Source organism: Mustela lutreola, chromosome 8, assembly GCF_030435805.1.
Source record: "Mustela lutreola isolate mMusLut2 chromosome 8, mMusLut2.pri, whole genome shotgun sequence".
Taxonomy (NCBI): Eukaryota; Metazoa; Chordata; class Mammalia; order Carnivora; family Mustelidae; genus Mustela; species Mustela lutreola.
Genome location: NC_081297.1, coordinates 140671216 through 140729826, shown reverse-complemented (window position 1 = coordinate 140729826; position 58611 = coordinate 140671216). Strand labels below are relative to the sequence as shown.

General features: G+C 50.6%; 1 protein-coding gene and 1 long non-coding RNA gene across 3 annotated transcripts; one reads left to right on the top strand and one right to left on the bottom strand.

Annotated features, from left to right (window-relative positions):
- Positions 1–30252: 30252 nt before the first annotated feature.
- Positions 30253–54472, bottom strand: CSF2RB (colony stimulating factor 2 receptor subunit beta). 2 transcript variants are annotated; one of them, XM_059186870.1, is made up of 14 exons: positions 54161–54472; positions 47800–48033; positions 46724–46847; positions 43414–43604; positions 40239–40390; positions 39986–40154; positions 39368–39503; positions 39050–39207; positions 37767–37906; positions 36630–36792; positions 35049–35139; positions 34791–34848; positions 33976–34079; positions 30253–33366 (listed from the first exon to the last, which is right to left on the bottom strand). In XM_059186870.1, the coding sequence occupies exons 2-14, from the start codon at positions 47873–47875 to the stop codon at positions 32220–32222; spliced, it is 2709 nt and encodes a 902-aa protein (XP_059042853.1). In that variant the 5' UTR covers positions 47876–48033; positions 54161–54472; the 3' UTR covers positions 30253–32219. The 2 variants fall into 2 exon arrangements, with proteins under 2 accessions (XP_059042853.1, XP_059042854.1); XM_059186871.1 differs by lacking the exons at positions 40239–40390; positions 46724–46847; positions 47800–48033; positions 54161–54472 and having other exon boundaries at positions 43414–43553.
- LOC131839430 (uncharacterized) lies at positions 33722–39078 on the top strand. Its single transcript, XR_009356955.1, has 4 exons — positions 33722–33803; positions 36805–36935; positions 38301–38491; positions 38862–39078. It is a non-coding gene; the product is annotated as an uncharacterized LOC131839430 (long non-coding RNA).
- Positions 54473–58611: the final 4139 nt, after the last annotated feature.

The following is a 58611-nucleotide window of genomic DNA, read 5'->3' as shown; positions in this document are numbered from 1 at the left end:
CTGGTGAGTCTCCAAGCCAGCAGCACACCTCACCCCTTAGGTCACTGACATGCGTCCTCCAAACAAGTCCCACCCATGAGGTTATTATCCCTGATGTTCCAAACCGCCCTTGAACCTAGAGGCTTGAAACAACAGTGATCATTTATTTGCTGGTGGTGATGCGATTTGGCTCAGTGTGGCTCATTTCCGCCCCATGTGGCATCTGCTGTGAGAGGGACTGCTGCCTTCCCATGCCTGGTACCCAGTGGGGATGAGTACCGTATCCGGGGACTGCCTGGGCATCACTCCCTTCCCTCGTGACTAGCTTGGGCTTCTTCTTGACATGGTGATCACATCCCAAGAAGCAGCTTTCCAGAGGGACAAGTCTCTAGTGTGGAAGAGCTTATCACACTTTGCACTGTCTTGTTAACGTCTCTGTGGTCAAAGGGACATATGGTCCAGCCCAGACTCATAGCAAGAGACTGCACTTTAGTATACTAAAGTATACTATAGTATACTATAGGCAGGACAACTTCAAGTTCAAGTTCAATAACAGTCTAGCACACCATCATGCTTTGGAAAAACTAAAAGCAGATTGCTGTCAGGAAGAGGGGAATCACAAAAGGGAGAGACTTCTTGAAGATAGGATTGGAGCAGGATGCAGCTGGGGGAAGTGAGTTCGGCTTCATTGAATATTGATCGGGTACCTAATTACGTGCGAGGTGCTGAGTTCAGTTCAACTTCTTTGCTGGGTTCGTACTTTCTACAAGACACTGTTCTTGGGCTGCCATCACTTTTACTGAGTAGCTACTATCCGCTCATCGAAACTTACAGCTATAAAACCCCCCATCCTGAGTGTTGTAGCAATAACAGACCTCATACTCTTCTGACCTAGAAATTATAATATGCCAGGTGCCTATGATTAAATGCTAAAATGCCTTACACAGCAATCTTTTTTCTCCCCAACACCAGTCCTCAGAGCTTATATTTTCTGAAGATGGGAAAACCAAGGCTTGGAGAAATCAAGTAAATGCCCAAACTCATGCCATTAGGGAGTTGGGATCAGAAGTCCAGAAATTTCTGACCAAAGCCATTTTCTACTCCACCAGACAGTCACACTGTTCTGTTCACAAATGGATACTGAGGGGTGCAAACACTCAGCCCTGTTAGGCACTGTGAAGGACAGGGATGTGAATCCAATACACTCCTTGTCCTCAAGGACGTTCCAGTGTGCTGAGGACTGATGTGGACAAGGCTGGCATTGGGGCTCGTCTGTCCATCAGACCAACATGTGAAGATAGGATCAGAGCAGGATGCAGCTGCCAACACGTACTGTGCTGCCACCCTCTGACCAGCACTGCCCAATGGACTGGGAGTTGAGAGGGAACAGGACAAGGCATATCCATAAGGAGCCCAGAGTCTGGTGGAGAGACAGATACATCCCTATAAGGACACTCAGAGGTTTTGCGCGTGCAACGAGAAGTTCATCCAAGACAGAGAAAGCACAAAGGCGAACCTGGGATGGTCTGGGGCTGGTGGTCGCGGAGGCCTTCATGGAGGAGGTAGCTCTTGAGTCTTGACACATCAATAAGTACTTTCAGCTGGACTGGAAGGGGCACAGCATTTGAGACAGGACACTGTGAATAAAAAGCCAGCATGCTGTACTTGGCCCCCCATACAGCCCAGGGCTCTTGTTAAGCTTGGGGGGTAAGGCACAGAGATCAGGTGGGAAAGACACATGGAAAAATCTGTGCCTGGATGGGGCTGTGCCCTGGGAGAGCCTTACAGGGGAGACCCAGCCCCTTCCTCCAGAACCTCCCAGCTTAGCCAGAGCAGAAGGGTTCATAATGACCGGAGAAGCCAAACAGAAGGATCAAAAAGATGCTTGGCCTTGATGATCAGGCATCAAGAAGATGCCCCAATGATCAGAGAGACACTAAAACAAATTCCTTGGGCTGGCAAATGTGAAAAGGCAAGGGTAGGTGAGGCGGGAAATGGGACCTCTCATACGCTCCATGAATTGTGAATGCAGGACAACAAGGAAGAATGAAGCAAAATTGAAGTCTCAGAACCTAGAATCTGCACTTCTGTGTACCCTGGAGAAACCCTTACATAAACACGAGGAGCCCTACGCAAAGACACCCACTGCCGTGCTGTGTGCACGTACGTGTCTGCCAACAGGAGAATGGGCAAACGGGTCATCTACCGCAGGGGGAAGGAATGACCCAGGTCACCGGATGCCAGCCTAGAGCGATCTCACGACACACTGCAGTGGGGTCTGGAAAGGACAATCTGCAGCACGAGCCCTGCTGTATGAAACAGCACCATTTGTGCCACCTTCAAAAGGCGCACACAGAGCCACTCCATCGCTGTCGGAAGTTGTGACGAGTCGCGGAGGCGGGTTGGAAGGAGGCAGACATTCAGCTTCACATTGTATTTATTTAGCTCTTTTCAGATGCCTTGCTTTCTGCAATCACAAGAGAGTTGCCAAAAGGGGAGCTGATTGAACGTCAGGCCAACGATTTCAATTCTTCTCACTTCTGACAGAAGCGAGCGAAGGTAACAGGTGTCATAACTGCCTCAGCTTAAGATTTGACCCCAGAACACTAAGATGAACTCTTTTAGGTTAAACATTGAAAATTCTAGAGAGAGAGAAGCCATTATACAGGCAAAATAAAACATGCACAGATTTTTTAAAAAAAACTTAAGTCCTTTATCCCACTGGTGCTGTTTCCAACTCTGTTCCTTGTTCCTCATGCTCCTGCAGCCCCGAGATGGTGGAATTCATGGTGATTCTTAAAGTTTCAAGAAGGTTCAGGGACCAGGTCTTAAGTAGCATTAATTCACATGGTGGAAAAGTTATCCATCCTGTTATCCATCCTAATCCATGCCATCCCGTTTGCTCAGAGTGACCAGAACCATCTTCATAGTTTCTCTTATACCCAGCCAGAGGGGGAACCAAAAAGCAACCTGGGGCTCTAGCCTCACTTGGCTATTATCTCGGTCCTGCTCGCCCCCTGGTGGGAGAGTCTCTAAATTGCAGGCTGAGTACTTGACCTTCATAAATCCAGGCCCTATATATTGGAGAAACTAAGTAAACCTTGAGAGCTTTAGGTCACATCTCTCTAACTATGCCTTCTCTGCCCCGCACCCATAGCTCCATTTACAGACAAGAAACCTGAGTCTTAGTTGAGGGAGCTAATGTCTAATCTGGAAGTGAACTCTCCATGTGGCCAGATTTGCAAATCCAAACCATTAGTGGTGGCGGTTCTGGGAAGCAGGCAGTCATCTCCCTTTCTCCCCGCAGGAATCATTACCTCTGAGCTGCAGCAAAAGCAGGGGAAAATCCAAGTGCAGGTTTGTAGTTTAGAGGCAACAAGGGACTCTACAGCCATAGGGGATTCTCACACTGGGCTTGAGTCCCTGGAAAGAGCCCCTGACTTGTTAGAGCCTGGTGCTCACATCTGACAGAGGCCATTGTCAGGATTGCCTGAGACAGCGCACGGCCAGGGACTGGCACAGGGCAGAGCCCTCTTACAGGGGGAATAAACACTTGTTCTTTTCTTTCCTTTGGGGCCAGGCTGCAGGGAACACTGCAACACACTAACAGGTGTTCTGTAAAAATTGTCCCATTGTCAAGGGAATTTGGGTGACGCTGTTTTAAATAACGCTAAACATTCCTTTTGTACAAGACTTCTTAGAACCTGGACTGTGCTAAAATTCCTTGTGTCCCTCCAAATTCTTGCACGTAGGATCCCTATTTCCCGTTGTGCCTGTGCAGACAGAGTGAGCCACTAATACTTGTGACATGAATTATGATTTTATTAAAATTGTAGGTTCAGAAGCCAGGAAGAGTAACCCTGTTTTTTTGGAGGTGGGGGTCGGTAAATGGGCTGGTGTGTGAATCAAGTTGCTCACTATCAAGGCTCCTGCGGAGCTATGGCTGTGGAAGGGCCTGGGCACCCCTTCCCTCTGGTCAACCCCACAGACAGCCCATCTGGGGAGCAAATACGTAGTCAGAGAAGGCGTGAGCCTGGCCTCGGGTGGAGGGGGGTGTTGCTGGGGTTTATAACTGATCCTGCACCAGACAGGCCAAAGGAGGGCTAGCCCAGCCTTCCGCTCACTGCCCTGTGCTACTAGCTCCCACGTTTCACCAGCAAAAATGTGACCCACCGCAGACAATGGCCCGGAGGTAGGCCTGGGCCTCTCCTGTTGCAAATCTCCTCTCAGTGGGCAGGTATTTACTGAGAACCCTATGTGCTGGGCGCTTGGCACAACGGGAGAAAGAGGGATGAGTTGTCCTTCTGCTCAGAGGGCTCCCAGGTTGGGGGTTAATAATGGGGAACATAGATGAGCGTTTTAAAAGGGGATGAGAGGGTCAGGGCGGAACAATGAGGGGGGTGGCAGCACAGGGCTCGGGGGCCTTCAAGGGCTTTCTGGGGCCTTCAGGCGTCCGGGAGCTGTGATGGGCTGCCCCCCGTGGGCCACAGGAGGTTTTGGGCGAATGTTGCTAGAGCTCTGGAGGAGGGCAGGGTCCTGCTGGAATAGAACATTCCAGATCTGAGGGAAGGAGATTTGTGACTGCCGGCCTGATGGAGGGCAGAGATGAAGAGTGCCGCCACTGCCTATTTGCTCCTGTTAATAAGAAAGCCATGGGCCCAAAATGGAGTCACTTAGGCCAAGTCTCCAAGAGGGGGCTTAAAATCTAATCAAATGCAGTTCCGGCCTCCCTGGGAACCCTCCGGGCACTCTCCGGGCAGCACCAATGAGGTCACCCGTCTCAGGGACTCTCCATCCCCTGAAGAGAGGTGAGGTCATCCGGTACCCGCTCTTCCCCCTCAGGGAAAGTGACCTTTCCAGAAAGGATCCTTTCTTTTCTGTTGCTAATCACCCCACCCTGTTTCTTGCTATCAAATCCTATCATTTTTTTAAGGGGCCCCTGCTCATTCCCACAGCTCGTCCCCTCTGGTTCTGTAGGTGCTCAAGCCCTTGGGATTTATAAGGTTTGTCCTTTTTTTTTTTTTAAGACTTTAAAAATGTATTTATTTATTCACGAGAGACAGAGAGAGGCAGAGGGAGAAGCTGGATCCCTGCACAGCAGGAAGCCCCGTGCGGGACTCGATCTCCGATATCGGGCTCATGAGCCGAAGGCGGACACTTAATCAACTAAGCCACCCAGGCTCCCCTGTAAGATTCTTCCTTCCCTCTTACAGGGTTTCCCCTAGGTTTTGGTTTGTAGTTCAGTTAGGTCTGCTAACCCCTTTACCCAGGGTAACTCCCCATCCCCCAGCCCCTATGCAAATGTTCCCCGCAGAGAAGTTGGGTCCCTCTGGAGACTGTCTCCCCAGACTGGAGGCTCCCAGCCCAGGGCGATCCCATTAGGAATTGTAGCCAGCACCACTGACACATCTCTGTCCATTAAGTCAGTCACAAGCCCCCGGGATGAGGGAACAGAAGGTGAGCTGACACCCTCCTGCCATGGGATATGTGTGTGACATTCCTCAGGCACTCCTGGCTTCCCTATAACTAAGGGAAGGAAAAAACCGAATGGTTCCCTGAAAGATCCCAGTCCCGCAGGACAGGAGTCTCCATCAGCTTACAAAGGTCTTCGTGATTTACATGGAAAAAAGCATTCTTACCAACAGCCTAACTTTCAGAGACCCATAGATTCCCTTTCCTGGGGCCCTAACATCAGGGTCCTCTCCACAGTGTGGGAAAACAGAGGCGGAAGGGAATGTCAAGCAAATTAAATGCCTTTATAACCTGCAGCCCAGGAACAAATAACTTAAGATAGAGTAGAACATTCCTCCTGGAAACTCCCAACTATCTTAAAGTTAAAGCTTTACTAGAGGCGGGGAAAGAAAACAGCTTTAGCTTGACAGAACCTCAGCCGCCTGGATCTGGAGAGTCTTCTTCAGCAGGTCAAAGTCCTTTAGGACTCCTCCTTTTTTGCTTCGCTCCCCCAGCTCCCAAGTATAAGGTCACACACTTACATTGCAGCTCTTTCTACCCACGGGGTCCTGTCCCCGGGCTTTAATAAAATGACCCTTTTGCACCAGACGTCTCAAGAATTCTTTCCAGACCCCAACAACTCTTCCAAACCATGTGACCTACCCTGTACGTGCTTTTACTATCTCATTTTACAGATCCGGAGTGAGGCACTGAGAAGTCGGCTGACTTGCCCAAGGTCACACGGTGGGTAGGTGCTGGGGCTGGGCTTTGAATCCAGATGGTCTCACTCTCAAGTCCACGCCTTTAAGCACTAGGTTGGGGTGTTCTGAGGAAAGGTGAGCACTGGTTCTGTCAGGAATGAGGATGGGCACGGGCGAGGCTTCCAGAATGTTTGTTTTCGGAGTTCAGAGGAGGAAGTTCACACAGAGATTTTCCTGTTTGCTGCTTGTCTCTAAATTCTTCCTCATAATGAAATGTCAGCGATCTTTCCAAAGCTGGAGGAGGAGGAAGAGCTGCGGAGCGTTTGACTTCAGTGATCGCCAGGCAACGCTTGCAAAGAAAACTAACCCGAGCCGTGTTTCCGGGTGACCGACCGTGTCCGCAGGCGTCTGGGACTGAGAATCTGAAGTCCTTCGATCTCGTGCTCCCTCCGTAAAGAAGAGCAGGCGCACAGAGGCTGCAGAGTGTCGAGGGACCCTGTACCCTCTCATTCAACACATGGAGAAACTGAGGCACACATGGGCAACCGAAGTGGGATCTCAGTGACCTCGTGACTCTCACTACCTCAGCTCACTGCTGGCAGAGTTGGGACTCGGGGTCCCAGATTCTCCCCCCAGGGGCTGGCTGGGTCACAGAACAGCGCTGGGCAAGCCTGCTCCTAGCCCAGGACCCTGGCCTGCAGTGTGATAGATAGTGAGATCTCTGTCACAGAGCGGCAGGAAGGGCTAGATGTGTCCCTGAGTGTGGGGCACAGAATAGGCGCTCAGTAAATACTCCTGTCTTCTTATTTTCCACACAGGCCCTTGCTCCCTAAAAATCATTAAAAACAAAAAACAAAAAAACCCAAAGAAGCAAAGCAGTGAGGAGGCGGAAAAGCTGAAAGGGGAGACTAAGGACACCCCTAGGGTCAGAAATCAGGCCCCCTTTCTGGAGGCTTTGCTTGCAGGAAGCAGAAAAACCCATTACCCTTCACCCAGCTGGCTGAGCAGGGAGAAACCAAAAACAACAAAACCCACCTGGAGAACAGCCTGTGGGGACAGAGCCCTGAGGGCTGGCTACCAGCCTTAGGAGGCCACCTCAGAGTCTGGGTTCCCTGGAACCAGACCCTGGGGCGAAGATCCCATGAAGCCCTAACCTGGAGATGCCCCCGGTGGGCGGGGAAGGGAGAGAGCAGGAAGCCACCAAAATGTACGTTGTCTGGTAAATGACAGTTCCGACCCCTGCAAGGAACGGAAATCCCCCCAAGGAACTCTTCGAGCCAGGTGGCCCCTGGGCTTCCGAATTATCCCACCAGAGGGTGTGGGGAGAGAGCCGCTCCCAAGAGGCCAGGGAGCTGGTGCTCGAGGCCTCTGGCCAGCTGTGCCCCCAGCAACCCGAGAATGTCCTCAGGGAGGCCATGCAGGTCTGGCAGGGGGAGTCAGATCAAGCATCCTGAGCGGGAAAGGGGGCAGGCATGCGGTGTCAAAGCTGAACAAAGCCAGACATTGGTTAAAGAAGGGGGGGGGGGAATAGATTTCAAAAGGCAGAACGAGGGTGGAGAAAGAGGGCTCATGAGGCCAGCTGGGTCTGCTCACTGGCCATTGTGCAAGGTGGGAGTCGGTCCTCCAGCAGATCCTCGAGATGGAGACCTATCCTTCCAGATGACTGCATTTCAGAAGAATGGCTTTCAGGTCCTAGAGAAAGATACTCTTGGCTCTTAGGAGTTACAGAGATCTATCAAGGAGGCCGAAGAAAGATTTGCAAGTCTAAGCTCTTTTTAGTGAACGCTCAAAGAAAATGAGTGCAGGAACCTGTCACCAGGTTTGGCTGGAACACACAGAAAATTCTGGCAGAAGTGTGCTTTCTTAGGCAGCCATCTCAGTGGGAGCCCGGGCTCATCCTAGGGACACAGCCTTATGCCACTAGAAGACCAGGATAGAACTTGTTCAAGCCTCTCGGTGCAGGGGTTTGGATGGACTGGTCATGGGCCGAGAGTTCTTTCAATTCTGTAGCACCTGTTACAGGTAACGTCAGGGAAGACAGCCAGCCCATTTGTCATTGCCCGGCAGCTTCAGCTAGAGATCCAGGCTCCAGTGACCCAGAACGCAGACGCCTGTTCAATCTCTCACACTCACATAAACGTACAAACGCAAACACACCGTTCGCGAATATGCACAACATCACCGAAGTCAACGTGTATTCACGTCATGTGCATGTTTGCACAGATGGGTGTCTATCTGCACAGTGCAAATGTACACGTGTGCACACGTCCACGCAAATGCACAGCACACGAAAGCCTCGCTAACGGGCACACATCAAATACAAGTGTGCAAGTGGGAGCGGCTTCTTGCGGAGGCAACCTGTGTTTGGAAGCCCCATGCCTGTTTAGTGCCCCCACTGTTCTGCTTTCTGAAATGCTTAATAATGCACATACAGGTGTTCTCTCTCTAATTCTGTTTTGCTCCGTCCTCCTCTCTTGTATTTTCACAGGAAGTTCCCACGAATTTCCATCCTCAGCCCTGAAACCAATTTTCTCAGAATGAAAAACTGAAAACTGCAGCTGCAAGAGTCCCGCTCCGGACAGATTGGGCTTGAAGTCATGTTGGCCGTCGACCTCTAGGTGGCAGCACCGAGCCGAGCCCAGCCAAGCGGCGGTTGAGTGGGAGGGAGGAAGGAAGGGGTGGGGTGGGAGGTGGGGAGCGGGGGACAAGGAAGTGGGTGTCACTGGGGCACTCCCGGAATCTACCCTCTTCCAGAAAGCATGGAGGTTTCCCGGAAGCAACAGAGTCTCCTAGGGATTTTTCTTCCAATCCTTTTTTTTTTTTTTTTTTGGTGCCTGTATTTTCTTCCAATTCATTTCCCCCCGTTCATTTTAACTGTGTTTCTTTTTTCGTTGTTTCTTAAAATTGTCTGATGACAAATGCAGTACATTTTATTACAGAAAATAGCACACACGCAAAAGTAAAAAATCACCCATAAGCTGACACCTTTTGGTTCTTTTGGTCTTAAGGCTGTGGAAGGAAGTGCGTTACCTCTCCATCAACTTGCCACATGCCCTTCCAGACACTTTTCCCAAGCCCCTACTCATCTTTCTTTTCTTTTCTTTCTTTTTAAGATGTATTTATTTATTTGAGGTGGGGGAGGAGCAGAGAGAGAAGAGGAGAGAGAGTTCTCAAGCAGACTCCCCGCTGAGTGCAGAGCCTGATGCGGGGCTCGATCTCCTGACCCTGAGTATGACTAGAGCTGAAATCAAGCCACCCAACCAACTGAGCCACCCAGGCGCCCCTACCCATGGTTCTCACCTCCATGTATAAGCACACAGAGAAGTGTTTCATTTTTCTCCAAATAGACTTATATTCTGAGCATGTTCTTGAAGTTAATTTTCACTTAATTGTTAAGCCTGGCTTCTGCATAATGCAGGCGGCAGGTAATTGAACGGTCTGCTCTCAGCCCATGAACCCGTGAGGCAGCTTTATTTTCTCCCATTACCTCATCCTCACCGAGCTACCCGGGCTCTCCCCTTCTCGTCCCCTAATGACATCTTGGGCAAGTCCTCCAGCTTTCTGAACAATGTCAGTTATTTTAAAAGTCTACTACTCTCATTGACCCTCCCCTAAGACTCGAACCCTAGCTGAGAGAACCAGAAAGGGAGGGTCTTGGTGGCTTAGTTCCCCTCACCCCTCTCCTGCATGCTTCAGCTCCTCTGACGTCTCAGGGTAGGAGGACTGGAGAAGGTTCCCTCTTTCCTGGTGCCTCTGTGGACAGACAGCCTCTGGGACTTGTCACTGCTTCTCTGGCTGGCTCTGACCTGCTGTCGGGGTTCTCTCTTGGGTTTTGGCCACCCAAGCCTCGATACCTTCCTCAGCGTCCCATGGAACGTTAGCCATCAGTACTGGAGGAGTACAGACAGCTCCTCCGTGCCCACTGCTGGACCCACCATGGCCTCCAGTTTTCTTTCCTTCTCCTGGTATATTCAAAAGGCAGAGCCCCAAGTCCCCTGCAGGTTCCGCCCCCTAACTGGGGAGGGAATGTGAGTCTCCCCTTCCAGCATATTACCCCCTCTCCGCCTTCATCAGTGGTTCTCCTGCAGGTATCCTTACCTGGCTTTGGGTAGTGGGGAGCAAACCCCCATTCCCCATGGGGAGAGAGGGGAAGAAGCCACAGATTTTCCAAGTGGCCAAGCACTTACCTTTCTGACATTCCTTCCCCCTCTCTACCCAGGCTTCTGGGATGGGGGTCAGGAGTAACAGCCAGAGTGTGTCTCAGATGACTTGGGGTGGCAGAACCCAGAGGACATCTGACATCTGTCGTTTGTGATTCTTTTCAAAGCCTGGGTACTTCTGTGTCTAAATTAGGAGGAATGAGATTGGACCGTATGTAATAATCAACTTGAAATAGACTGAGGACTTAAATATAAGACCTGAACGTGTAAAACCGAAGGAAACATAAAGGAAAATCTTCTTGACATTGGATTTGGCAACAGTTTTTTGGATCTGACCCCAGAAGCACAGGAAACAGAAGCAAAAATAAACAAGTGGGAGTCCATCAAACTGAAAATTTCTGCACAGCAAGGGAAACCATCAACACAGTGAACAAAACAACCTACCAGGGCACCTGGATGGCTCAGTGGGTTAAAGCCTCTGTCTTCGGCTCATGTCATGATCCCAGGGTCCTGGGATCGAGCCCCACATCAGGCTCTCTGCTCAGCAGGGAGACGCTTCCCTTTCTCTCTGCCTGCCTCTCTGCCTACTTGTATCTCTGTCAAATAAATAAATAAAATCTTTAAAAACAAACAAACAAACAAACAAAAAAACCCTACCAATGGGAGAAGATATTTATAAATTATAGATCTGATAAGGGATTAATGGCCAAAATATATAAGGAACTGTTACAACTCAGTAGCAAAACCAACCAACCAAACCAAAAAACTCCAAACAAATAACATAATATAACTAACAAAAACAAATATATGAGATAGATTTCATTCCATATATAGTCTAATAACTAATTGTGTGTGTGTGTGTGTGTGTGTGTTATGGAATGGGATATATATAATGGAATATTATTCAGCCATAAAAAAGAAGGAAATCTTGCCACTTGTGACAACAGGGATGGACCAGGAGGGCAATGTGCTAGGTGAAATAAGCCAGACACAGTACTGCATGACCTCACTTCCATGTGAAATCTACCAAAGTCAAATTCATAGACCCAGAGGCTAGAGCGGTGCCAGAAACTAAGAGGTTGGGGATGAACTAGGGAAGGATGTGTCAAACAATACAAGCTTCCAGTTATAAGAGGAATAAATTCTGGGATCTGATGTAGAGCATGGTGATTGTAGTTAATCCTCTCCTGTGGACTTGAAATTTGCTAAGAGAGTAAATCACAAGTGTTCTTAACACACACACACGCACACACACGCAAGGTAACTATATGAGGCCTTGGACACATTAATGAACTTGATTGTGGTGATCATTTCACAACATGCACGTATATCAAATCATCATATTGTACACCCTGAAAAATCACCTTGTACGACCTAATTGTGTACATTTTTTGTCTGTCAATCATAGGTTAATAAAGCTGGTGGGGAGATATACATTGGTGTGATAAGCCACGGTAAGGCCTACTGAGGATGGAGAAGCCACTTGCCATCAGTCATCTGGGGACACGGGACGCATCTGGTGCAGATGTGCAGCTGCACGAGACAAAAATATTATTTAATGAGCATGCAGAGTGCTCCGAGAGGACTGTCGTTAGAACAAATTCAGAACAGGACGTGATCTGTGGTGATGAGCGAGCACGTGGTAACTGACAGAGCAAGCAGGATCTTTCAGGTGATTCCCCCCTCCCCCACCACCTCTTAGAGATGCACAGGGCAGGTGCATCTTACTGTTGGAAGACAGAAGCAACAAAACGCTTGACCTTGGCATCCCTGGAGTTCCTTCCTCTCTTGTCTATTTCTGCCATCTTCCATCAAACCAACCACTGGCTGTAGAGACCCTGAGAATGTGGTCATTCCTGCTTCAGTGGCAAGAGGAACCCCAGCTTCCTTGAAAGGCTCTGGAGAGGTTCTTCTTTGAAGACCAGGGACGAGATTGGGAGAGGCCACCTTCGAGATGGGCTCCCTGTGGTCCGTGGGGCAGGGTGGGATCCAGGTGCTGAGAGAAAGATCTTCAGAGGTGCTGCGGCCGGCAAGAGGGGAAGCAGAGATGGAGAAGGAAATGTTTAGCACAGCCTGAGAGAGCATTAGCAGGTGTTGGGGGGGGGGGCGACTCCCACTCCCCATCAATAGTAGGGCGACTATCAGAGTTTTAATCTGCATAAGTGAAAAAACTCTTAGTGGCCAGAGGTGAGATGTGGGGCACCTCACTAGGGAGTTCTAACCCCTTGACCAGTTCCTAGAACCAAGGCAGGTCACAGACCCAGAGCCCCTTGATGGAAGGGGAGAGTGGTCCTCTCGAGGAAGGACTCAGCTACACTGTTCAAAATGTATATGGGAAGTGCTTCTCCCTGCCTTCTCCAAAGGCACTGTGTGCTGGGGACAGGGAAGTACCCAGACGTTTTGAAGATGATTGTTCCAGAAACCACGCTAGACCCGGGACAGGGCTTGCTTAATGGCCCTCTAAGCAAACATTTTATTCCTGTTTCTGCAACACGGGGGCTTTGCTGGTTTAGAGATCTTAGTTCCCAGGAGAAGACTGCTTCTCATGGGAAATCAAACAGGGTTCTGTTGACCTGGAAGTTGAAACTCACACCTGGACATTTGGGGCTTCTCATCCCTTTGAACCAAGAGGCAAGAAGGCAGGTGCTGTCCCATTGGAGTGATTGGTAGTAATAGCAAAGAGAAAAAGATTATTATCACACCATGCAGTGGGGAAGAGCAGGAACCCAGAGCATTGTCTGCAATGCCTCTTAGTATTTTATGTACAGTGGCAAAAGTTAGTTAAACTACTCCAGCAACCCAATGGAGGCAGAACCTCCTTTAGGAATCACTTGGGTCCCCCTGTGAGGGAAAGAACCATGAGGGTGAAAGTGATGGCTAAGGGCAAGGAAAACACGGGTTGGATGATGGAAAAACACGTTACTAATTCCCGTCATGCCCACAGGACCAGTTGCAGAAAGGAGGACTGTGTAGGCGCTGTTCAGTTTTTTCTCCTTTTAAAATAACATACTTCATTTTATTGCCATTGAATTACTAAGAGCATCCAGGAGTATCAACATTCACAAGGAAAGTCAGTTTTGATTGACATTCATTTCTCTGTTTTTTAAGATTGATCGACAGATTTGAGAGAGAGAAAGAGAGTGCACAAGTTGGAGGGGCAGAGAAAGAAGGAGAGAGAATTTTAAGCAGACTCGCCTCTGAGCACAGAGTCCCACGTGGGGCTCGATCCCAGGACCCAGAGATCACGACCCGAGGTGAAACCAAGAGTCCGCCTCTCAACAGACTGACTGTGCCACCCAGGCACCCAGACATACATTTCCTTTTAAGAGTTTCCCAGGGAGGTCCTCAGATTGAAACTCGCACATCATTAAATAGGAAGTTGCTCATAAAATATGATTGCAACATTCTTCCTGGCTCTTGGACTCTTTCCTGTCTTCAAAAAAAAAAAAAAAATCTTTTTCTTTCAATTTCTCTTTATCTAATACAAAGTATTTTTGATTCAACATTTATGTTATTGGATATTTAAGGGAATCGTGGCTGAGAAAGGAAATGTCTCTGAGAGAGATGCCCATCTCTCTGGGAGACAGTGAGCATGGCGTTATCTGATTGAGCGGTGGGTGGTTGGCTTGGTTACGCAGAAGCATGACGTTCTCACTTCCTGTTTCTGGAAGTTAAACACGAGTGAAAGGATGTGTGTGGACCCCGCGGACTGTCCCCGGCCGCCTGAGTCACCTTGACATCACTGCTGGCACTGCCGAGGTCTTTTGCTCAATGCAGAGAAAACAGGAACTACAGTTCCCAGAATCCCTTTCTCTGTGTGGTCCAGGATCAAAGTTCGTCAGTGAGAGACATTCTGTGAGATGCGGGAGGCGTGGCTGATGATAAGACATTATTCTTTGGAAGCAGATGCATCCAGACGCATAAGTGCATGTGAATCCCGTTTTCCTGGAGAGTTCTCAGGAACCTGTCCCTTGGTGTTCCAGGCCAGGCTCTTTGATTATAGCTTCCAGTTGCTTTCTCCACTCTTCCATAAACTGGAGAAGCCCCCAATTCTTGTGTTTAGTCCTTCATGTTCAAAATGCATAGAATGGTTACCGTTTTCCTGACTGAACCCCGAAAAGCTTGCTCCTACTGAACACGTATCATAGGAGAACGTCTGTGTGCTTTTATGTTAAAAATAATCTCTGATTATTTCTTCTTCCCTCCAGGAGTGAGGAGATCAAGGAAAGAAGATGAAGCAGGAAAAAAAACAAAAACAAAAACAAAACAAAACAGAAACAAAGATGAAGCAGGAAAAAAAAGAACAAAAATCAAAAAACAAAAACCCCTCTCGATCTGCTCCATCTTTATCACCCATTTGTATTTCTTCTGTAAGTTGTCAGCTCATGTGTTTTCTTCTAGATTTTCCCCCTTTTGTAAAAAATATTTTATTTTTAATTAGTATCCACGCCCGCAGTGCTAGAACTTACAGCCCTGAGCTCAAGAGTTGCATGCTCCACTGACTGAGCTGGCCGTCCCTTGATTTTTTTTTTCCCTTTAATTGGATATTGCTCCTTTATTTTCTTGATGGAACCCTTTGTATAACATAGATAGTGATCTCTTGTGGGCCACTTTTGTCCTAGAATATTGGGAAGAGGGAACGCCCCTCCTCCCCCAATGCATACACACTCAACACACACACACGCTCTCTGACACTCATACTCTCACACACTCAAACTCACTCTCATGCATTCACATGCACAGACACACTCACACCCATTCTCGCACACTCATTACCCTCATACTCACACACGCGGTCACTTTTACACTCACTCACACTACCCAGTATTTCACACACTCACACTAACACACTCATTCACTCTCTCACACACTCTCACGTTCACACTCCCACACCCACTCCCATGTTCACGTACACTCACACTCACACACGTGCATCCCTGATGTCCACAGACGGGAGGGATCTTAACCCCTCTCTCCGTCTCCTCCCACCTTCCAGTCTTTCTTTTTCCCCAGGGAAGAAATGACACTTGGTTCAGGGGGTCACTGTTCCGGGGGTGTCCACGCTGACTTCTCATTCCCCAGGGACACCTGAAATCATCAAGCAACCCATCCACTCCACCCCAGCTCCTGGGGCAGAACTTCCACTTTCCAGCCTCTGTGTCCATGGCCCACAGGTAAGTCAGGACGAGTGGGAAACACAGACCCAGCTTCCCCATGGGTTTGTTCGTGGGCTACGGAGGTTGGGCTCAGAGAAGAGATGATGAAAAGACCTTCCTCTTTGTACAACAGGTTTTATAGAAATTTTGCAATTTGTGTTATTGATTAGTTTTCAGCCATTAATGAAGCCAACGTTTTATTCTCCATTTGGCTCAATTCTTCATGCTTCCTGTGTCCACCATCCCACACACCTTTTACAATCATCTTTGGTCAGAAATGTCAGCCTTTTCTGTTAGGGTTTTGGGGTTTTATTCCTTCAAACATTATTCAAAAAGTATTCTTTTTTTATTTTTTAAAGATTTTATTTATGTATTTGAGAGAGAGAGAGACAGTGAGAGAGAGCATGAGAGGAGAGAAAGTCAGAGGGAGAAGCAGATTCCCCGTGGAGCTGGGAGCCCGATGCAGGACTTGATCCCAGGACTCCGGGATCATGACCTGAGCCGAAGGCAATCACCTAACCAATTGAGCCACCCAGATGCTCTCAACAAGTATTATTTAAACATTCCCAACATGCCAGGTACCGTTTCTAGTTCTGAGAATATAACCATAGTAATAAAAACATACAGATCCCCCTCGCCTCATGAACTGAGCATGCCAGTATTGTCTAGAAGGACATTCCTGTCCGAAGATTATAAAAACAGTTGCCTGCATTTTCTTCTAGTAATTTCATGATGTCTTTTCACTTTTAGATTTTTAGCCATTTGGAAATTATTTTTGTGAATGGTGTGAGGAAGGGAACCTACCCTCCAAACCGGAGCTGGTTGATTATCTCAAGCATTTTTGTGTACGTGTGTCATCTTTTCACCATAATTTGAAATGGCTTCCATTGTCTTGTAGTAACTCCCCACATACATCTGGTTTTATTGCAGACTTTTGTGGCGGGAAGCCTTGTAAGGGTGTATTCTCACACTGTGGAGTCCCCTCCCCTCAAGGATGAGCGGGACCTGGAGACTTGCTTTCAAGAAGTGATGAGGTGTCACTTCTGAGATTAGGTGACAACAGGCTGTGACTGCCTCCCACTGGCTCTCTCTTGTTCTCTCTTACTTGATCATGTTGGCGAAGCGAGCCGCCATGTTGGGAACTGCAGGAGAGAACCAATCACGTGTTGAGAAACTAAACTTGGTTGGGTGCTGACCAACAGTCAGGAAGGGACTGAGACTCTTGGTCCAATAGTCCGGGAGGAGCCAAATCTCACCAGCAGTCACCCAGTGAGTTTGGAAGCAAATCCTCGCTCAGCTGAATTTTGAGAGGACCATGGCCCCAGCGGGAGCTTTGACTGTGGCTTGGCCTGAGCCACATGTGGTCTGACTGTGAGGCCAGGAGGTAATACATGGTACTGTTTTATGCCAGACACCCGCCACACTGTTCCCAGTCTTTCCTTGAAGGTGGGTATCTTCAACCTCGGGGAAGTCTTAGAGTCTGACTTTGTACCCCTTCTCCTTGGGACGGTGACAGCACCAGTGGGATTGGCCCAGGTGGCCCCCTGCCACAGCCCGATGGAGAGGTTCCCAGGGCCTGTGGGACACATGACCCCGAGTTCCTATTCTCTCATTTGGGATGGTGATGTAAGTACTTCCCTCAAATTTCTTTCCCAGTGTCAATAAGAAATAATTAACATACATCACGGTGTAAGTTTAAGGCGAATGACATGATGGCTTGATTTACATGCCCTGTGGAATTGATGAGGGAGCAGGAGGCTGGCTGAGGACAAAGCAAGAGCTGGCGCCTTGCTCCCCCACCCCTTCCATCCGCTCCCCTCCATAGGTGTAGCATTCCTCAGGCACCCCTGACTGCCATAAAATGATAAATAGTTAACTTGCTAAGATCACAATCCTACAAGACAGGAGTCTCCCTTGGTTTGCAAATGTCCTTGAGATTTACAAACAAAGAAGTTACCTTATCAATAGCCCAAATTCCAAAGACACAGAACTCAGTTTCTCAAGCCTAATGTCACCCTCCCCTCCATAAAAACCGAAGGAGGTGGAGGTAGAAGGAAAAGTAAATAAAGTTAAATTTCTTCTAAACCTAAATCTCATTAACAAGGATGCTTGATGGCAGGAATGTAACATTCCACCAGGAGACTCTCAATTGTCTTTACTTGATAGTAACTAAGCCTTCAATATCCTGATAGTATTCTTTGCCCCAATAGCCCTTCTGAATACCCCTTTGTCCTCACCTACCCAACTCCTGCGTATATAACCAACCACCCCTCACAACCCGGGGCAGCCGCAGCTCTTCCTGCCCACGGGTCCTATCCCTGTGCTTTAATAAACCACCATTTTGCACCAAAGATGTCTTAAGAATTCTTTCTTTAGTCGTCGGCTCCGAACCTCCTCACCCCACTGAACCTGACTTAGGTTCTGGGACTTCATCAGAATGACAGTAGATCATATATACATATAGGTCATAGATACAACAAAAAGAAGAAAAGAAAAAAAGGGGGAGAAATTCTCCTTGTGATGAGGACTCAGGATCTACTCTCAACTTTTCCAGACCTCTAATTTTTAAGAGAAGCATATACATAAAGAAGGAGCAAAGTAAATGGAATTCCAACCACACAGAGTCTTTTCAAACATCATTTGGAGGAGGTAACTTCCAGCAATCCCAGGCATGATGCAATTCTTTCTTGTTAGAGATTAGCAAGCCTTTCTTGGAAGGACCTGGAGCCCAAGGCATAAATTGCTTAAGAAAACCAGGCAAGAGCGAAAGAAAGAAAAACAAAGAAAGGAAGGAGGGAAGGAAAGAAAGATGGGCTACCCAACTCAGTCTTGTCCGTGCACCCAAGATGTAGGAAGCCTGTATCCGAGACACAGTTCTGAAGCAAGGAAAGCTTTATTATCAGAACGGCAGCCCAGTGAGAAGGCAGGGAGTCATTCCCAAGGCTGCCTTGCCCTGTTGAGCCAAGGGGCAGCTCTGTGTTTGGAGAAGGAAGTGAATGCAGGAGAGGAGGGTTTCTTGAAACCTCTGATAGGGGAGGGGCGGGAGAGCTTGAAACAGCCTGGAGGTAAGCACTGTTCCAGACAGCAAGGCGCTGTTTGGGACCTGGTACAGTCAGATATGTCAAGACAAATGTTACAGCCCTTGTCCCCATTAGGTTTCTACAATCAGTAGGTAAACAGAGAGTAGGGATAAAAAGGCAAAGTTAATGATTGATCTTGCATGAGGTTAAGAGGTATGTAAAACACAATTAAGTAGGGAACAAAACACAACGTGGGGCTAAGTTAATAATGCAGCGAATACCACTATAGTTCTGCTCATGCTTGCCAAAGAGCTTCAGGAACTGAGTGTCTGGCCCCAGAAGGAGGAAAGATTCCCCCTCTTCCTACCAGAAGAAGAAAGTCCTGGTACTTTGCTACCATGAGGTCTCAGGTTCCACGTGAAGAGTTTTCCCAAGAAAATCTGAAAATCATCCACCAAGGGTGCAATGTGAACGTGGATAAAGTGATAACTGGGACGCTTCCTGCTTCCGACTCTGGAATGACAACAGTGTGTGTTCAGGATATTAATGATTTCATGTATTACATGGAAATTACAGCAACAATTTTATCCTGAGTGTTTAGAAGCTTTTAATGCTGACCTTGTCCATCCAAATTTTGAAAAGAGAAGACAATAGCCTGTAAGGCACAGATGAGAAAAGCAGATGTTGTCATGGAGAGAGAGAAAATGAATAGAATTATAAGAAATATTATGTGCAAATAAATGTATGCCAGTCTCTGGGAAAATCTCGCTGAAAGGCACAACTACCAGGTGAAATATACCAAAACGAAGTCAAAGAGCAGTAGAGATGCTAATGGAAAAGAGAAAAGATGAAACTCGTTCTGATGTTGGTTTTCATGGGATGCTCAATTTCATTCCCTCCCACAGGAGACGGGCACAGCTCCCAGGAGGGCCTTTTTTTTTTTTTTTTAAGACTTTATTTATTTATTTGTCAGTGAGAGAGTGAGCGAGAGCGAGCATAGGCAGACAGAGTGGAAGGCAGAGTCAGAGGGAGAAGCAGGCTCCCTGCGGAGGGCAAGGAGCCCGATGTGGGACTCGATCCCAGGACGCTGGGATCATGACCTGAGCCGAAGGCAGCTGCTTAACCCACTGAGCCACCCAGGTGTCCCCCAGGAGGGCCTTTTACTTTGGACACAGATCCTTGAGACAAGAATGCCAGCTGCCATGTAGGAAAAGGAAGCAGTTTTCAAAAACTAACTATGTCCCCTTTTATTTTTTTAAAGATTGATTTTTATTTAATTAGTTAGTTTAGAGAAAGAATACGCACAAGAGCGATTATGACCTGGGGGAGGGGCAGAGGGAGAGAATCTTAAGCCGACTTTTTGCTGAGCAGAGAGCCTATGTGGGGCTCAATCTCACGACCCTGAGATCATGACCTGAGCTGAAACCAGGAGGTTTTGGAGGCTCAACTGGACTGAGCCATCCAGGCGCCCCCAGCAATGGCTCCTTTTAAACGTAAACTACTAAAACCCAGAATAATGGTAGAAAAAAAAAACCGGAAAACCATATTTAACAATGAACCACTTAGAAACTCGTCATCCAGACAGTTCAACAGTCAAGGTCATACGAGATTTTAAGGTCTTTTAAAGCAAGTCACGGTTAAGCAATAGGGAATCCTTAGTTATTTAACTGATCCCAGAGGAAGGGGATACAGATGGAGGGAAATTTCCACATTCATTCCGTGCTCACATTCCTCCAACGTGGGGAGAGAGCATATACCCCCCCCCCCCCCTGCTTTGGAAAGAAACCTAAGGTCGGGAAGGTCCTTTTCAGAATTGAGGTCAGCTAACAGCTCATCAGGAACAGACTTGCAAGCTTGGGGTTAAAACTAAGGAAAAAGGTTCAAAGCCTAATGCACTTTTGCTTTACTTGAACTCAGTCCTGCCTCCCAGAAACAAATGAGTCCCTCTGATGCTAATAAACATGTTAATTTACTCTTTGTTATTCATATTCAGACTCGCTGAATAATTTAGCTATTTATAATGCCGGTGAAACATTGCTCAGGCTAAATTATATAACTCGTGAAAGTTGATGATGATTCAAAAATTATGTCAGGACACATAAAGGATTCAGCAGCAGGCTTAGCAAATTTCTTAAAGAAGCGTGAAATTCAGAGACTGTGACGCCCCAATGGATGATCGCGGCATGAAGAGAGACATCCCTCTGTTCTCTTCTTACTGCAACAGAATTTTAAAATGGGTGATACTTGCCAGCTTTTTTTAGCTGACATCCAAATCATAAAACAATGCTGTTCATTACCATCATTTTAAACTTTGTCTTCCATGTCCCCCACATCTGATAAAGCTAGCACAAAAAAAGATCTATAGATTAACCTTACTTATAAATGCAGACACAAACTCATCAAATAAGATATCGGCAAATCAAACACAGAAATGTTTTCACAGAATATCTGAATGGGTAGAATTCATTCCAACAAGGCGGTGATGGTGCCAATGTAGGAAATCTGTCAGCGCAAAAGATAAAAGGAGAAATCCTACAGGTAAATCCTATGGCATTAGAAATTGCCCCATGACCCAGACCCATTGTCTCCTTCGTGGGTTTGGCGTTCGAAGGGACTGTCCACCATGGTGGCTTCCATGTCACCAAGGTGGGAATCATCAAAGCAAAAATGGTACCAGGCAAAGTTAAACAGAGAAGGATGACCTTATGCAAGGCTACTACAATAGGAAGGAGAGACTTGAACCAAGTGAGAACTGGGCTCTTTCTGCTTCTGATTAGACACCATTGTGCATGGAGGGTATTAGTGATTTCATGTATTACATGGGGATTATAGCAACAATTTTCTACAAGTTCTGAGTTCAAAGACGCTTTCTCAAAATGATGTTTAAAACCCGTTGTGCTCAGAATCCCTCTAATTTGCTGCTTCCGTAGGGAGACCTGTCTTAAGAATTAAAGAAAAGTGATTGCATCCTTGTCTCAAGTGAGACGCGTGTCACATGGACACTGGGAACTGCTCACAGAGCTGTGGTAGGCGTCTCCCAGGCCATGGGCCAACCCCATTGGTGCTGCCACCATCCCGAGGGGAAAGGGCACCAAGCTAGACTCTAAGACTTCCCTGGAGGTTAAAGAGCCCCACCTTCAAGCAGAGGACTGGAAACAGTACTGGGATGTCTGGGCTCTGCCTGGCCACATAATGAATGGGAAATAAAGAGGGACATTCTTTGCCTAATCAGTCTTTTTTTTAAAAGTTAATTAATTAGTGTTTTGGAGGGAGGGGCAAAGGGAGAAGGAGAGAGAATCCAAGCAGACTCTGTGCGGAGCATAGAGCCCAGCACAGGCTTCCTTCTCAGGAACCTGCGATCATGACCTGAGCAGAAACCAAGAGTCGGATGCCTAGCCAACCGCTCCACCAGGGTGCCCCTGATCACAGTCTTTTGGGCTTGGGCAGCTGCTGTCTTTCATGGGAATTGAAAAGAATCCAAGTCCAGAGAGGGCCGGCATTCCCAACCACAGCCAGCCCCATGGCCCCCAAGAACAGCAGAGGCTGTCCACCTTGGCCTGAGCCTTCTTTGGGAAAGGACATCCTGGAGCAGGGGTGTGCCCTGCCCACCTCTGGCCACAGTCCTAGTCCCTATCAGAGCCTGAAGCCCCCCTCCCTCCATGGGCTGCCCAGCCCCCTGCTGTGAGGCCTGAGGTTGAGTGACATCCTGCCGTCATTAAGTGGCTCTCCAGCAGGATTGTCACAGACTGTCCCACTCAGCACCCCGCCGAGCTCGCCTTCTGAACTGCTTGTGACAAACCGACATGTTTCTGTGACTTTCACAAACTGGGTCTGACTTCCCGGGGGCCCCTCAGCTGCAGGCCCCGGGAGACAGATGTTCTAGACCTGGGGGGTGAGGGGCCTAGATACGGATCATGCCTGTGAAGTCACCAAGATAAATGCCACCTTGTATGACTTCTCAACCTCTCAGTAGTAACGGTTTTTCCGTTTGTAACCTCCATTCCAGTGGGTCTGTATCTCTCAGTCAAAAACGGTCAGGCCAGCAGACAGAACACCGTGGCCCAGGCATGTCCCCAAGGTCATTGTAGAGACCAGGATGGACCTAGGATGAAGTTTCCTGCTGTCCTTTCTTGGGAAAAGAAACCCACAGGAAATGAGGGAAACATAGGACCACCTGCCTTGCTTTTGCAAGGGACCACCCTATTATCAACAATGAGAAATGTGTCTATTTGTATTAACATGACTTTTGTATTAACATGTATTAACATGACTTTCTTTTGTGTTAACATGACTTTTGTATTAACATGTATTAACATGACTTTCTTTTGTATTAACATGACTTTTGTATTAACATGTATTAACATGACTTTCTTTTGTGTTAACATGACTTTTATAAAAATATAAAATGAGGTTGATGGTAAAGGATGGTTTCTTTTCAATTGTTCTTGTTTTGAAATAAAAGTTGATATGCTTTTACTCCTGTTTTTGCTTTTTTTTTTTTTTTCCCCCTTTTACTCATCAATATCAATGAAAACTCAATGCCTGGAAACACATGCGCAGAGGCTGGAGGCAGAGAAGCAAGGGATAGAGGGGAAGGATGCTTCCACTTACTAACTGGGGGCACAGGAAAGGGGTCCCACATCCAGCATGCAAGGGGTGGGGCCGGAAGTGCACCTGGGAGCTGGGAAGAGACCGAACAAGTCTGTCTCTTGAGTTTTTAAGAACAGAGGCTTGGGCATGGAGAAGAAGGCAGGAAGTCAGCCGTCAGGGGGGATCCCCCCCAAATCACCTCCACGGTGAGGACCTGGCCTGGTTCCATTGAGTGCCCAGCCCCCCTGTCCCAAATTAGTTCCAGGTGCACAGGCCTTGGGCACCAGTGTGAGAACCCCCCTTTCCCTGGACTGGAGTTCGTCCAGATTCTTCTGTTGTTTCCGATCCTTGGTATGACTTGGTTCTTTTGGATTAATAGCTGTTGTTTTTTTGAAGATTTCATTTATTTATTTGACAGAGAGAGCGATCACAAGCAGGCAGAGAGGCAGGCTGAGAGAGAGACGGGGAAGCAGGCTCCCCGCCGAGCAGAGAGCCCGATGCGGGGCTCGATCCCAGGACCCTGAGATCATGACCGAGCCGAAGGCAGAGACTTAACCCATTGAGCCACCCAGGCGCCCCTGAATTCATAGTTTTGAATGAGGCAGAAAAAGTGGTAAGCACGTGCCTTGAAAGATGAGGTTGGAGATGTCATCGACCCAGGGCTGCCTGACATGAGGAGGGGACCGGGGAGATCAGGGATTGGGGTTTGGTGTGGACGTGAGGATGTTGAGTGGGTCCAGGCTGTTGGGGACCATCGGCTCCCCATCAAGGACATGGAGATACCCGTCATCCCAGCTGTCTTTTTCCTGATGGAGGAGCCTAAGTGACTGACCTGCCACTGGGTGTCCTCAAGATAGCCTGAGGAGGGCGGGGCTCCAGGATGGGGGCTGTGGCTGGCAAGGTGGACCTCCAGTCATGGTACATGCCCATCAGCCGGACTACCTCCCTGGGTCTGATCAACATCGGGGAGCCTTTGCCTCCATGTTGCAGATCCACAACACTTTTTTCCGACGTGTGGTCCCCCATCTCGAATCTTAAAAGGGGAAAAAATTCATATGGGAATAAAATGACCATATGTTAAGGATGTTATGGAGTTCCTGATTGATGACCAAACCAAGCAAATGTTACAACCAATTCAAAGGGGAGTCCAAAGAACAGAAACATTTATTATATTTATAGATTAGGAACTTTGGGATGAACTGCATGCCTGTGTTACGTGTGTGGGCGGGGGATGGTGGTGGTGGTGGTAGTGTCCTTCTACTAGGCAGAGTTTGCTTGCACTCCTGGAGAAAAGGATTGCTTTTCATTGCTATCAGTTATGTGCAATCTACAGAGTTATAAACTAGCTCAAAAACAGTAGAAGGCTAGATTTGGATTTCCCTCGCCCATCACAGTGCGTGTGCTCCAAACAAAGTGTGATTTTCCTTTGAAGACATCCAGCAATCTTTTTTGCTTACTTCAGATTTCCTTAAGAGACAAAGAGGAATTTTTAAGTATCTGGTTAAAGCTGGTGTCATTTCTAGCAAGCCGGGGGCGAGAAATAAATTGGACTACTGTTATTATTCATAACCAGATGTGTCACGGCTTGACATTCTCCTTTATCTCCTGGGCTATCTCTATCTTTTTCTTTAGGGATTATCTAAATATATGCCTAAGGACCTTCAGAGCCTTTCTGGCAATCTCTACTGGCCTGCGTTATGTTTTAAGATAATGCTGGTGTGGCTCTGTCCCCTCTCTTCCCAGCTCAGGGTGAAGGGGACTGGGAGAGGTACATCTCCACCTGGCCCAGAGGGTGGGGGCTTGCTGGGCTGTTTGAGGCTTACGAATGTCCTGGGTGCCATAGGAAGACAGTGACCCCACTTGGGAACAGAATCATCTCCATAGAAGCTTCCAGAAACACGTGGCACTTGGGCCCCTCTCATGGGCAGACAAGGTTGGGGGGCTGGACTGGCCTGCCCCTTGGAGGCTTCTGGAAGGTTTCCTGATGTATCACAGCTCCTGGCCACTGGTCCAAGGGCACGACCAGCATCCTCCTCGGGTCCCCAGCCCCGGCCTCTCCAGAGCACCACATTCAAGGACGGGCTTCTAGATCCCGACCCAGGGTCTCTTCCCCAGGCTCCCACCACACACTCTGTGGTCTGTAGACCCAAAAGCCCTTTTCTCCTTGGTCTTCTCCTCTTCCTCAAGACTGCCACGCCCGCCCTTCACCTGCTCCCCTGTAAACAGCTGAAGGCCCGAGGGACATGTGAGTATCCTAACTTTGCTTAATCCTTGCTGTAGTATTATGAAGTCGAGAAACAGCTATGATTGTTCCCATTCTACAGGTGATAAAGTTGAGACTCAGACCGTTGAAGTCACTTGTTCAGGACCACACAGCTCTGTGCAGAACAAGAATCAGCAGCCCCCCTCCCCCCGGGCCAGGGACTGCAAAGCTAGCTCTCCTTCCCCAGCTCTAGGCTGACTCCAGTCGTGAGCTTCCATGGAAGAGGTTTTCATAAGCATAGCCCCGCCATTGTCAAGGGAGGCCGCCATGCTTCGCAGCCCTCTTGTCCCCTCATGGGGGCCATTTCTCAAGTGCTCTGAGGTCCTGTCTTCCTCATGATTGGTGTTCGGTTCTGGTGCCCCCGTGACCCTGTGACACACCCTTGATGAAAGGGATGTAGCTTAGGGGAGTAGGGTTGGGGTCTCCTCTCTGGTTCCCCATTTTGGGCTCAGGTCACCCTACCATGACTTGCCCCATGTCTGGCCCTTCTCTGGCCTCAACAAGACCAGGGGCCCGGGGCCAGGGCCTGTACTAAAGGAGAAGTAGTGGGGGGCTCAGGGGCCATGGGGAGGTGTATTCCATGTGGGGTGTCTCTGGAAAATCTGAGGGGAGGTGTCCTCTGGGCAGTTGGATCGATGGACCTGGAGAAACACTGGGAGAATGCTGGAGAGCCCGAGACCCTGAAGATGGAGCACCAGAGGGGGTCATATGGCATGGGTGGTGCAAGGGAGCACAACCCTGGGGACACTGTGCTGGAGGGCGGAGCCCGGGCCAGAGAGGACAGAGAAGGGTGGGGACAGGGACCTGAGAGGTGAGGGTGTTACACGGGAGACACATATAAGGCCCTGGGACAGGCCACGGTCTGGCTGCCATGTCTAAGGATCGCGGTAAGTCCAGGGACAGGCTGACAGGTGACAAGGCAAGGTCCCGGTTGACACTGGCGAGAGCCGGTGCTGTGGCATGGGGGGGCGGGAGCCAGACTGTGGCCTGCGAGAAACGGGAGGAGGAACACGGCTCTTGGGCAAAGCTCGGCTGCGGAGGGAGGGCCGAGGAGACACAGAACTCATTGTGGGTCCTGGCTGGGCAAGGACAGCTGTCGTTTCAAAGATGGAAGAGTGTTGACTGTGTTTTCAGGTGTGAGAAAGCAGGCCAGACGAAGAGGGGGTCCGCTGATGGGGCTGAGGGACACGGGAGGGAACGACCTGGTGTAGGGAAGGAGTGTGGTGACAAGGAACAAGAACGCCAGGAGCTTGGGCCTGGAAAAGCCTGCTGGCCAAGTGCCTGCCTTCGGAGAAGCTTCTGGCTTCGCTTTGGCGTGACCCATCACACGACAGCCCCCCAGCCCCCACCCCCACCTCTAGGAGCTGACCCAGCAAAGCAATGCGTCTGAAGGAACCCGTTGTCCTGGATCAAACCATTCACATGTGTGGCTGAAAAGAACAGGCGCTGATTAGATGTCCCCAGTCAGCGGGCGGTTCTGCTCCTGGAAGCCAGGTCGGGACATCCACGTGCAGCAGCTAGCAGGGAGCTGGGCCGCGGCTGGAATGACAGAGACGGCCACATGAGTGTCACCAGGCCACCTCCCTCCCCTCCGTGGGGGCCGCTCACCCTCCAGGCCTTCTGTCTGCATGAGTCCTCAACACCGGGCAGCTCCGTCTGCTTCACCCGCTGGCTGACTGGGAGCCGACAAGCTCTGGCCCTTGCCCACCTGCCCCCGAGGTTCCCCACCTCGCTCCCCTGCACCCTGCTGGCTGACCCAAGTCAGATGGGAGGAGAAATCATCCCCACCTGTGAACAAGAGGCCCCACGAAGGTCACAGCACAGAGGGGCGTGCAGGTGGGAGGGACAGTGGCCATTGTCCCCGGAAACAGTTGGCCACGGCATTCACTTGAGATAGAACCTTGCCGTGAAAATGTCTTCGATGTTTTTTTAAACCCTTCAGTGAATGCTAATGAAAAGAGAAAACATTATCCCTAATGAAGTTTCTCCTTTATTCTTTTATTACGCAGATGGGCATTTCTTATGGGAAAGTGACAAGACCACGTTTCACCAAAAGGGAAAAGGAGAATCCCCTGAATCTTGTTCCCTAGAGAAAACACGCAGGAGATGGGGGGACTCTGGAGAGTTCTGGACTAGCAGTTCATCCTGAGAGACCTTCAGCCAGAAATCCCTTTTCTGACGATTAAAGTTCTGAAAAGATTCGTTGCCCGCCATGGGAGGTCATGAATGGAACCTGAGATGTTATCGGTACAGAGAGGAACATGAATTTGAAATTTGAAATCTAATTTATTGGATGTCTGCTGGCTGTCTGGCAGTATGCTGGGCTTCTGCTCCCCCAGTGCTCACAGTAGAATAGGAGACAGAGGAGTGGACAATTTCAGCTCAGTGTGGCAGGAGCTAGAGCAGAGGGGTGCTGGGGGTCCCCGGGCACTGGGGCTGGGAAGGCACAGGAGGGGAGACAGGAGGAGAGAGAGAGCAAATTTCTCCCATGCACAATGACCCCCACGGGATGCACTGAAACACAAGCAGGGGTGCACCAGGGCCGGAAGCTAAAGGGAAAAAGCATAAACAGATATAGGCAGGTGGACAAGGAATTTATAAAAGGACCTTGGATGTGATGTAGTATGTCTCAGCTTTTAGTGTTTCTTATTTCCAGATGGGTACTGGATCTTTTTTTTAACAAGCTGTTTTGTAACACAAGTACTCAAACCCACATGAAACAGTTTAGCTTAATAATAAATTATTATAAGGTGAATATCCTTGTAATTGCCTCCCCCAGGATAGGATCGAGATCCTTGCCCTTCTCCCAGGCCAGCTTCTCTGCCCGCCCCAAAGCAGTACCCTGACTCCTAGGGGGGCCTCTACCACCACCCCAAGTGTCCTTCTCCTGCACCAGCCACTGTGTGTCTCTGAACACTACGCATACTTTGCCTTTTGTAACCTATACGTACCCGCTCTTTTCTCCCCTTGCAATGTATTTGCTTACACACTTCTCATGCTGAAACTGAATCAGGCAGTTGAAATATAAATACATATTTATTATTTCGAGAGCAAAATGCTGCACTAATTAAGGATGGTGAAAGCTATTAATTTTATGAAGAAAACCGTAATTAAGAGCTTTAAAAGTTAAATAGGGACATAGGTGGATGGTCAGTACAAATATTAAGACAGTGTATTTGCTTGGTAATTTCAGGAAGACTATTACAGACCAATCCTGTTAAACTTAAATAACAGTAGAAGGCAGGAAGTAGAGATTTAATTATATTATAATTCTAATCTCTGTAGAAATTGGAGGGTATTAGCGGTCCTCACACAGAGCAGAATCTCTTTAAGAATTCTGTTTCCTTTTTGAGCGGTTTCATGCCTTTTAGGCCCTGGATCCTTCAAGCAAAGGATCTGTTTGAGAATCGTTCACATCTTGGGAGAGTAAATTACAAGTAAAATGCCAACTTCGCCGCGCGCGCCCAGATTTCACAGGGGACAAAGTTCCCAGCACAGCATCAGTGAGCAAGTGTGTTTGAGGCAGACGTGGTGGAGGGGAACGCAAACAAGGAAAGGGAGCCGGGATCACAGATCAGTAAGGCATTCGGCCAACAGCCCGTCCTTGTTCTTCCAACCTCAACGCAGCAGACTCAACACGAACACCGTCAGGCACCACCCCTCACAGTTTTGCATCTTCGGAGGCTAAAATTTCAACAACACACTTGAAGAAGTGACGGCTCTGGGAGTTGTAGATGAGGCTTTCGGGATGTGTCTAAGCCACTCATCCTGAGTACGGGGTTCCTTCTGGAAATATACTTGCTAGAAGCTTTGACCTGAATTACGTTCTACTGAGCACAAGAAGATCAGGGTAACATCCCAAGGGCTGATTGACCAGGGGTGTCAATGAACCAGCGCTGGGTGCCGGAGAGGAAACCGGGCAGTGGCCTGGTGCCCACAGTGCTGAGCCCTTGTCTTTACTGGCTAGGAAAATGTCAGCGTTTCAATCTTGGAGACTCACATTTGCAATAATAAAGCGGTAGTGATGTTTCGTGTTTTTTTTTGCTTGTTTGTTTTTTAAGATTTTTATTTATTTATTTGACAGACAGAGATCACAAGTAGGCAGAGAGGCAGGCAGAGGGAGAGAGAGAGAGGAAGAAGCAGGCTCCCTGCTGAGCAGAGAGCCTAATGTGGGGCTCGACTCCAGGACCCTGAGACCATGACCTGAGCCAAAGGCAGAGGCTTTAACGCACTGAGCCATCCAGGTGCCCCTGATGTTTTGTTTCTGCTGGATGATGTTTCTGCTCCTTCTTGGATGCCTGAAGTTTGTTCCAGGCTGATGATGTTTGACTTGGGCCCTGGTTACCCTCAGGACCCTGAGCTCTGCTTGTGAGGACATCAGCAGAGCGGTGAGGGCAAAAGGGAACACCCGGGTCTGGGGGAGCCAGGTTCAAGGCACAGGCTGGCAGATGCCATCTGGTGCCAGCATTTTGTAGCTGGCGAGACCTCCCAGTGAGGCTCAGGGATGGCAGGTGGCGCCCCAAGGTGACACAGCCAGGTAAAGGCTCAGACAAGGTCAGGTCTCTGCACTGGGCTCTGGTGTCTTATGAGGGCCTTCTGGATGAGGACCTCCACCGGCGGTGCAGGGTCACATTCCAGTCCTGGGGCCCAGGGGAGAGAACATGGCCACTTCCTGCAACTTCTCAGGTCCTGTTTCCAATCACCCTCCACCTGGCCCAGCATTTGTCATGATTCATTATCTGTGAATCCACCTGCACTCACCTCCACACACTCGTCCAACGATAAGGACACCCTGAGCTGGCTTTCCCGAAATCCACTTTGATGCCTCAGAGACCCACAGGAGCCTTCTGTTTCACAGGATTCAGCCTCCTTAATGCAACTGTGGTTTCAAACCACACCCCTCCCCTGCTATTCCAGCACAAGAGACACAAATTTAGGGTTTGGGTTTTATTTTATAAAAAAAATTTTTATTGCAATTTTTTTTTCAGCTAACATTTTGGAATTCATTCTCTTGGATTTCTTTCTAATCCATGTAGGGCTACCTCATCCATCTGTAACACAGGATTCTACTTTAGAATAACCTGAAGTGTTATTATTGTAACAAGTCATCATTTGTGAATATTTACATTGTTTATAATCCTTTCCCTCCTCCCAACATTGCTGTATTGAGCAGGGCTTTGAGAACAAAAATGACAACATTGGGTCTGCCACTTGTTAAAACGTTACAAAGCTGGGAGTGGAGGCATAGAGCAGACAATGTAAGATAAGAAAATTGGAAACCTAGAAACCCACTAAATATATCAGGGACTTTCTAGATCATAAAACTGATGTTTAGACACAGGAACGAAGAATGGGTGTTTCAGCAAACGATGGAGAAACACCCAGGCTACTCATTCCGGGAAAACATAAAGGCAACTCTACCTCTCGCACACGAACATTCCAAACCCAACACAATTTTACACGAAAAGCTTGAACTAGAAAAATATCAATTAGGAACAATATAGTTTTGGAGGGGGAAAGCCCTTGTAAATTGGACACCAAAGTAGCGCCAGCAAATCTTAGCATGTGGAGAAGGCTACAAGGCTACATTGTATGGGTCTGTCTACGGTCCTCAGATACAAAACCCAAGGACAAACTACAAACTAGAGGGAGAAACCTGCACCGATCATGAAAGACCACATGTAAACAGTTAAAAAAAAAAAAAAAAAAAAAAAAAACGTAATCAGGAAAAGATGAACACCCGGCAAAACAAAGTCCTAAACGGGCTTAGCCCGGTCAAGAAATACGAATGCCCAGGAAATACGAAAATGCGTGCAAACTGGATAGTTATCAAATAATGCAAATTAAAACAATTTAATGCCTTTTTTTTTTTTTTTTTTGGCATGTCAGAAAGGCACATATTTTAAAAGAAACAGTAATCCTCTGGGTAGGACCAGACATAGATCCAAAGCCCCTGGGCCGTGGCCGGGAGAGGTAGGAGCTGTAAGTTCTTTCTGGAGGGAAGGCTCTGAAGGCATGACTCTGATTTTAAGCACCAAAGGGTGTGGGCCTTTGATAATTTCCCTTTTTTCCCTTTGTTGAGCGGTTCTTCTCAGCATTTCTGGAGTGCATGTGGTTTCTGGACGTCCCTCCGTAGGCCCACAGGTAGGACATAGAAAGTAGCCAGTGGGCGGAACGCACGCCATGAGACTGGGGTTGTGGGGGGCTCCCGTGAGCTCAGCACAACTCTCCTCTTGCACGCCCCTTACCACGCTCATTGCACGGAGCGCCCAGAATCAGGCCCTGCACAGCTCTCCTGAGCCTTCCCTCTCTGGGTCTCAACCAGGGGAGCCCCTTTCCTCTCTCCACACCAGGGCTGTGTCCGTACCTGCCGGGGCCAGACCACAGACCCAAGACCTCCATGTAACCGGACATGTCGGTGTCAGAACAGGCTCTGACCCAGACACGTCATCTCAGACTGGGCTTAGCTCAAAGTCACTCAGATAATAAATCAGTGGAAAGGGAAAGAAGACAGTGGCGAAAGCAAGGAAATCTATTAAAAACAAAAACACAAAAACATAAAACCCCCCCAAAAACAAAAAACAAAAAATCAGGGGCAAATAGAATGAGTATATAAGAAGCTCTAATACTTTGGAACCTAAAAGTAAGTTAACATGAAAGAAACATGTGCACATGTCTGTGTCCGCCGGTCTGTGAGAGAGAGAGGGAGGCAGTGGGGAGAGGAGAATCCATCGGCTGAAGGTCAAGTTAGAAGAGAGGAGGCCCACGCATTTCCCCACCTCTATCTGCTCCAACTCAGAAGCCCCGATGCAGCTTTGCAGAACGGAATGCGGATGAGGCGAGAGACCAGTGGAAGGGGAGACAGAACTCCCACTCAGGCCCCCAGGAGCTCGGAGGTGTCAGCACACCTCCCCAGGCCTGCCCACATCCCAGGGCGGGAGTGACAGGTAGTCCTGCTGCTTGAGGGCCTTGAAGTGTCGGATGGCTGGCATCTGGGGAATGGCCTGGCCCAGGGCCTTCTTGGCCTGGAACACCTGGTCGGAGTCCCCGATCTCAGGATAGGGTCCTGGAGAAGAGGGCTTTGTCTGGGGTGAGAGAGGACCAGAGCCTAGGCCAGGGAGGAAGCAGTAGTCACCCACCTGCTGTAGGACCAGGAGCCCCTCGGGGTGTGGGGAGGGGGGCATCCCCTCTGCTCTGGGCTCCCCTGGGCTTAGGGTGGGGCTGCTGGCCGGAGGAAGGGCAGGACTTCCCAGAGGGGACTTAGGAGACTGGCCTGAGGTTGGAGGGACTTCCACATAGCCCTCGATTTCTGGCTTCACGGGGCCTGGGGCTGCAGGGGACCCACCAGCCACTCCTGGACAGAGGCTGTGGCTCTGGTCTGTGGGCAGGTGCAGAGGGTGAACTGTGAAGGCAGATGGCAGCCCCATGGGCAAGGGAAGCGCTAGGTCTGTAGTGGTGACATATCCAGACGTCAGAAGGCCATCCTCACGGGCCCCGGAGCCAGCGGGCAGAGCTGCAAGTGTCCCATCCTTCAGGCTGGGGCTGTTCTTTGGGCCTTGACTGCCTACTATGACCCCGGGCACAGAAGGGGCTGGGCATGCCCTTGACTCCAGGGAGGGGCTCCCCTCCTCGCCCGGGTCAAGGATCTCCTCCCGATCCATGGCCTGGCCCTGGGCCATCACCTGGGCGAGCGGGACCAGCTGCACCTGCCCCCCTGCGGGCAGACACAGGTACTCCAGGGACCCTGGAGGCTGCGGCTTCTGGCTCAGGCCTGCCTGTGGGGGTGCCGGCTGGCCCAGCACGTCAGGCAGGGAGTGGCTGTGGGGGAGCCCCAGGTAGGGGCCGTTGAAGTCGAAGCCGGAAGCCTGGCTCTCGGACATGCCCGCGGGGGCCGATGGGTCTAGCTGGGGGTCAGGGACCTCCTCCGAGTATGGATCCAAGGAGGTTGGAGTCGTGTCAGGCTCCAAGGGTGATTCACAGGCATCTTTTGGGTCCTCTGTGGTGAGAGGCGACACCTCGCTGTGTCTGTAGTCTACAGGGAAGACGCTGCGGGGAGAACGGGAGTAGAGATATTGGGGTCACCCGGGGCCACCACTTCGGCTCATGCTGGGGCTGGAGTGGGGCGGGGAGAGGCCTGACCCCCACCCAGGGCTCAGGGAGGGCACGGGGCAGGGGAGCAAGGCTGGGGAGCAAGCCAAGAGAGGGCACTGCGCCGGCCTTCGGTACCCTGCTGGCTTCACCGGCCAGCCTCCATGCTCTGGTTCAAAGTCTTCTGCCAGGTGTGGCTCCTCTCACCCTGGCTCCTTCATCGGCCCAGCTTCAGGGACCAGGTGGATGCCCAGCCCACGCATGCCCAGTCATGCCTTCATCCCTTCAGTCCCTCCCCCGCCACCATGTCCTTAGCACCCCGTGCCGACTTTCGCTGGGCAACAGGGCAGGGAGAGGTCACCTGCTCCAGTCTTCTACCTCGGGTCAAGTCCAAGGTAGGACCCTCCCTCGCCCGATATTCGGGAAGTTCCTCCTGATACCATCTGGTATCCTCTGGCTTTAGAGCAACCAACCTGCCTGGTTCTCTTCATCCCAAGCCCCTGCCTCCAGCGTGCGCCATGGGGTCCCCCCTCCCACCTCCCAGGGATCCCGAGCCCAGACACTCACCCGTCCAGCCCAGGGACGAAGCTGCCCTGTGGCCCCTTGTGCGGGGGGCCCCTGCTGATGAGCCCCGATATGCTGCCTGGGAGCTGGAGGCCGGCACTCCCATTCTGGGAAGGAAAGGGACATTCGTGCTGTGGGTGTGTGAGCCCTCGAGAAGCTGGAGGAAGGAGGGAACGACTCACGGAAGGGTCTCAAGGGTCTCAGCAAGGCCAGGACCAGCCCCGCCTGGCCTCCTGACACCAGGAAGGAGAGGCCCAGAGAGGGGCTGGGACTTGCTCTGGGTCCTCGGGCACCCGAGGATGGGGACTGTCTCCTCGAAAGGCCACAGATCTGAATGTCGCTGCCTCCACACCCATGCCCGAGTTTCTTCCCCACTAGACATGACATCCCTCCACAGGCAAGCTGGCCGTGCCTGACCAAAGGGCCCCTCTCCCACCTGTTGCCACCCTGGATCCTCCAAAACTCAGCTGCGCTGTCCGGTCCTCGGGGAAGACATTCTGCCTCCTGTCAACCCACCGGCCCCTACAGAACCGGGCCTCTCGCTGAGCGCCCCGACTCCCGGCAGGGCCCCGTTCTCCCCTACCCCTGCTCCAGGGGAGCCCAGTGGGCAGGGCCAGTTCTGCGCCTCTGCAGGTGCCCAGAGGAGGGCAGAGCTGAACCTGCTGGTGTTGGCCGCCCCTGAGAGCTTCCTGCAGCTTCCCGGGCCACCTATGTTTCACGTTCAAACCCACAGAAAGTGAGGGGACATAGGGACGGGGAGGTCTGCGCGGGAGAGAGGAGCCCCTACCACCCTAGCCGCCTTTGCAGCCAGATCCTACCTGGAACAGGTGGCTCTTGCTGGGGTTGGGGATTTTCTCCTCCCACTTCTGGTTCAGCCTAGAAAAATACCAGAGGGGTAACAGTGGCCAGGGACCTCAGGGAAGCTGCCCCATGCTCCTGTGCAGAGAGGAAAGTGAGGCCCAGAGGAAAAGGTGAGATTTGTCCAAGGTTTCCCCAAAAGGGAGGGGCGGAACAGGGACTGGAGCGAGTCAGCTATGGGGTCCCGAGCACCCCCAACCGCCATGGAGTCCCCTTACCTGTACCCATACATGCCACAGCAGCGCAGGGCGGGGAGCAGTGCCCCAGTGGTGAAGACCAGGATGAGAACCAGGACCCACATGGGTAGCACTGAGGGTGCCAGGAAGGGAAAAAGAGCATTAGCATCTGGGGAGGACAGAGCTGGAGGATTAGGAGGGGAGAGGAGATAAGGGGAGGTGAGGCCGGGCAGAGTCCCCAGACCCTGCTCTGTGCTGCTGCAGAGCTCCCGAAGCTCGTTTCTTTCAGGTGCAGAGTGGGAGGGAGGCCCAGACACAGGCTAAGAAGGACAAGGAATCAGTCCGCACCCCCTTCCCACCCCGCCCCGAACTCAAGGGTCAAGTGCTGGGAAGTGATGTGGAAATGCTAGAGTCCTGGGGATCGGAGCCAAAGGCCAAGAAAGAATTCTTGCGATGTCTTTAATGCAAAAAGGTGTTTTTATTACAGCACGGGGACAGGACCCGTGGGAGGAAGGGCTGCCCAGGGACTGTGAGCAGTGACTGATTAAATACTTTGGAACTGGGGGAGGTAAAGACGGCAGGTTATAAGAAAATTTAATTTTGTCTATTTCTTTTGCCTTTGTTCCCCACATCAGGAAGGACAAAGAGGGTTAGATTCTTTTCAGTAGCAGGAGGGGGCAGGGCAATGACTACATCTCATGGCAATCACAGTGGACTTCATGTAGGAGGCAGCACATAAGCTTCAGCTTCAAGTAACAGGGAAATTTGGAGAGGTAGAGATGGGAAAAAACTGGTGGAGGAACTAGGAGGTGTAAAGGCCTATCGGGAGCCCCAGTGTCAAGCCCCTCACAGGCTGGACCCCTCGGGGACTCCCTCGGTCCCTTCTCTTAGGCCCAGTGTCCAGTCATCTTTCCCACTTGATTGAAACCCTCTTCCTGAGACCCCCTCCCCTGCGAGGATCACTGCGGCTTGGGTCCTTGCTGCTAATACCGCCTCCATCCTCCTGGACCTAGTCTGGTCCCTGCCTCCTGGTGGCCAGAATGGTGAACGGTAAGAGACAATGGAAGCAGCAAGCACAGGGAAATGGGGGAGATTAAGAAATCTGGGGCGCCTGTGGGGCTCAGTCGGTTAAGTGTCTGACTCTTGATCTTGGCTCAGGTCTCTTTCTCACAGTTGTGAGTTTAAGCTCTGTGTTGAACTCTCCTGGATGTGAAGCTTACTTAAAAAAAAAAAAAAAAAATCAGAAAGAAATCAGACCAAACCCTTCCAGTGCCGGGCCTCAGTCCATAGCTTGTGATGTTTGCTGCCACAGTAACTAACTGGAAATTTGGGCTCAGTGGTCTCTAGGTGAGGGCTGCCACAAAGCCTAATGAAGCCACGGGCCATATTAATAGAGGGCTAAGGTCCAATCTGAGGGAGGAGCAATGGTGAGGACTGTTCTTTGCTGCTCTCAGGACCTCACCTGCAGTCTGTTACACACCAGGGGTCACTTTGCATGACTAGGGACACACAGAAGAGAGGATACTCAGGTGGGGTGGGGTCACACTTCTGTGTCCACACCATCCTTGTCCTCTGCCCCGCTGGGCTGTACCCGGAAGGGAGGGTGGAGGCTGGGAGACATACCCCACTCAGTGTCCCAGAAGAGCTCCTCACTCCACTCACTCCAGATGCCATCGTAGCCGCCGGGGGTGGGCTTGACCCTCACTCTTGCCTGGTACCTGGTGGAGGGCTCCAGCGGCGGCAGCGACATGCTGTGGGCATTCTGGAGGGTTTCCATCTTGCTTTCCTGCGGGCACAGGTGAGTGAGCAGGTGTGCTGAGACCGAGGCAACTTGCTGGTGTGTGGCGGCACAGCCCCAATCCCTCTACCTCAGGGCCCCAGTTTTTCTGCCTCATCAGTCCCCAGCTGCAGCTGCATCCCCAGGTCTGGGTAAGTCCCCCCGGCCCCCATGGAGGGCCCTACCCCAGGGCTCACAGAGGTTAGCACCCTGGGTGGGACTGGGGATTGCCATCCCTGTAACCTAGGACAACACCGAGGCCCGGAAATCCTGAGGACACATCGTGTCCCAGTCTGACTCTGAGACAACCCCCCAACCTCTCAGCTCCTCAGGGACAGCCTGGACCCCAATTATGGCCTTCCCAGGAATGCTGTGCAGCATGACTGGACTCTGGGGGCCCCACTCCTAGCTTCCCCACTGACCACACCCATCCTGGCTTCAGTTTCCCTATTTCTGGGCTGAAGATTCTGTGGTTGGCTCCGAAGTTTCTAACTTGGGCCAGGGGAGCCCCAGGTTCTGCACACAGACCCTAAGACTGCCTAAGGATGTGGGCTGGAGACAGAACCTTGGCCTGGGGACCTGCCTGCTTTATCAGGAGCAGCTCAGCTCGGAGCGGCCGCATAGTTGCATTCCAGAGGAGACTTCTCTGAAGAAGAGTTGCCTGGTGACTTTGGAAAACCTGACATCCAGCTCGTCTCTCTGCCCTGCAAGCCCTGATGTCTGTATCCCTTTCACAGTTCAGGGTCTTATAGTTCATTCTGGCCATGTCATATCACCTCTGTGAACCTTACACCTTCACCAAGGAAGGGGACAGTGACCAGCCAACCGTACAGGGTCATGACCGCTGAGGCTCAGTGGCTTCCTCTGATGGGTCCCCTGCTGGGAGCCAGGCACCTCGCAGGTGGGGGCTCTCGTGTGTGTTTCCTCACCCCACCCCTCTCTCCACCCCAGTACAGGCCCCTTCCCAGGCATGAAGTTCTCACCTCCCTTGAGGCTGTAGCTTTCTTGTACTGGACCTGGAAGGTGTGACCTATGTGCTTGTAGAACATCTCCTGTGCCGTCCAGTGCAGGGTGTAGCCATCTCTGCTTTTGGTCACATTGAGTGTCGGTTGAGCCATCTGAACTGGAGGGAGGGAAACCTTTAGGGAACATTGTTCCTAACATGCCTCCGATGGAACACTCTTTTCATTCTATGTTGGTCACAAGTGCTCTCTCCAACGGGGTCCAGCCCATCTCAGGGTCCTTGGACCCCCACTTCCCCATACTGTCCACTTGGACCTGAGCAGCCCTTCTCTGGGAAGATGCTGAGATACACTTGTCTTTCGGTGAGGTCACCCAAAGCATGGGTTACTCCTCGTGTTTAAGTAAAAAAATAAAGACACCAATAATTAGTTCCCTGCCGCATCAGTAAGTATGTTGTAGGCATTGTCACACAGGCTCTGTCTGCAGGAATCCTTGAACTTGATTCTAACATATCTGCTATGTGGTGGGTCCTGTTCACTTGTCACAATTCACAGATGGAAAAACTGAGCCCCAGAACGATTAGGTCACCCACCAAGGACAGGCAGCTAACAAGTGGTGGAAAAAAAGACGGCAGAACCCCAGGGTGACTGGTGGATTCCAACCAGGTGACAGAGACAGAGGGGCTATGTGGCCTCCTGCACACATTCCAGACTGGGTGGAAGAGCCTGGGGTCCAGGAATGCCAGGTAGGAGGCGCCTTTGCGTGAGCTCTTTGTTACTAAAGAAGAAGAGGGGATAGGATTCTGCAAGGAATTACAATTTCTTTGCATGTAGTCTAGCCCCCAGTTGAAGAAGTCATTCCTAGATCAGTTATCTTGAAGAGAGAAAATATCCATTGGCAGAGGACTCTGGGACCCCGAAAGAGAAAAATCCAATCAGGGAAGGAAAGGGAAAGTTCTGGGAGGACCAGGGGTGGGCGTGGCTGGCAGGAGGGGCTGCAGATCGGCTCAACAGGAAAGCAGAGCTAAAGGAAAGGGAAAAATGGGTTTTAACGGTCTGTTCCTGGGGAATCTCCGTTGAAGCTTCCTTCATACTATTTGCCGTTGTCATTATCAGATTGTTACATCTTGACCGCTTCAAGAAGAGATTTGAATCACTTTGGCTCCCTTTGGTCACTGGGCTGTGTTTTACTGACAGAGACAGACATGGAGAGTGGGCCATCAGGAGTCCAAGTGGATGTGGGGGACACAGATGACAGGACCACTGCAGGAGCACTTGCGCCGAAGGCTGGAAGTCAGACTCACTGTTTTCCGAGCTTTTTATAAACTTCTCCTCCTCCTTTGGCCGAATGGAGATGGTGTACTGGCTGTCCTTCCTGGGGTCGGGCACGGCAATCTGGCATTGGTGCCGGACGTAGAGGCCGGGGAGCTCCTCCTTCAGTACTGGGGAGCACTCTTCTTCCCTGAGGATCACGGTGGAGGTGAGGGCAGAGGGAGGCAGGGGCCTCGGGAGCCCACGGGAAGGGGTATGGCTTCCTCTGGGGTCCTCAGAGTCAGGGGAGGCCTGGAGAGGGCAAGGTGGTGAAGAGGGGAGGAGACGGGAGGGAGGAAGGGGACACTCACCCCGCATTGGGGCTGGCCTTGTAGAAGAGGGCGAAGGAGACTGAGTTGGCCACCTCGGACCTCACTTCCCAGGAGCAGCTGAGAACGGCAGCCCCATCGAAGAAGCACTGGAGGTTCTGGGGCTGGGCCTTGTCCCCTGGGAGGGGAGACAGTCCCTCATTCATTCCCTCCTGCTCATTCCTTTACTCTTGGGGGGCCTACCAGGAACCTCATGTCAGAGAGATCATGGGCTTGGTCCCCAGGAAAACTCAAGCTTCAACACAGCCTGGACCTGCCAGCTCAGTGAGTGAATTCCATGACCCTTCACACACCCCCTGGGCAAAATGTGGACAGCATCTTTTTTCAGGGCTCAGGGCCTTGACAAAGTGATGTTGGTTCGTCCCCACGGAGCACAGCCCTCAGGAAGACAGAGCCACTCATAAGGCCGCTGTCATTGTCACCACAAGGGCTCCTAGCCAGAAGGTGTGCAGAGCTGGGGGCCTCGGATGGAGTTGGCCCAGCGAAGGGATTCTAAACACGACACAGGAGACTGGTGGTGGAATCCTGTAGCAGACTCCCAGGAGCTGGACGAGCTGCCCTCCCCTCAGAAGGGTGCTGCCCCAACTTTGACTATGCTACCTGTCTGCGAGTGCCAGCGGACCTCCGGGCTCCACTGGCTGGGCCGCCCCGAGAGCCCTGAGCTGGGGGCCAGATGGGTGCGCACTCGGGCCACGTAGGTGTTGCCAGGAATGAGGTGTTCTGACTCCAGGATGGCCTGGGAGGAGTTCAAGTAGAGGGTGGAGGCCTCCTGTGGGGAGAGAGGGTTAGTGGAGCAGGTTCAGGCTGGACTGGGTCCCTTGGCTTTGGGGGTGGAGCTGGCCATGGTCCTGACCTCCCAGGAGTCCTGAAGCCGCTTGAAGACCACCTCATACTCCAGGTTGGACAGCCAGTGGCTCTGGGAATCCGGAAGGGCCACTGTCCATGTCAGCAGGAAGCGCTCCCCAGTAGTATTGATCAGGAGGTCCTTGGGTGCCGGGGCCTGCACTGGAGGAAGGGGGAGGCAAGGGCCCTTAAGGGGCTGGGTGATGGTAGGGGGGCATTTTCTGTGTGGTGGGCAGATGGGCTCCAGGCCAAGTGCTGGCCCTACCACCTGAGTGCCTTGGACAAGACCCTTTTCCTCTGTGGACCTCAGGCCCTTCACCTGCAAAATTGTCTGGGTTCACTGTGAACATGAACGAAAGCTGTGCACATATCACATAAGCTCCATGAAGGGCTGGCAATAATCTCCCAAAGGAACCACCTGTCCCCACCTATCCCCAACTGTCCCCACAGCCCACTGCGCAGCCCGTGTTGCCCCCTTCCCAGCAGAGGGCGCTGTGACTCGTGTTACTGCCCCGCCCTCTTGCCTCCTCCTTCCCCTTCCACCTGCCCAGGGTCCTGCTCCACTCAGAGCCCAGCATAAAGGTCTCCTCCTCTAGTACCTTCCTGGACCCCCCTCCCCTGGGCAGAATCCCCCAATCCTCTTCCTGTCCGACCATAGCCCATTGTATAGTCCTTACAACCCTGGTGCATTCATGCGTTTCCGTGTCTGCCCCTGCAAGTAGTCAGGAGCTCGTGGGTGGTAGGGTTTGGAATTTGACGCCCTTCTCTGTCCCCATGGCCTGAGATTAGTGGTTCAGGGAATTTGGGGATAAACTGAGTGAACGTTGAATGAATACATAAACAGGCAACCTTCAGAGAATTTTCAAGGAACCATTCTGTCAGCCAACAGCAAACATCTGTCTGCTGGGCAAGCATATTCATTCAAGAAGGGCCTGGCTCCCTCCTTCCTGAAGCTTCTGGGTCTGAATGCTAAGGGGTGACTTTCACACACAAAAAATTCAATGACTCCAAACAAGATGTAAATGTTCTGTGCTGGACGTTGAACATGGCTGGACGTTGAACATCTAGAGAAATCTTAAGGCCGGAATGGCAGATACAGGGCACCCTCTCTTTAGTCCACCCCACTCCAACCCACCAACAGGCTCATCAGTCCCTGCCTGCCTAGCCCCTAAGCCTGTCAGGGAATGGGAATCCCTCTCAGTATCGAGCTCTAGAAGCTCCTACACAAAATTGGACCAACCAGGAATGCAAGGAAAAACCTATTCACCCGACCTGAGAGATTTTACTCTGCTAGCTCATTTCTCAGGTGGAGACCTGAGAGAGGAAGTGAAATGTCCCAGACCTCCATGTGTGGGGGTCTCAGAGTGGTCAGATGCACCCCTGTCCCCTTGCCCAGCACCCACCAGCCTCCCTGATTCATTGCCAAAATGGTTCAGGCTAGAACTGACCTCCCTGCTGAACGTACACTCCAGGAGGCAAACACCACACTCTCTCCCCTATTTCTAAGTTGACACCCTCCCTGTGATGTGGCCACCAGCTTCACGGGGCAGGGATGCTGACTGGCTTGTTCACTGATTCGCTGGTGCATGTGGGCACTCAGCAAGAGAACAGACTAGTGGATGATGTGTGTGTACACCCTCTCTGTGAATTGTATGCCTCCCTGCTCCCGTCTCTCATTGTGTCCCAGTTGAATCTTCATCCTTTCTCGCTGGAATGAGCGTCTTAGTTTGCATTCTGGGCCCCAGCCTCCTGCCACCTCCCATCCCCCGCCATCTATCCTGTCACCCATGCAGCATCATGTCATGTCCCTTCGATGGTTCTCCATCGCCTAGATGTTGGCCTCTAAGTCCCTTTGCAGGGCACAGAAGCGTCTCCAGGTCAGGCTCCTGCCTCCACTGCCCCTCTCCTTCTTCCCTCACTGTCCAGCCCTTTGGATACTGATGCTCCTGGAATACAATGATTGATGTTTTCCCACCCTGCCTTGCCCTCCCGTCTCCCAGCCTTGGTGCACGCTGTTTCCTCTTCCTGTTCTGTCCTCCCACTCGCCCTTCGGATCTCCCTGCAAAACTCTTTCCTCTGAGAAGCCTGTCCTGACCCCAGCGGCTCCTCGCCCACTGCCCCTCAGCACATGGCATCCATCTGTGTTTCAATTTCTGCTGTTTCCTGCCTCTCTGCAGGCTCTCAGCCCCACCAAGATGGAGCCTTTTCTCATCCATCCGATACGTTTTGAGACCCTGTTTGAAATGAATTCACCATGGCCTAACCCATCTCCTCTTTGTGCAATAGCTTTGCGCTGCTGCGAGGAAAACAGGCAGGAAGCAGAGGCCGGAGCTCCCTCTGCATCCGACACTTGCAGGTGCAACGGGCCGCCTGGTGTTTGGGACCCCGGACGCTATGTCAGACACATGCAACCAAGTGGCCTCGGGCAAGTTCCTCTTCTCTCAGTTCCATTTCATTATCAGAGAAATGGGGGAAAAAAGAAAAGTAGGGCATGACACCATGCATTATTGTAATGATTAAATAATATTGGGCAGTGTTTCCTAAAAGCCAGCCATCCGTAGGATTCTTACCAAGTGAATTCCAAAGACCATCTCTATTTTAGGCTCATCCTGAGCATAGATATAATTGAATTAACAAGATCGAAGTGCTGGTTATATTTCTTAACAGACAGTCAAACGAAGCTTAACTATTTAAATAAAATGATCACTGACATCCACCCAAGAGCACTGATTTCTGGCGCTGCTGTGGACACCTGGTGCCCTCACTCGCCCATCACTGTCACCACTGCTCAGGGGTGGCCCTTTGGAAAAGTTATGTGACCTCTCTGGGCTTTAATCACGTCATCTAAAACTGGGCTGTTTCAGGCAATGGATGAGACTAGACGGTGATGAGTGCTTTTAGGTGATAAGGTTTCTACCTGAATAGGAAGGATTGTTCTGGAAGGGAAGCCTTCACTGCTGCAGGTGGTGGGGCAGCTCGGGCCAAGAGAGGTGCCACTGACCAGGGTTTCCTCACATTGTCGCTCCAATGCCACCATCATAGGAAGACCATAGCTTCTTCTCCTCAGAGATCAAACCCACCCCCAAGCCAGTATCTCCACCCCTTGAAGATTCTCATCCCCTGGCCCTTCTGCGGGCTGACCACCCAAGGAGGGGCCACCCTCATCTGGGGACCCCAGGCCTTACCATGCTGGGTCAGAGTGATGGTGAGCTGGGTGCCCAGGGGCCGGTCTGGTCGGAATGAGAAGTAGTCTCTGTCAGCAATAACGAAAAACTCATACGGAATGACACATCTTCTGGACACACAGCCAGGACAGGGGTGGTCTAACAAGGCCGTCTCATTACTGAGATCACAGGACACTGGCTTTGGAGGGTCCCTGCCAGGAGACAATGTGGTTAGCCCACAGCGTGGGAGAGTCACTCACTCAACAAATGTCACCAAGCAGTCATGGTATTCGAGGCTCTGTCCAGGGCCAAGGGGACACATGGGAAATGACTTAATAAAATATGTCATGTGTCAAATGGAGCAAACTTCACATAGACAAATAGAGCAGGTCAGGGAGATAAGGAAGTCAGAAGGGCAGGGGTGGGAGTCTGATTTGAAACAGAGGAGACAGGGAAAGCCTCATAGAAAAGGTGACTTTGGGGCAGAAACTTGAAGGAAGTGAGGGAAGGAGCCATGCACATCCTGGGGAAAGGGGAGTTCAGATAAAGGGAATAGCAAGTGCAAAAGCCCTGGGGCGGGCACGGGCTTGGAACGGTGCATGACTGGGCAGTTACCCAGTGCAAGGAGTGCAGTCTGGGAAAGTGGGAGGCGGGGCAGACCCGTAGAGCAAGGTGATAGGCAACAAGGTTTAAGAGGAATTTAAGGAATCTGGATGTCACGGTGAATGCGGAAGATGTAGCTATGAGCAAGTGACATTGTGTGATGTGTATTTTGAAAGGCTTCCTCTAGGATAGAGGATAGTGGATAGATTGGGTTTGGGGGAGGGTGGTCGTCTTGGAAACAGAGACCAGGTAGGAGGCTTCTAGAATATCCAAGTGATAGGAAGTGGTTCACACCAGACTGGGGATGTTAGCCTTGGCCGGATCCACATTCTATTTAAAGATGAAGTCGACAGCATTTGCTGGTGGATTCGAGGCATGGGTGGGGAAAGAAAGGTGGTGTAAGGGCCTACTTAGCCAGAGGGAGCCATTTTGTTGTTTATGCGGTAAACTTAGATTGACCCTGCCCCTCCCGGAGGAACTTACTTAAAAGCAAGTCCGGGAAACCAGTCCCAGGTAGCAAAGCCCAGATAAAAGGGCAGATCAGGCCAGGTGGAGACATCCAATCAGTGGGGCGCCCATACTGTCTCCCTAGCTACCAAGGAGCGTGGGCCCATCTTTTGGGCGCCAGTTCTGACCAAGGTGATAGGCTAGTTCAAATATCTACTAGGGTAAACTGAAATTCAATTGGCCACCCGTGTGGGACCTAGCATGACTGTGCAGCTTTCTCTGTGTGTTGCAATCTCATTGGCCCCCTGTGTGTGGTCAGGCTCAACCACATGGCCTTTGCTCTATAAAAGTCAGTAAGGCAGGGAGGGGTCGCCTTTTTGTAAGAGGCGGCCCTGACCCTGGTTAGTTTGATTCTCGATGCCTGGCATGAAATAAAGCTTTGCTTGATCTTTGCTTTGTATCAGTCTCGCTCCTTTGATTACGGACCTAACAGCGGTAAAGGAGGTGAAGGAACACACCTCCCAGCTTTTGGGCTGGAGCCTCTCGGAGCCCCTGCTTAGCGACACGGGATATGGGGACGAGTCAGGAGCCCTCTTTGGGGCAGGGCAGGAATTTGGTGTAGAGCACTGGGCGTGGAAGACACCTTTCCCTAAGGACCTGTGGGGAGACAGGTGCACCTGCGGGCCTGGCTTTGGGGGCAGGTGGGGCTGGCGAGGGTATGAAAGTCACCAGTGCTCAGCCTCAGGCTAGGCTGGGTCTCTGCCCCTGGATCAGGATATACCAGTGGGGAGCGCTAAGGATGAACCCCGGGGCATCTCACCCTTTGAGTTGGAGACAGAAGAAGGGAGCAACCAGGGAGACAGAAAAGGTGAGCCAGGGGAGACACAAAGAGAGGAGGGAGTGTGGTGGCTGGAAGCTGGGAGATGGAGGTGTTGCGGGGGGATGTGGGGTCAGTCTATGCCAGGTGCTGCCTTGGGTCAAGGAGGGAGGACAAGGAGATTTAGCAGCAGGGAGGGCCTTGGGACCTTGGCAGGAGCAGTCTGGGTGGCCTGATGGGGGCAGCAGAAGCCCAGGGGAGTGGGTTCAGAATGACTGGAAAGACCCGGGGTGCTGTGGGTCTAGACAGCTCTTTGGAGGAGGATGGCCTCAAAGGGAGGCAGAGGATGAGCCCTGCTGGAGAAGATGGGGGTCTGGAGGCCCCTCCAGAGCATCAGCCCTTGTTGGCAGGTGTAAGTGGGGGCCAGGATACATTTGCTCAGGGATCAAGACTGACCCGGGGACAGGGCCTGTCGATGGCACAGGAAAAGCAGGCACTGGGGTGGTTGTGGTGTTCTCAAGTGGCAAGAGCAGTGAGAAGCCTGGGCGCAGGCGTAGACAGGTCTGGAGTGGGGGGGAGACTTGCTACAGGGAGCACCCAGGGATGTGGCAGAGCAGGTAGGCGGGCGGTGTGAGCATGGCGGCGGCCGGGAGCCCCTCTTCTGGGATCATGAGTCTCCATGCAGGAGAAAGTGGGCCACAGCAAAGTGGGGAGGTGGAGCTGGGCGAGGAGGGTGGAGTCGGGAAGGTGGGGCTCCCAGGAGCGTGGGAGAGAGAGCTGGGGGGTGCTGTTGTGGGTGTGAGGAGCTGCTCCTCCCCAGGGCTGGCCTCCACGGGGTCTCCCTGCACCTGAGATGCTCGCCATTTAATTATTTCTATTACGGTGAGTTAGACTATCCCCAGACCCCAAGACAACGCGAGGAATCTTCCCAAATGGCATATACCGCAGAGACCACGTGAAAGAGAAGGAGAAAACCCACAGTCTGGAGGCAGCAGGGCCTTGGGGAGACGTGGAGGCCAGTCCCCCACGCACCGGACACAGGGCACTAGTCCCCACTTGGCCGCTCAGCCGTCCTGTGGCTGGGAGAGGGACCTCCTCTCCGCAGCTTCAGGTTGCGTGTCTGTGAACTGGGGCATCTACCCTTTGCCCTGTCCTCCTCACAGGGAGGGCATCTAACATCGGCTTTTGCAGGTAAGTCCGTTCAATTGTGATGATATAAGATTATCACCAACCCATCATCAACAGCGATGTTAATGCGTAAGCCTCTTCTCCAAACCCCGATACCGGACACCAGCACCTTGGCCTGGCAGGCTGCCTAATGGAGCAGGAGCTCCTGGGCCCGGGCCAGGGCTGGGGCTGGGGTCTCCCCCTCCTTGACCTCCGTGCGGCCCCCCACCCCTGGCACAGCCCCACAGAGCCGCATCCCTCCCTGCTCTCCGGCCCCTGGGCTCTGGTGTCACTCACTCATTCAGCCTCCGGTAGAGAGTCAGGTCGATGAGCCCCTGGGCATCCCGAGTGTTTGCCCACCTGCAGGTGATGAGGCTCTTGTAGTCATTGTAGCAGCTCAGGGTCTGCAGTGGGACAGTCTCTGCCCAGGGAGAGGCACAAAGGGAGTCACATCTCTTCCCTCCTGATGTCCCTTGTCACCTGCCCTTTTTGCGCCTTGGGGGTGCCCAGAGCTGGGGAGAGGTTTCCCAGAGTGCTCCAGGGGCTCCCCGCTGCTAGGCAGAGCTCCCTGGGGGCCTCGAGGGGGCCAGAGGTTCTGTGGGTCCGCACCTCCAGCTGTGGACGCCCCCGTCCGGAGAGAAGCACCACATTCTACTGCAGGTGCAGCACATTTCCTGAGCCCCTGCTGTGCCCTGCTCCTGGCACAGGGTCTCTCTCCCACCCCATGAGGGACACATGCATCAGGCCCAGGGCCCCTTGGGACAGCTGGGAGGAGGGGCACAAACCCACCCCTAAGAGTGAGCATGGCAGAGCCCCGTGGGACCTCCCTGGCCAGGTCTCTTGGTCAGCAGCAGGGCCTCGTGGCTGGGAAAGGGAATGTGGTACTCAGGGTTATCAGAGAAGTCATGTTCTCTGGGGGCCCTTGGGGAGGGGACTTGGGGGACTCAGGAACCAGAGGAACATCCGAGAAGGAGGAGGGTGCTGGGACCGAAGCAGGCAAAGACCGCGAGTCCGAGGGCCCCAAGGAATGAAGGCACAAAGGAGGCAACTGGTCAAGGCCGTCAGAGGAGCAGAGTGGGGTAGGATGGGGGCAGAGATAAGGCTGGAACAGCCAGCCTGGACGGGAGAAGCCTCGAAAGCCAGGAGGAGAAGAGAAGCCATCCAAGCAGAGATGAACCTTCGGGAGGCTGGAGAAGAGTGAGAATCCAGGAGGGGAGAGGGGGGACCCCCCAGAGGATCGGGGAGGAGCAAAATGAGGGAGGGAGGGGTCTGGGGGCTTTCGGGGCTGGGGTGGGGGGGCATGTGGGGGTGGCCTTGTTCAAGGACTGACTGTGAGGAGGGGCCAGGGAAGGGGAGGAAGCAACAGAGCTCACCATGGGCCCCTGCCACGCTGGGCCCCCAGAACAGAGCCAGCAAGACAGCAGGGAGCAGGCCCCAGGACACAACCATCTCTCAGGCAGCTCTGGGCAAGCAGGTGGCCGGCACAAGTGGATCCAGGGCTGGGCAGGGGCTAGGGTCCTCACTGGCCTGGAATCTTGGCTTCTTCCCCTGCTGGAGGCCAGGCCAGACCCATGTCCCCGGCTCTTGAGAATCCTCTCTCTGGGACTCTGCCGGCAGAAGAGACATGAGCTGAGAGCTGGCCCCTCCCATCCTATAGCCCTGGGACTTGGCCCATGTTACAGGGTGAACCCAGGAGTGATGCGTGGGTTCCAGCACCCCCTCCCACCTCAGCCTGGCACCCAGGGCGGTCCTTTCCACTTAGCCTCAGTGCCTAGGGCATGACCATGAAGGAGATGCATTTGATGGCTTCTGCAGAAGTGGATCCCCACCTGGTCGTGCCCCAGGAACTCCCATGAGACCCCCTCGCAACTGGAAGACCTGGGAGGGAGCCCTCTTCTGAGCTCCCTCAGGGCCCCCAACCCGATCTGCTCAGAGCAATCACAGAGCACGTCGTCCACAGTGTCCTCCCTTGGCTGGGATCCCACTTGTGCTCAACACTGAGTGCGCACACTCTCGGGGCCTGGTGCTGTCCCGCCCTCCCTCCATTTACTGTCATCCCTCCCACACTACCCTCAGAATGCCTGTTCCCTTTTCTCTGCAGAAGGTTGGGGATTTCCTCTTTTCATTTTGTGTAGCCCTGGGAAGTACCCAGGAGAGGAGAGCAGAGGACAGTGGTTCCTTCTCCCCCTGTAAGACTGTCTGAAACTTCAAGATGCGCGTGCGCACGCGCGCACACACACACACACACACACACACACACACACACAAAGCAGCAGCTGTCTTACTGGGAAAAGCACAGCTCTGGATGCAGCCACCTTGACCTTCAGCACAGGCTCTGCCCCTCCCATGCTAGCAGCCTGGGTTGACCCACCAATGCACCTGAACCTTGTTCTCTGCACCAGTAGTGTGGGTACAAATGCATGTGTGTCACATGAGAAGAACCCAACACAGTGATGTTTATAGAGCGGTTAGTCCGATAAAAGGTCAGGGAAGGGGTTTCTGGGTGGCTCAGTCGGTTAAGCATCTGACTTCAGCTTAGGTCATGATCTCAGGGACTTGGGATTGAGCCTGGAGTTGGGCTCAGCGGGGAATCTGTTTCTCCCTTCCCGCTCTGCCCCTCCCCTAGCTCATGTATGGGCTATCTCTCTCTCTCTCTCAAATAAATAAATAAATAAAATCTAATAACAACAACAAAAAGAGGCTCAGGAAAGAAGAGGAGGTTTGTGTGGAGCTGGGGGAAGAGACTATCCATTTCAGCTCCTTCAGGTGGGGGCAAAGCCATGGGGGAGGGGTACGAGTCCTTGTGGCTGGCCCAGTTTGCTCCATCTACCTGGGACTAGCCTAAAAACCCAGAGCTTCTATTTGGTTCTTACCACAAATAGAAATACTATATATGTAAAAAGAGCGAGTCATCCTAAAATAAGTGAGAGGTTTAATACAATTCCAAACAAAATTTAACATGTTTTTTGTAGGAACTCAGAAGAAAAAATACACGTGAGGACAGTTAATGAGTTTTTATAAAAATGAGGAGATTCTCCTCAGTAGCAAAATTTATTTCAAAGATCTGGTAAATAAAGTAATGTGTTGGACACACACATGATAGATCAATGGACATACGGACCAGGCAATTCCATTCATCCCAAGAATGTACTATATGATGGAGAATTTGTGAATCATTGTGAAGGATGGAATATAAGAAGTGCTAAGATACTTGAATAACATTGTAAAACATATCCACCTAATTCTCTACTCCACACCATCCCCAAATACCAGGTTAATTACAAATTTAAATATAAGAAGTTAAATCATATTAAACTTGCAAACCATGCAGTAGACAGTGTCCTCTCCTGGGCTGTTCCCTTCTTCCTTGGTAAAAGAAATTCTGGTTTCAGCTGGGTTTGGTGCTACATGGAATAAAAGATTACATTTCCTATTCTCTTCTATTGCTAGGTGTGTTCACGTCACTAAATATTGTCCAAGGAGGTGTGAGTGGAAACATTGGTTGCGCCTTCCAGAAAAGGCTTCTTATAGGGAGTTGGCTCAGGTAGGAGGATCCACATTTCTCCTCCTGCCTCTCCAGCTTCTTCCCAGCCTACAACTTGGGAGTGATGGCTGGAGCTCCAGAAGCTGTTTGGGACTGTATGGTTACCTTGAGGATGGAGCCCTATGCAACAGAAAGAGTGAAGCCTGGATCCTTCTTGTCACTGTGGAGCAGCCACACCAGCCTGAGAGTGCTTACCTCTGGACATCTTTGAGATTTTTTTTTTCTTTGATGGGAGAAAAAAAATAAGCTTCCATACTGTTAAGCCACCACTGTTTGGAGACCAAACAGATGCAAATGGAAATAGAAGAAAACTTCACAGGGCTTAAAGGAGATAAGAGTCCACTAAGTGAAGGGTAAACTCCATTTTTGATAGTGCCATGCTCAGTCACATGCTGGTAAACTTTGGGCCATCCAAGAATAAAAGGATACTGTGAGAAGTTTCCAGAAGGAAACAAACATTATTTTCAATGGGTCAGGTTGGCCAGATTTTCTCACAGGTGACTCTGAACTTTAAGTAGATAATGATGTCTTGAAAATACTGAGGGGCAATATGTTTAAAATCTAGAATCACTGAAAAAGTCAAAGTTAAACTGACACTCGAGGTCAGAAAAACACATTTTGGAAATGTAAGGACAAGGAAAATTTTCAGATCTTTTCGGAGGAACACAATTACTCTAGGATGCATTTCAGGAAAAAAGAAATGGTCCAAAAAGTATACGATACTGCAATTAGTGGCAAGAAAAGAAGGCAGTAAAACTTAAGCTAAGTGAAGAATTGTTACTTATAAAGTGAAAATAAGTAAATTCACCATTACTATATTGAAGTAAAACACAGATGATCTTAATGTGGGAGTTGGCTGTCAGATTAGGGGTGGAAAGCAGAGGAGAACTGAAAGCTTGCTAAGCTAAAGACCGTGTCTTCTTTGGTAAATCACAATGTATGTTTATTATACCCAAAAGCTGATGAAAAATATGCATTAAATACATGTGTTAAAAATGTAAGTGTTAAAACCCACTAAGAGTGAGAGGTAAGCATGGGAGCAAAAGACTGATAGGAGAGGGCAGGGAAAGGAGGAAGAGGGAGAAAAGAGAAGAGAAAAACCAAGCACCTTTTCACTCAAAACAAACATGCACACCAAAATTCCCAAACTCGTGAAGAACTTTAATGGTAGGAATAAAAACTGGAAATGAAAAAAAAAAAAAAAAAAGGCAAAACACAAATTCATTCCAGACGAAAAGAATGTCATAGAACAATCTGACAAAGACTTTTAAAAGAAGAACACATCATGGCCACATGGGGATTATTCCAGACACAGAGGAAGAGCCATTAAGAATTCTCTTCATGGGGCACCTGGGTGGCTCAGTGGGTTAAAGCCTCTGCCTTTGGCTCAGGTCATGATCCCAGGGTCCTGGGATCGAGCCCCACATCAGGTTCTCTACTCAGCAGTGAGCCTGCTTCCTCCTCTCTCTCTGCCTGCCTCTCTGCCTACTTGTGAGCTCTCTCTCTGTCAAATATATAAATAAAATCTTAAAAAAAAAATTCTCTTCATGATTAAAAGAAACATAACAACAGATTAAAAGGGAAAAAAGGAATATCTTATCTTGACAAATTCTTCTCAATATTCGATAATACCAAAACCATTCCAGATAGACAAACCAACAGATGAATCTTGACAAAGAAGGCACTGAAGGGAACACTGGCATTTCTGGGCATCTACTACAAATCTGTAGTGATGTCAGAGTCAAAAGGAAAATGTTCGTGTTCTTCTGGTTAAAGGAACAAATAGGGGAAGGCTGCCCATCACTGCCATCTCCAGAGGTCAACCCACCCCCCAATAATCTCTAAATTCGATGCAATCTAAATCAAACTCCAAAATGATTTTTAATGTGCGTGACAAACGATTCTAGATGATAACAAACCAAACATGAGAGCCGGGTTCTATTGGCCAGAAAAATAATGGGGATGTCATCATAGACAGATGGGACGGACAACAGTAAGGGAAATAACCAAGCAGGAACTGGGGAGGTAAGAGAGGCATTTCTAATCATAGAGGAAAGGACAGACTACATACTCATAATTATGACATTGAGACAGTTAGCTGATAATTTTTTAAAGTCAGATTATTACTTTACATATTACCCACCCCTCCAAATTCAAGGTAGGTTAAAGATCTAAAAGTCAGAACTAGAATGATTAAAGCATTATAAGTATTTCCTTAACCTTAGGGGTTGAAGACGACACCAAATCCAAAAAGCACAAAGGAAAAACAAAGATAAATATGAGAAAAAACTAGCATGCTTTTATATGAAACAAGATATCTTAAACATGGTGAAGAAAAAAAAGCCAAGTGATAATCTGGAAATATATTTAAAACATATGTAAATACACTGTTAAGATACCTAATAAATGAGCCACTACAAGAGTAAATATGTAAAAGGCAAAGAGCCCATAAGAAAATGGACAGAACATCTCCATTCATTTCAGAAAAGGAGCTCAGATGGCCAAGAATATATATGGCAGAGTCATAACTTCACCCATAATCAGGGAAAGGAAAAATTCAAGCAAGAATCCTGATAATTTTCACCCACCCATTGGACACCGTTTAAAGACAGATCATCTAAAGAGAAACTGACTTTTATGCAAGACTGTGGGAGTATATGTCAATTCAACTACTTTGAGGATGATCTGACAATATTTATTAAATTTTTAAACACAAACTCTTGCTCAGCAATTTTGCTTCTAGGCATGTGGGCTGCGGAAGAAACGCTTTTGCAGGTGTGGAAAAATTAGAAACAACCTAAATATCTATCAGTACTGGATGGGGTATCCTGCGGTTTACCCCTACTAGTAAATGCCGCCTATTTCTTAGGGTTAAAAAAATGGGTGTTATTGTGTTATTGAGGAACGTTATCCTAAATGACGTATTAGGTGAAGAAATAAGTCATAGAGCGATATGTATATTATGATCCCTTTTATGTACAAAGGAAAACTATATACTTGCAGCGTGCTCAGACGTTTGGACCAGGAGATATAGAAAGCTGGCACGCGTTCTCTTTTGTGTTACATGATTCCGGATCATTCTAACTTGATAAAACAGATCCCCATGTATTCACTTAGGATTAAACACGCTCATTAAACAACTCAATAACTATCCTGTAGTATTGGTGGGTATGGCACAGGAGGAGAACAGGCGAACGAGGAAAAGAGTGATCAAAAGCGAACAGGAAAGGTTCCGTTCCTCATAAAACCATCAGAAAGTAGAAAAGATGAGAAGTCGAGATCAGAACCCGGTGATCCAAAATTGTTACAAGGTCTTTGAAGACTCAAGATTGTACATTTGCAACTTGTCACCGGGACCAGACTGAGGAAGCCCCCATGCACAGGGCAAAGGCACGCAGCTGCGCACGCCGGGAGGCAGCTGCCCCTAGACATCTCCTCGCTCCCACCCCTGCACCACGGCAGCCAGCCAGCACGCACGGGCACAGAACACTCACACGCAGGCCTGAACTCCACACAGCAGCAGAGGCTCAGGGTCGAGTGTGCCAGCCAAAACACTTTCTCCCAGGGGGGAAAAAAATAGTCCCTCCGCAGGGGACCGGGCCCTTTCTCATCTTCCAAAGTGAGCTTCCAAAGCTACACCAAGCTCTGGTTCGCTCGCTGCGTGACAAAATTCTGGGTTTCTCCCTCCGCCTCCCAGTCTCTCTGCACCCCTGCATTGCCACGGACACGCACACCCCCAAGCGCGCACGCGCCCTCACTCTCCCACTCTCCCTTTCTAGACCAGGATGTCAGGGACTATGGGAGCTCTATCCGCTCCAGAGACCAGGAGGCAAAACCCCGGGGGCAGGGAAGGCTGTTCTCACGGCCACCAACATCTTAGCGACACTTTAATGGCAAAGCATAGACGCGCGCAGGTGTCTGACCCCGAGGTCTGAGCTCTCCACCTCCCTGACATCCCCCACCCCCGTCCTCCCCGCTGCCAGGACAGGCGGACCCCGCAGGTGAGCTCCCCCTGCCCCCCACAGCCTTACGGCCCTTCCCGCACGACCCTCAGGCAAGGTGGCAGCGCTGCCTGTCTCCTTGCCCTCTGGCTCCTGGGCTCGCAGAGCCACACCTGCCCACTCCACACCCCCAGGCTCTCTTTGTCCTTGGTTTCCCGGCCCAGACACCCCCTGAAAGCCAAAGTGTACCTCTTCGCGGTGGGACAGCAGAGCCTTCTTCTGCCGGAGTGTCCAGGCGACGGGGAGCCGCGGGAGCTTCCTATTTTATGCTGACGACGTCGTTAGGAAACAGAGAAGCAGAAAGAGGAAGCGACACCAGGCCAGGCCGGTTTCTGTGACTCCTCACAAGACTGCCCAGCTTCTGAGAACTGTGGACACCGAGATTATTGATTTTTTTTTTTTTTTTCTTCTAGGCCTTACTGAGTTTGCAAATGTTCCTTCGGCCGCAAGTACTGCTCCCTGCTCACGCCTACACATCTCGGTCAGTCAGCTCCCTGCCTAGTTGATTCACGCAGTCCCTGACGCCCCCAGAGGGCCCTCCCCCGCCCAACGTCCCCTCCCACCTCTATGACTGACCTCACAGAGTGTGACCTTGTGCAAATCATTGGTGGCGATGTGTCGGAACCCCCACCGGTTCCGCACATGCAAGCAGCTGTCTGAGATGCTCAGAGCCCAGGGCTCCGTAGCGTGCCCCGCCCCCCCCCCCCCGCCCCCTTAGCCCTGTTCCTGTGATTTCCCTGGTGTCCATCTGTCTTGCACCAGCCCCTGCCCCAATACTGTCCCACAGTCCTCAGTGTGGCCAGCTGCCTTTCCCAGCTCGGCCATGAGTGTGGCTCGTGTTTCTCTGCCCAGCACCCAGCACGCGTCCCGGCGCAAAGGAGGCTCTTAGTGACCCTGTGGGGCATAAATGAATGAATGACTCCTGAGCGCAGCGGGGCTGGGGCCAAGACAAAACGAGTAAGGCATGTCCTTGGGCGGAAAATGTAAAGGGACACCCTAACACCCACTAATTAAGTATTTTTAATAATTTCATTAAGATAAATTAATAAATTTATATTTTAATATAAATTTTAATTAATTGTTAACTTTAATTTTAATATAATTTTATATGTGAATTAATAAATTAATATTTAATTAAGATAGATTAATATTTTAATAAAGATTAAAAAGATAAATAGTATTTTAGTGCAATGTTGTAAAAAATAACACAAGAAATCCACAAAATTTTAAATAAAGACACTCAGTGCTCCGTGAGCTGTATTGGAGTCGGGCAGAAGGAAAAAGCTGTGCCATTTCTCCCAAGCAGAGAGCTTGGTGAGCAAAGAGGAGGACAACCCCCAGGCAGAGGGCACAGTGACAGGCCGGGAATGAGGGGCTCGGGGCAGGGACTCTGTCCCAAAGCCTCTGGATTCCTGGCCTTCTTCCTGCCAGGAAGGGCTCACCTGGCCAGGATGGCTTGGAAGGTCCCACGGGGGGCAGTGGGGAGGGATGAGAAAAGCCCATGCTGGAGAGCAGAGCGGCACCTGCAGGACCTGGGTCCCTCCTGTGAAATCCCTTCCTGGTGGGGTGAGGTCATGCAGGGGTGTGTCCAGGGCTGGAGAGTTGGGGGTTGAAGTCATACCCCAGGCCTTTCTTCCCTCAGGCCTGGTTACTGGGCTCCGGGAGCCTGGTTGGGAGGAGACAAGCCCTCCTGGGGCCCAGGGTGGGGCAGAGTGCTCCTTCGGGAGCACTGACGCCTAAGGAGGCCCATGGGGACGCCCGGGGATTTCTGCTGCCTGGGAGCTTGAGAAGCTCTGTCTTATCACCTTGAGGACGGGTCTGACCCCCACCCCCCTTGCCCACCAAGAGAGGGCAGGAGACCCACACTGGTGAGGAATCTAGCTTCTGGTTGACAACCTGTTGTGCCTTCTAGGCCTGGCCCGGGGCGATCACAAAGCCTTCCTGGGCAGGTCTGTGGGGGAAGCTGCCTTCCCACACCAGACTTGGGACACACTGTGCCTTTTCTGAGTGCGCCTCAGAGGGAGTACGGCCCCCCGCACTGGTCATGTTCTTTTACATATTTGAATCAGAGGCTTCCAGCAGAGGTCTTCTTCTCAAGGGGCATCTAGGGGACACTTTCCCCCGATCTGACTCAGCACCCTGCCCTGTTCTTTCCACACCAAACCCTTGACCTCCCCCTCCCCCGAACCCCAGTCTCTGTAAAATGGCTGGAGCCTTCTGGAGACTCTGTTCTGGCTCCAGGATCAGCTCATCCTGTGCTCCATTCAATGGCGAAAATGGAAGGGGGAGTCGGCGCTTTCCCTGGGCATAGAGCCTGGCTTAGTCCATCCACAAGGGATCCAGGCTTACTTACTTCTCTCCCTGAGGCTTATGGCTGTGCTGGCTCCCGCACCGGGGCAGAGCTCCTGACAGCAGGTCGTACCCCTTCCTCAGGTGGACCAAGTGCCCCTCAGCCTCTGGGCTCCCTGTGTGACCAGCACGACAGGGAGGCGTTACCAGGACTCAGCGGTGAGGTGGCCTGAATTCAAAACGTCAGAATTTACCAGTGTTCAGCTTTTAAAAAACACAGTTGCTGATGATATAAAAGCAAGCAAGCAACAACAAGACAAGGAAATAGAACAAGAAAAGCTCGATCATGTTCTTGGGGACAGGGGTGCCTCTGATGCAGGGATGAGATCTCACAGGGGAGGCGGGGCGTGTGGAAACTAAACACGGTTCGGATGAGAGCGGTGGACGATACAGGGATCCTGCCTAGTTCCCTGGGAGCCTGCCTTTCTTGGCTCTGTGATTCTTGGACAAGTGACTTGCATGCCGTGGAGGCTAGCTCCTCTGCTCCTGGGACTTGGGAAGTTTTGCTCATACTCTATTGTGTTTGCATTCAACATATTTCCCCCTCCCCCCACTAGCACTATCTCTCTCTAAAAACAAAAACAACACACACAAAAATCCCAAAAACTTTAGGGGCACCTGGGTAGCTCAGTCGGTTAAATGTCTAGCTCTTGATTTCAGCTCAGGTCATGATCTTGGGGTTGTGAGATCGAGCCCTACGTTAGGCTCTGCACTGGGCGAGAAGCCTGCTTAAGATTCTCCCCCTCACCCCACTCCCCCCCCCCAAATATTTTCAAGTTCTATACAGTAAAGTGAACCAATCCTAAGTGTGCAGTGCAGGACATATTTATAATTCCATGCACTCCGTAACCACCACTAGATCAGATACAGAACATTCCCCGATGCCAGAGGGCCCCTTTGTGCCCCCTGCCCATCACTGCCTCCCAGAGGTCCTTATTACTCCGATTTCTCTCCCTGTAAATTCGTATCTCTTCCAGTTGCAAACTATATATCACATAAAATTTGCCATTTACCACTTCTAAGTGCACAGTGCAGTGGTATCAAGTTCATTCACACTGTTGTGCAACCATCACCAACGTCTGCCTCCAGAACTTGTTCATCATCTCAAACTAGAAGTCTGTCCCCATTCAACAATAACTGCCCATCCCTCTCCTCCCCCCTCTCTGGGGGACCATCGTTCTACTTTCCGCCTTTATGAATGTGACCACCCCACGTGCCTCACATACGTACCGTCGTACAACATGTGTCCTGTTGTGACTGGCTTGTCGCACTTACTGGAATGGCTTCATGGTTCATTCACATTGTGGCATGAGTCAGAATTTCCTTCTTTTTCAGGCCGAATAGTATTCCACGGTACAGCTAAACCACACTTTGTTTATCCGTTTATGTGTTGATGGCCTTTTGGGTTGTTCGTCTATGCTGAACAGCGTTGCTGTGAATATGAGTGTACAAACATTTGTTCGGGTCTCCGCTTTCAATTCTTTTGAGAACAGACCCAGCAGTGGAACTGTTAATCAAACAGTACTTTTTTTTTTTTTTAGGTAACACTATGAGGAACATCTCAGTATTTCATCCCTAATGAATTTTTACTGTCACTTTTTTTTTTCCCTCAAAGATTTTCTTGCTTTATTTACTTGAGAGAGAGAGAGAGAGAGAGCATGCATGCACGCGTAAGTGAGGGGAGGGGCAGAAGGAGAAGCAGACTTCCCGCGCAGAGCCTGATGCAGGACTTGATCCCAGGACCCTGAAACGATGACCTGAGCCGAAGGCAGATGCTTAACAGACTGAGCCATCAGAGACCCTCATATGGTACTTCTGTTTAAATATATAACATTGTTGACGCATTAGATTGGACGTCCAAAAAAATATAACACTGTATGTTAATTATACTGGAATAAAAAATTTAAGAAATAAAGCAGTTCTCTCAATAAATATGAAACATTCTAAGTGAGGAATCCTGTTGCCAGTTTAATTGGGCGTGGTTTTACTTTCCCAGGGGCATATAAATCAAAAACGTGTCTTACACTTGCTGACATCTAGATTCTATGAAACATGGTATAATATTGAGAAGAATATGAAACGAGTAACGACCACAGCCTGAGCACTTTCATGATGTGACCAGATAGTGGACTCCCTGGGCTTCACTCAACATGATTTCTTCCATTCCTGACAATAACCGTTAAGTAGTCAGGTGGCATCAAGTTCCTATTACAGATGAAGAATTTGAGGCATAGAAAGGGAAATAACTTGTCAAAAGTAACATAGCCAGTCTATGGTAACACTGCATTATT

Coding starts and splice junctions, on each gene's coding strand:
- CSF2RB (XM_059186870.1), bottom strand. CDS start 47,875: ATGGTTGTGTCCTGGGGCCTGCTCCCTGCTGTCTTGCTGGCTCTGTTC. Junction 39,504..39,985: donor CCGCTGGCACTCGCAGACAG/GTAGCATAGTCA, acceptor CTCCCCTCCCAG/GGGACAAGGCCCAGCCCCAG. Junction 34,849..35,048: donor TGTGGCATGTATGGGTACAG/GTAAGGGGACTC, acceptor GTATTTTTCTAG/GCTGAACCAGAAGTGGGAGG.